Genomic DNA, 70,637 nt, shown 5'->3' with positions numbered 1-70,637 from the left:
AATAAAAATAAATCGAAATAGTCTTTTAATCAAGATGCAACACTTTTAAAATTGTAAAGATTGAAATTATAATAATTCTGATTGATTGTTATTCATCTTTTTTAAAACAATAAAAAAAAACAAAGTATTTTACCATAATAGCCTTATTTGTTGTACTTAGTAAATAGTTTAAGTTTTTTTAAGTTAAAGGACTTTCTGAGATATGGCAAAAATAAGTTTTTAAACTCGCTAAAATATACTTATTTTTATCTTTAAAATATACTTATTTTTATCTTTTTTAAACATTTTTACCTTTAAGTTGTCATGTAACCGTTAAGTAAGGCTTTTTGAAAAATAGTTTGACAATTAATTAATAAAGTAAAGTTTTTAAAATAGAACATGCTTAATTTGATTTTATGTAAGAGTTGAAAAAAAAAAGTTTTTAGAATCTAAATGAATCAAAAGTGGTATAACCCTAAAGAATTATACGTGGTCGAAGCAAAATTATAATTTAGCTTATATAATAAGTACATAAAAATTATCTAAAAAATGTATTACACATGAAAGGTACTTTTTAGTACTTAATGTTAACGTAGATTTTAAAGGTTTACACCAATTTCAAATAAAATGTTTTAATTAATTATATTGAAAACAAACTGTTTAAGAAGTAGGTAATGTTTAACGTATATGAATTTATAAACCGTGAATATAACATCTACTTGATGCAATTTTGTTCACTAGAAAATCAGAGCACAAATATCTTAATCATTTAGAATTACACTATTACATATGTTTTATGTATTAGTTTTATTGTAATTAAAAAAATTCAATTTCATAAAGTTTTTCAAGCACTCAAAAAGTCTTTTAAAAGCTTCTATTTATTTAAAGTTCAGTTTTAACCTTTTTGTAGTACACTTTAGTAAAATAAATTAAAACTTAAAGAAAAATATATTGTGGTTATTTCTACAACTAGCTAGACTTTAAAAATCTTACATTATCTGTAACTTCTCAATTCTTAAAATACAGTATGTTAAAACATGGTAATAAAAAACAGCTCACTATAGTTAAAGCTATTTGATATAAGTTTAATTAAAATGTTTATAAGTTAATCAATTTTCAACTCCATTAGGCTATTTTTCGAGACCTACCATCAACTTTTGTTTTTATATAAATGAATGCTAATAATATAAATATTAGGAGCTAAAAAATTATTTGTCTTGGACATGATTTTAACAGGTATCCAAGTGGTGTACGACTCGATAACCAAAAGGTTTTTTCGTGCACCAGGTCCTAGGACCAAATATCTTGAGCGCAATTTTTTTTTGTTCAATAACAATATAGTATATTAAAACATTATTGGTAAAACAACTATTTAAAGGTTGTTTAGTAATATCACACTAAACGTTAAAATAAAATAATTTATTTTTTGTTATAGTATTAAAAGCTTCAATCTAAAACATGTTAGAACTTTTTAAATTTGATAAAGTAATAACAAATATCATGATAATATTTTTTAACTACCCATGACTTATAGTTTTTAAAGTGTTTTTAAGTAAGTTAGGTATTTTCTGGTATTTACTTAGTCAAACAAAGATAATGAACTAAACTTTAGTTAAATTTGAATGTTAATATTGTTTTTTTAATTTTGTTTTACTTCGTAAAGAGCTTTCAAAGACGTGTTCCTTTTAAACAAAAGTTTTAGATAAAAGAAGCTTTATATTACTGATAAAAAAATCATAAAAGTACCTAACTGTAAAAACTAATTCTCTAATACATAGAACGTATCTAAAAATAAAGTAATCAAACGATAAGAGCTATAACTTGTATTATACCATTTTTACTTTGTAGATCTTCAATGTACTTTTAAATCTCCTGATATGCTACTAGTATTATTTATTTTACATAATGGTAAAACTTTTAAATCAATAAACATAAAATGTAAAACTTAACTTTTTTTAGTATACTAGCTACTAATATGTATTGAAAAGTATTATTGATTGTAGTTAAATTTTCATACTTGTTTAATACAAAGTTGAAATTAAAATGAAATTAGCAATATAAGTATCATAACATTGATATTTAAAACTTAAAAAAAAATATATGTATCAGCATGCCCGAGAAAAAATATTACATTTATTTACAATTTATACCAACTCATCTTATTTCTTAAGTAAAAAAATAGTTTTAAACCACACCTATGACTGCTTTATCAGCTAAATTTAGAACTTAGAACTCAAAACTTATTTCGCCTTAGGACAATTTATACACTTAATCGCCTTAAAGTCATGGTTCAACTAGCGGATAATTTTTGACTTTAGTTCATTACTGCTAAGTTTCTAATTTTTTTTATAAGATTGCGAATTTTGGTTTACACCATGAATTTTTTTTCAAACTAAACTGTTTTTATTAAAATTTTAATGTTTTGTAATCAACAATACTTTGAAAAACTTTCAAACTTTTTCAAAAACATCGTTAAAAGTTAATTCTATGCAAACAAAAAACTATTAATTTAAAACTTAAAAAAATATGAATAACGTTGATTTTAAAAGTTTTATAATATATAGTTTATTACAAATAACAAACAAAATAATTTACAATGTTTGTTAATCAATATAGCAGGTTAATACAATTACTATCAAATGCATATAGATCAAAAATTATTAAGGACACTGTTAATACTTTTGTTTTAGAACAGGGTTCGGCAGCCTATGATGATGAACGAGCCAGAAGTTTTTGTGGGCCACATTACAATAGTTGTCAAAGAATTTTTGAAACGAATCATTTTGAGATAAAAGCAAAAGAGCAGATATGTAATAAAATAAACATAAAAGAGACAAAACAACTTGTTCAAAAGCAAAATAAAAGTAGGTTTGTTAATTTTTATTATGATTGAGTTTCAAATTACTATTTATTTTCAAATTGTTTTCGCGGGGTATAAATGTTTGCAGAGTGGGCCTGCAGGTCGGAGTTTACCGATCCCTGCCTTAAAACGGTAAATTAATATTTGTTTGTAAGTTTGAAATTTTTTATTATCCTCAAGTTTAAAAAATCTTGCTTAAGTATCCAAAGAATAAGCCAATAAATATTTTGTAATGTTTTAAACAAAACCAGTTTACAAAAAACTTAATCGCACTAAAACATTATGTTAATACACGTATCATTTTAAAAAGGTAGGTTGTATTTCAAATCAAAAAATTTGTAAACTCAAGACTCTTAAAAAACTAAATCATACATTGCTAAATTTCAAATAAGTCGGTCAATTATGTTAACACTGTTGTTTATTTCTAAAATATCAATATTTCAAATAACTTTATTTAAGCTACGTTAAGGAAAAAGTTTTAATATTATAGATCTACCAGGTTCACAAACTGGGATTTAGAGTGAGTTAATTAAAAATATTAAAAATACTTAGAACAAAAAACATAAATTAGAATTCGAAATTACTTATTATATTCGTTCGTTACATTTATAAGAAGCGAAAACTTATCTAATCCTTAAGCTAGAGTTCTTATAAAAGACTTTTTCGGATCGAACTTAACAGAAAATAAATTTCAGCGGACCGCGAGTTATTAAAAATATGCAACAACAGCTACTTTGGTCAAAGGTTTCTGTTTTGTGGGTCAGGTTCAGTCAGTAGTTTGTACGTTGCCCATCCTTGATCTATGTATATTTTATAGCTAATATTTATATTATATTTACTATACAATTTGTAGTTGATTAATTTTCGGTTTAATTAACTTTGCAAATAAAATTGAAAAGTACAATGAACGGTTTGTAGGTAGAATTTAGCCTGAGACTAAACAATCAAAGATCAAATTGATACTAAAAATAAAAAGAAAAAATTAAAGAAAATTGTGATATAAACTAAATAAGGAGTAAACTATGATGCTTTTAACAATAAAATTTTGTGCATAAAAAAAACTTGTATATTACTCTGACCTCTCACGAATCTACGCAATCGTTTGGTTACGCATTTTAGAATTCTCAAAAAAAAAATTCTATTTTACTCAAAGTAATAAATACCTAATGAATTCTCTTTGTATTTAGGTGTCTTAGCCCTCTTTTACACATTAAAATAAAAAAAGGTATAAAGTTAAATTCCTTACAATATTTAAGACATAAAGTTTCTTTTCAATTTAATAAGTCTCTTATTTTAGCTAACTTGTTCTTTGCTCACCTAAGATTAAACTTGTCTTGCATGGTATAAGGTGAACATTTTTCTCTAATATCATGTAAGATAAGTTTAATCTAAGTTTGGCATGAAACAAAAAGAAAAAAAAAACTTTGTATACACATAAACAATTTTTATGAAAAAACTCTTCACATATATGTACAACTTGAATAAAAACTAGTTTTGTAAAAAAACAGTAGGATAGTCCCTAACTTGTGTTTAATCAAATGCATTGTTAGAAAACAGCCTATATAGTAAGTATGTTTTCTACTTCTCGTTTAGTTACATTCTCTCGTTTAATTGCGCAGTTTTGGTGAGGACACAATGTGCGTAGATTCGCGAAAGGTGTCTGTATAGTATTTTAGTATAGTTTTACAAAATATAACAGTTACAATCAATAAAAGGTTTTTTAAATGCATAGTTTTTCATGCCCTAGACAATGTTTTAAAGAATTACTATAAAAATGAAATGGACTATACTATTTATACTAAACTTCTTTTAATTAGCATACCAACATTACTCTCCAACTAAAAATTTACTTTCTTTTTCTATCAATTTTGTTTTTTTAGTCTTTCATTGTTTAACTTGGAGGTTTCAGACTCTAACTTTGGCATACACGAGTAACCAGTTATAATATCATTTCTTTTGAGAACTTTTTAGAAACAACTTTTGGGTAAATTTTTATCCATTAGGTTTAAAGAAAATCTATCAGAAAGCTTTAATCGGTAGGACTTTTTTTGTCAGTCAAGTTAAGTATTTTTTTAAGCAACAAAAATTTTCGGCTAACACCGAGATGATGGAGTTGTAATCACTATAAAATGTCGGAGCAAAATAACTAAAAAGCTCAGAAAAAATGAACATTTCTCTGAGCAGGAACTCAAAATATAAATAGAGCTTGGCATCAATAAATTAGATTATCATGACTAATCATTTTATATTTTAGAACAATCTTTAATACTCTTGTATAAAACCAAGAGTAAAAAATATGAACAAACAAGCATTTATGTAGCTCGATGACCCAAAAGTTTTTTTTTATAATAATTTATTTATATTTTTAAGTGTAGACTTCTTTGTCGTCTTCAACAAACTAAACTTTTATAAAGGTACTACATCGTATAGTTAAGTATAAGCCCTCATCTTTATCTATTATACCTTTTTTAAATTAGTGTTTATAGTAGGTCTAAATGGTTTTACACTTAATGTTTTGAAAAGTTTCCTTTTTTCAAAATGTTAGTTTTAATAAATTATGTGTGTAAAATTGTTCTTAGTTATCATTTGGTTCTAATAAGTGTAACTTTCTCTGTAGATAAATATTTTTAGCCTTAGAAAAGTAGAGCGTCATTTAAAGTCAATGTCAAAAAAATCCGTCATTTATGTAGAAAATGTAGTCACGTCTAGCCAACGGACTAAAGAAGTAACCCAATAATGTTCAAGAACATAGATATTATATAATATTCTAGTTTATTTAAGAAAACCTCAGAAAAAATACGTTGCTACAGATTTGCAGAAACGTACTACGTTCCTGGTTAACAGTAAACAATAAAGCTTTAAAATACTATATATAATGTATTAACTATTTAATAGTACTTTTCAAATAAGTTACATAATTACAATAATATTAAGAAATTTTTTTTAATTAAATTTTTGTTTAGTACCTTACTTAAATAGATTTTAGTAGATTTTTTAAGTATTTTGAATGAAATTGTATCTATATTATCTGATTTTGTAGTGTTTTCTTTAGGCCATAGGGAGATCTACCTTGTTTCTTGCAAGTTACTTTTATTAAGTCTTTAAGAAATTTATCTCAGCTAACAAACATTTTCAATAAATTAACAAAATTCAAAGTAACTTATAGACTCCTAATGGAAGGCGAAAACTAAAAACGCAAAAACAAACTACTTCAATAAACATATATTTTCTGATAACTTTTTAACCAATCTTATTCAAATTTTAACAGTTAGTATGATATTAATAATTACATGTTTATATAACAGTAACTTTTGTTATTTCTAAAGATAATTAGTAAAAAAGTAACTTTTTTTTGTTCTATTTTTTGAATGCTTTTAAAGTTCTAACACTCAAAGTCTTTTAAACTATAAAAAATAAATCCATAAAATTTGGTGTCTCTAGCTTAGAAAATAAAGAAAAAATAGATTTTTAGTGATTTTTATACTTCTGAGAAAATTTACATCAAAAGTTCCACATAAGAATTATGTTGTTACACACTTTTACTTTTCTAATTACAAATTTTATAAAATGGTAAAAAAAGGAAAACCACAGTGTTCCTTCATTTTATAAAACAAACTGTGAATTTAAAACAAGTACCTTGGTAAAACTTCCATGAAAATTTATAGTAAAGCATACTGATTTGAATACTCAAAACACTTACAACAATACCCTAATTATTAGTTTTTTTTTAGCGCCTAATACGACGGCTAAGTAGTTTTAGCAACTGTTCCTGTCAGTTTAAAGTACCAACCTTTTGTAATTTTAAGGTATTTAGTAACATTTTTGGGTAATTATATATTTGATATAATTTTTAGTTTTACTGATATAATGGTTTTATGCAATTGAGTTTTTTTTTGATAATATAATTTTAGAGACTGTATATTTTTTTATATAGTTTTTATAAGTACGTAAGAATTTTAATTAATTAGTTAAACGTAAAGAAACACAAGCATTAAACAGCACTTATTATAGAGGTGATGGACGTACGACCTGTGGACCGGATCCACCCCACAAACAGAAGTTTTTGGTCGGCCAAATACTATTAAGCAGTTAAACATGTTGAGCATATAAAAGTGATTCATTTTTTTTGCAAAAAAATATTTAGAAATAAAAGATTAGTATTTTTTTCTTACATAGTGTGTTTACAATTACATATTCTGTTGTAATTTGGCTATTTAAGACATTTTAGAAATTCTATCGTTGAATTTTTTGAAAATTGAGCAAACAGCTATAAACTGTTTTTGATGTTTCTAATTAGTGAAATTTCGTTTTCTAGTAAATAAGACATGCTTGTTAGAAAAGATAACTACCCCCTAATTCAATATTATATTATAAATACGGAAACTAATTTTCAACCACTATAGATATGAATTTTTATTTTTATTTTTAGTTTTCAGCTATTAATACAGCAACGTTTTTTGAAAAAGAGTGACGTAAACCGTCATAAAACGACTCTACATGAAATAAAAAATGTCTTCAACTTATTAATAATTCACGTAATCTTCAAATTTATAGACAAATGTGAAGTTTGAAAATAATAAATTTTTTTATTTAAGATGTCCAAGGTAAGAGTAAAAGTTTAAGTTAATATCAAAACATGTGTTAAGTTTAAAAAGAAAAAAGAAAAAAAAGTCTAAAAAAAAGGATGATTTCATAAAATTTTCTTAAAAATACAAAATTTTGATTTAAAAAAAAGATTGTAATCAACATGAGTTTTTTAAAATATGACAATAAAAATGCATTTTCAACTTTAAGGTTTTTTGTTATAAAAAATGTGGGCATTAGTAGTCAAACAGTAAAGTTGATAATTTTACTTTTTTTCAAGGTTTGAATTGCTTTTTAAAACTTTTCATAATTAAAACTTACTATGCAAAATTTCCAAGATGAAAAGTTAGCATTGTAAGTTTAATTAAACCATTAAAGGTTTACGACATTCGATTACTTTTACAAACTGTTTACGATTACAAATAACTTATGTATACTTTGTTTTCTAAAAGAAATCTGTTAAAGTAATAGTAGTAAGCTTTTACTTTCGGAAGATCGTTAGTAATTTTTTTCGGTTTACTAAATTTGTAAATTTAAGCGTCAGAAAGATTTGCTAAAGTGTTCTGAAGCACTAGTGTGTAGTATTTTATTAGAAAAAATAAAAAAAGATTTGACAAAAGCGCACAAATTTAAAATTTCTTACTCTTTTGCCCATATACTAGCTATTGTAAATCGACATGTTAAAATCATCAAAATACGAGCGATATCGCCTCCCTTGACAAATCCTGATATAAAATTTATTTGCTACTTAACATTATTTCATAGACAAATAAAAACATATTTGTGCTTATAGAACCAAAACTTAACTTGAAAACACGTTTCTAGCTACAAAGTAATTGTAACTAAAAAAAATTATAAAAAAATTGAAACAACTATCAAGTAATTAAAAAACAAAACGACTTTGTTTAAATACGCAATTATAAGTCAAGCCAAATAAAAGAGAGAGACTTATAACAAAAATGGTTTACAAGCTGCCGAAATTCGTTATTTGTCCACAAGAGTTTGCGGTATATACATAACAACAATACAAAGACAACACACACAGTAACTACAAAAAAATTTAAAAAAGAGTTATATAAAAAAAAGAAGAAAATATAAATTAAATGAATGATTATAAAAAATAATTTGATTCCTTCGTCTTCTAACTTTTGCTTAATTTATAAAGTATTCTATATTAAATTATTTAAAATTTGGTTTTAAAGGAATTTTAAATTCGAAGATTATTATCAATATTCCTGCTTATTATTAATAAGAAAAAATTAAAAAAAAACCTACTCAGAAAATAATACTTTAAATTAAAAAAAAAAAATTTATATTTTCAAATAGTTCAATAACTTTGAAAAAGTGAGTTTTTTTAAATATGACATACTACATACTTTAGTTAAAATAAGACTTTGTAAAAGTTTAAAATAAACTTTACTTGCTATTTGTTAAAAAATCTTAAAAGGAAAAATATTATCAAACATTTTTTTTTGCTGTTTTAAATAACTGTTCTAGATTTAAACTCAAGTTTAGTAAGAAAATAAACTTTAGATAAAGTACTCATTAGTTTGTACACTCTAACTCGGAATCAATTCAGTACTAACATCAGTCAAGTTTAAAATAATTTTTTTTGAAAAATTATAGTAAATATTAAAGTTAGATTGATTAAAAGCGATATAAGTTTTTGGTACAGTTTTATACATTTAGTCTAAAAATATTTGAAAAATTAAACGTTGAAGATAAAAAAGACTAAAAGGTTTACATTGTACTTTTAAATATAATCTTTTTAAAGTTACTTTTCAACTGTTTATAATTTCAAACACCTTGTTTTTAGTAGCTTAACAGTATAAAAGTAAGACATCAAAATTAAAATTTCTTTAAGAATAACAAGCACTACTGTGTTTTTCTATTGTTAGTAACAACTGTTTTTTTATATCTCAGTTAGTTTTATATACAATTTAGTAAATAGTGTTAATAAAACCAAAAAGTTCTTCGAGCACCATGTCCTACGAATAAATAGTTAAGCTTTTTTTTGTCGTTCAATAAACTATGTTAATCTTTTTATAATTATATTTTTAGTTGATCTTTTTCTAAAGCTGAAACAAACCGAGCAATAAAAAAAAACAGTAACTATTGACTTCCGTTCTGACATAATCAAAGTAGTATGTTCAAATATTTGTATTAAGTTGAGGCTGTCCTACAGAATACGAAAGTACAGGCTTAAGGCTCTATTAGACTTTCGCTGATGTTTTCTTTGGTTCTAATATGATCAATAAACACATTTTGTGGTAGAATATCTATTTTTATATAAAAACTTAGTTATACTCATTAACTGTTTTAAGAAACAAAGCTTTTTTACGAGGTTAAACTCTTAAAACAACTTAACATAGCAAGGCTTTTCAAAAAAAAAGACTTGTTATTTTGTTGAAGTTCAAAAAAGAACTAACTCACGCCAAGAAATACACGCTAACAGAAAAAATAATTTTAGTATTATTAAGCCAATAAAGCACTGTTATTTTTATGGCTTGTGACACAATAATAGAACAAGGAAATATAAAAGCAGAATTGTATCACAAAAGTTCTTCATGTGCAAACACTACTGAAAATGTATACCATCATAATAAGGAACGTTTAATTTTCTAATTCTTTATGATACCTTTGCAGTTTAAAATTTTTTTCTTTCGTTTTATTTCAGCTAATAACAGAAACTGTAGTTTTTTTTAAAACTAATAGATAGTACTTAACATTAAAAAAAGAAGAAAAGCTGTATATTTCATTTTTTTTCTAAAGTCAAATCTCGTGTTGTTTAAAATAGTGTAGGTGTATTAATTTTTAATCAATTTTTGTGCGCTAGAACTTTTTTTATTGACAACCATTTGTTCAAAGTTTAAAAATTTTGTATTTGTTTTTACATTTAAAAAACATATAAAATCATAAAAGAAACTTAACTTAATATAATACCTGTATAGCCTAAAAAAAATATGTATTTGATGCAATTGCTTTCTTAAAAAACTACGTGACTCATATCATTTCCTTATTTATGTCATCAAAACTATTACTACATTTTAATTATACATTTTCGGTTTAAAAAATAAATACTTTTTTTAGCGCAACAGTAAGCTCTTATACTAGCATAAATATATAAAAGATTTTTTTTTGTAATTTTGTTAAAGTTTATAAGTTTAGTTATAAGTTTTTTCTATCTTTAATAGATTATTAAAGTCGATGAACAATTTTTACCTTACTTAATCAAGTATAGAGTTTGAAATTAAAATGAATTGCTGTTTGTGCTTTTTTATTATTTTAGTATTAAAATCTATCAACAGTAGTTCTGAGAACGAAATATGTATGAAAGGTTGGTAAAATGTTTAGTAGTTTTTCATTTTATCACATTAAAAAAGTTTGTATAAAGAAACTATATTGTAATAACTTTAAGGTTCTTAAAAATAACAGAATAACGCATAAAATTTAAAGCATAAACAAGTATTTTAAAGTTTGTATAAAAAGTAAAATGTATTTATTTTAAATTCTAATATTTTAATTTTTTATAGTTTTACTACTTTGAACATATTTCCTTATCTATATTTTGAAACTTAAGAAAAACCTAAATGTTTAAACATTTTGATTGTACAGATTGACACTTTTTCATAAACTAATATATTTACCAGAGCGGCTTTAGATACTACAGATTAAACTAGTGATAGACTAAACTAATAATTATAAAATAATAATTTAAGCACTATGTAGTATTAAAATGTAACTTTAAATTGACTTTATTTAAATATCTAGAAACTTTAAAAAGTGAAATACTTTGACTTTTTAGTATTTTGAAGTATAGATATACTAAAGGAACTTAAAAGTATACTTTAAAATAGAGAATTTGTATAAAAAAAAGCAAATTTTAATCAAAGTTTTAAAATGCATTAACATATAATCTGTGGATTGAACTTAACCATTTTAAGGCTAAAGCTTAGGATCCTTGATTTGATTGTAGTTGAGATGTCATTTGGTCAATTTCGTAGTCAAATATAATATTATTTTCATATTAAATTCATGATAAATGAAGCTTCTTTAAAAATAGCGATTCTAAAAATCTAATTTTCGTAATAGTTTGTCAATGTTAGACGCATGTCGATTAAAGTTAATAAACTATAGGATGTACAAACACTAGATTTCTAAGATTATGGCTTCTTTACCTAACACCATAGACGCAACCCTAATGGCCTGTATTAAGTGATTACTTTTATATAAAGAGCTAAATTACTTTTTATAGAATTAAATATAAGAGCTAAAGAGTTACAAATAGTTTAATCCTTTATATTTAAATTAATAACAGCGATGAGAAACAACCATTTATAAACAGTAAGTACAAAATTATTGCAAAAACAACTTACAATAATAAAAATTTATGAACAGTATGTACAAAATTAGTGCATACACAGCTTACATAAACAACTCAATAAAAATAACCACCAACAAACAAAAAATGGCCGAAACTAAAATTTTTTAACAAAGGGCTAGTTTTTTACATAGATGTACCAACATAATGTTTCACTAAAAATAATTAAGATTAGTTATAAAACGTTATTAAGGTCTTTTGCACATAATTTTCAATGCTTTGTCCTGGACAAGACATTAAAAGGTATCTGTGGTGTACGACTCGATAACCGAAAGGTTCTTCGTGCATCAGGTCCAAGGACCAAATATTTTGAGTGTATTTTATCTTTCAAAAAATTATACAGTTTTGAAATAAAATTTAGTTTAATTTTTTTATTAACTTTGCGTAGAACTATAACATCATAAGATAAAATCGAAAAAGCTTAACTTCGAACTAAAAACAACTAAAAATGCAGAATATGTTAAACTAAAAGTATTTCTCAAGTTTTATACTAGTTGTTTAGAAATTTTAAAAAATTAAAAAATAAAATTTCAAGTAATCTAAATTTAAGTTTTTTTTTAAAGTAATGTTGCTTAACTTTCACTTTTTCCCCTATAACTTAAGCTACCACAGCAATGTAGTAATATAATATTGCTTTAAAAACAAACTAATCAACTTTTTTCATATATTTTGAGCAAAGGTACAAAACTTTAAACCGAAGTTATCAATATTTTCACTTTTGTGGAGTTTGGTTACGAATATATCCATTTATTTGAATTAGGTTTTATTTGACTTAAGTAAGATATATTAGCAAAAACATTTAAAACAATATGCTCTAATTTTTTGAGAACTAACATAATATAAGGAATATAAATATAAGAAATGAGACGAGCTTCTTTAATAAGATGAATTTATAGATATAGGAACAGTTGGAAAAATTTAAATTTCTAGAAAATTAAAAATGTTAAGTTGAGTAAGATTTATAAAGTGTATTTTTTTAACATAAAACATAAGTTTAAAGCCATATATTTTATTTAGAATTACTGCTACGTTTAAAAAAGAACAAAACAAAAGTTTTTTTTGTATTTCTATATCAGTATCACAAAAATATAATTTTCTTTTCAAATATGATGCTAAACAAATTTTAAATTTAGAATTAAAAATAATTTACTCCAATTAAAAATTCCATCTTAATTTGGTCGTTTTATTTAGAGTTAAAAATATTTAATTAATGAAACTCTTTCTTTGATTTTTACAAAAAAAGTGTTAAATCAGTATTATTAAACTTGTAAAATAAGTAGAGCTAAAAGAATAAAATAACAACTACAAATTCTAACTTAACCAATTTTAGAAAACTGTACTAAACTTCCGGGAAGGCTTGAAAATGGGGATTTTGTACCAAAAGATGGAAATACAGTTCAATCATATCAACATGGTAGTGTGGTAAAAGCTAACTGTGATAAAGGTTATACTGCACTAGGAAAATTCTACAGTAATAACGATACACTTGATGAAAAGGGTAATCGAAAATTTATTTGTCTTAACGGTACTTACAATCTTAAATTTGACACTAAAGTGGACAGCTGTTATGCAAGTTTGTGTTTTTTTTTAACCTATAAATAATTTAAAAAATATTAGTTAGGGTTAAAAGTAAAAAAATGTTACTTATAAATATCTTATTACAGTAAATTTATGATAATACTTTACTTTTGGTTTAGCTAACCAACCAAAGTAATTTCAGCTTTTATAAAAAGGACAAAAATGTTTGGTAAACACCAGTGTCGTAGCGTGGTATTTTTGTCAAAAAATGCGCAGTTTTTATTCATTTAAAATACCCTAACTTAAGAATTTTGAGATTAGCTATATAAAGATATTTTTACTTATGTAAAGATCTTTATACAGCTAATTAATATAATTGAATTAGTTTTATTATATAAAATTAATTAGAAGTTACTGTTCTAAAAAACACCTTATATATTTTAAAATTTAACCACTTAAAAATAATAAAAACTTCATTAGAATCACTTATACTTGCGCAAATATAAACTTACTAAATAAAAGTAATTTTTTAAAATTTTTAGTAAACTTAATATCTATAAAAACATATTAATTCAATTAAACGAAAATATATGTTTTATTAAGGAAAAAAAAAATCAATCTCTTTAACATACAATACAACATTGATAAAATCACCTCATTGCACATAATATATATTATACAGAACTATTTTTGAGTTAAAGAAAATAAAATGTTATAAATATAATATATTTTTTGCAACAAAAACAAATGCTTATTTAATGTAGGTTAGGTATTATTGTAAGAAAATTAAATTGAATTGTAACAAAGTTATAGCAAGATAAACTTAGATTATTGCATATTTTTAAATTTTATCTAAATACAAATCAAAAGTTGTCAAAAAAGAAACATAACAAATGACAAATGCAAAACACAAGAAATAAAGGAAAGCTGTCGACTGGCAAGTTTGAAACGCAAGACTTAATGACAGTAAAACTTAATATATAAAGAGCAAATAAAAAAAACATAAAAAAACCTATATTTAAGGAATTAATTTATTAACTTCTAGATAATGTTCAATGTCTATTTTATATCAATGAAATATAATTGTATTGAATTCAAAACAACTTATACTTTTATTATATCGTAGCTATAAGTATACTATATTTATCTTTATTGATAAACTTTTTAACTAATATGTAAAATCTTCAATATGGAATGCAATGCAAATACATTATGTATTAAAGTTGAAAGTTTTAAATTGTTTTTAGAAGAATTATCAAAAGCCAGTTAAATTTTTTGTTTTAATTTATACTTTTTTAGCTATTTACAATACAAAACTGTAAAAATAAATTTAACAAATGAAGAAAATTTGAAATATAAACAATACTGAAAATAAAATTTCATACCACTTGAACTGCAGTCCTGAGTATTAGAAACACCTGGTGTTGGTCTGCTATTTTTCAGTTTGAGCTTTTCAATTTCAGAAAATTCTAAATTTGACGTTTCTTTAGATTTGCAACGTTCCATACAGTATTACTGTTGTTACTTTGCATATTTGCTTTAGTAACAATCTAGAAATTAATTAAATAAATTTTTACTTATTTTTAAGTATTATAATATACTTTTTATAAAACAACAAACAATCAATTATCTTTGAAGATATCAGAGTTGCCTTGCCAAGCTTTGAATCAAAAACTGACCTTAGTTAATTAGAAACTGTGCTGAGTCATCATGAGCATTTTAAATTCCTTTACAGAAGTTTTTTTTTCAAAACTAATAAAAATTGAGCTCTTTAAAAAAAATTGGTTATAAAACAACCAAAAATGCAAGTAAATTAGTTACATCTCATTCATCTATTAAAAAAAACTTTCCTGAAAACTTTCAAAATTTTTAAAACTATCCTGAGTTAAAGAAAAACAAAGCTATTGTTAATCAGCCTGAGTTAAAAAAAAAACTTAAAACAGTCTGAGTCAAAATAAAGTTTTCAACAATTTCATGATTACAAGAGTTATACTGAGTGTTTCGAGTTGTAACCAGTTTACTAAAAGTTTCTGATACAAAACAAAATGTTAAACGATAATTTTTTAAAGGTAAATTTTCCTGAGTTTTTAAAATTGTACAAAAACTATTACTTTTCTTTTACCTTAAAATATATTTATTTAAGATCTTTAAGAGGAATAGTACTTTTTAAATGTAACAAATAGTTTGTAGAAAGCATATTTAAAAAATACCATTTTTAATTGTATTTAAAATCAAATTAATTTTACTTTAAAATTAATCAGTTTTGTGTTTTAGGCTAAGATTAATTTTGAAAAAAATCTGTTTTTTCAAGTTGCTTAAAATTTATTTATGATTTGACTGAATAAATTTTAAAATAGTTTGCTAGAAAAATTGATGAAGTTTCTAACTCAATTGGTTCATAGAACTGCAATCTTTGATTTGTTTATTATATAAATAAATAAGAAACTACTTTTACAAGATATTTCAAGTTTACTGAAATTTAAATGAAACTTTTTGTATAGTAAGGTTAATACTGTAATCACAGTATGAACTGTTTATCTATTACTTGTTGTTATTTTATTTCTTATAACTTTTATTTATATATCTATATATATTTTTTTATATATATACTTTTGCTTTTTGGTATTTGTTTTATTAAATTTTATTATTAATATTGCTTATTTATATTTTTAGTTCGTTTTTACTTTATTAGTAGTTATTTATTACTATTTTATCAAAATTTGTTTGTTCTTGAATCATTAACATTATAGGATATTGTTGTTTACAAAACGTTAGCATTTTTCCTTGTAAAATAATCATTCATAACGTTTATACTACTTCAATGCACTACAGAGGCTGTGCGATTTTTTAAAATAAACTTTTATGAAATTTGTCTGTATATTTGGTGTTGAAAAGTTCGTTTAAAATTTCGAATACTAAACAAACATAGTTGAAAAAAAGCATGTTACGCAGGGAAATTAATTGATTAAAGGATAAAGATAATACATTTTTTTTTCTTTTCATTTTTTAGGAGGCACACATGCGCAAGTGTCCCTCCCTACGCTACGCCTCTGGTAAACACTATTTTTGTATTACTACTAATTTGTCTTTACAATAATACTAGAAAAAAAAAACTAAAAACAAAGTTATATCAATAAGTATTTATATTGATACTTTTTGTAACTTATTAAAAGCTAGCCTTTATGAAAACTTTTTTAAAGTTTTTTTTACAATCAATTAACTTATAAAGAAATCTATTATTTCCAATACAAAGCAGTTTAATTATTTTAATAGTTTTGATATAGAATTTTTTAAGAAATGTTTGACAAGTTTTATATCTAAAACAGAATAAAATTCCCTGAACTATTTTGAAGTTTGTTTTAAAATAAGAGAAAATTAAAAAAGTTGTTATACTTACTTAATAAAGTGCTTTTAAATATTATTTCATTAGTATTACTATTGTGTATATATTCAGCTTGCACAGCCGATTTTCCATTGGAAACAATAAAATCAAAATCTTCAAATAGTACTTGGTATAATACTTCAAAAACAAATGAGTTTTTAGAAAGCTCAAAAATAGAATTAGTCTGCCCAATAAGCTACTATACGAAGAAGATGAACAAATTATCAAACATATCAAGTAATATAGTAGAAGCTAATTTAACTTGTAAAAATGGTAATTTTTCTCCAAGTTATAACAAAACATGTGCAAAAAGTTAGTTATCTTTTATTATATAGAATAAATACGTAGTGTCTCATTTTTTTGTAGTATGTATGTATATTTATTATTTTAAGTATTTTATTACAAAAATACTTATGACTTCGATTAGAAAACTAAAAAAGATAAATTTCAGTTTTTATCTTTATATTATTTACTGTTTTAATTTATAATGCTAATAAATAAACATGTATATCCCGAACTTTATTTACATAAATTTATTCGTATACGTAAACAATATAGACAAAAAAGGCTTTAAAATAACTACATGTTATATATGATAGCAAATGCTACTTAAATAAGGTTTTAAAATAAACAAATTAAAAAACTTATTTTGTTTAAAATTTTAAGTTATTTAAACTATTCATTGCTTCATACTTTTTAATAAATACAGTAAAAAAGTAAACTTCAAATTTCTAGGTTGTGATGGTTTGTTTTTCAAAAAAGATTTAGAAAAACTTGGTTGGACATTAATTAACCAAAAGGCAAATTATGGTCATAAAGAGTTGATAAATTTGAATTGTCGTGACACACCTTTTGTGTATGATGTAAACCTTGCAAATGTTACAGTTATTGAAAAAGGTCCTGTAAACATTCAATTCGAATGTTTTAATAGTATTATAGTTCTATCAGAGAAGTTTATTTTGTCTACAAAAAATGCACTAAACAGTTCATTTGTTTGCGGTTGGTTTTTTTTATCTGATGCAAGTCATTGAATTAGTTAAACTATTAAAAATACAATTTAAATAATAAGATTAAGTATAATGAAGTAGAGCTAATTATCAAAGTAGGACATTAAAACTACTTTATTTTTCCAACAATTTAATTATATTTTTAAATTACTAGACAAAAGTTCCTAAAATATATTAATAATAAAAGTATAAGCTAGATGAATAATCAAGGATCTAAAAAAGGAGATATAAAACTAACATCTAAAACTAAATTTAAATAGAAGTTAAATTTAGCAAAATCTTTTAAAATTATTAGAGAATGTTTTATAATAAAACACACTAGTTAGAATTTATGTAAAAAGTAAAGAAAATTTAAAAATTTTAAGGTGTAATAATTTTAAAATATTTTACATACTTTGATTTTCGAATTTCACTATATTATAACGCTAGAGTTTTACTTTTTTTAGTTAACACAATCTAACTAAAACGCTAGCAAAAGTAAATAAATAGAAACCATTTACTGCACTGCAGATTAAGGTATGATTTACAACTAGTTTTAAAGTTATACAATGCTGAAATACCGTTCATATTAGTTTTAATTACAACTTTTATCACTATTAGCTTACATTTACAAATTTTAAAATCTAATCATTTAAGATAATTAGTTTAAAATACTTTTCGTAAAACTTTTTTCGGTTACGTCCACAGTCTTTAAAAGTGTTAAAAATCCTAAAATGTTACGATTTTGTAAATAAAAAAGTCTAAGAAGATAAAAAGGCTAAAAAATATTGCTAATATTATTACGACCAGTGGCGACGCGTGGGGAAGAAAACCGGAACACTTACTTTTTCTAGACAAAAATGAATAAAACTAAAAAAATAATTTTTAAAGGATCAGTTCTAACATTCATCTGTTTAATTTCCGGCTAAACTTGGTTTTTAAGTGTGTATATTTGGTATTCGTAATATTTGCGATAAGGGACATGTGTTGTTTTGTAGTCGTTCTAAAATAAAAATCATAGAGAATTCCCATAGCAACTCATTAAGAAAGTTGAGGGAAATTAAAGCTCCTTGTTACAAAGACATTGACCATTATACAAGAAAAATGTATCAAGTTTATGTAAAAATAACATAAAATTAAGCTAAGATTATCTGCTGAACATGTCCTAAGAAAAAAACAGTTTCAAAAATAAAAATAAATCAAAACGACACAAACAAATACTATTAATATGAAGTAGTTCACAATATACTTAGGCTTAGACTAATTTAAACCTTGCAAAGCTAAAAAAATTTATTATATGGAATATTAAATTTACTTACATTGTTTATAAGTCAAGCACTAGTTTTTACAAATATATTTAGTCACTGTAGCTCTTAAATTAGCTTAAATTTAAATTTTAGATTTTTTATTTGCAAAACTTTGGGTATCAAAAAATTTCTGAATTAGGACCTTTCTTTAATTGCTACACTAAATTATATCGTTTGTAGTTTATTGTACGACAAAAAAACGCTCAAAATATTTGGTCTTAGGACCTGGTGCACAAAGAACCTTTCGGTTATCGAGTCGCACACCACGGATACCTTTTAACGTCTTGTCCAGGACTTGTTTAAATGTTTAACAAAAACAAAACTACTTTATAAAAAATGTTATTAATTTTAAAGCAATACCCTTTTTGAACAACCACAAAAACTTAAAAAAAAATCTACGTTTGAAGAACACCATGACAAGTTTTGTAAAGTAATTGTTGAAACCCTCTATGTCAGATTCGGCAAACTGCGACTCGCGAGCATGTTTTTATTTTAAATGGGATGCGGCCCATGAAAGGTAAACTTGCGGCACGGGAACGAAAGTTTTAAAATTTACATTAGATATTCATAGGCTTAACATGAAGAAAGAAATGAAAAAGGTCGTCTTAGAGACAATTTACAAGAAATTAAAAACTTTCATTTTTACTAGTTTATGAATAGTAAAAACTGCAACTAACAACAGCGGTTATTTTTTAAGTTTTACCCACGATCACCAAATACCTGCAGACACCTGCTTTATGCCCATATTAGCTAATGATTTGTTCAGTTGAAATCTTTTAAATTGAAATACTTACTAAAGTGTAAAGCAGAAATTTTTTTTTACAATAAAAAACTGAATTGAAAAAAAAGTAACTAAAATGTATGTACTATAGCAGCTGCTTTGGTACAATTTAATCAAACAAAAAAATGTAAATTCAATAAAACTTAGGTTAATCAAATCAAACTATAAACTCATGTACAAAAAAGTTTGTGTTAGAAGATAAACAAAAGCATAGTTGTAAAAAAAAACAGGTTTAATACAAAATACTTTATTTTGAGTATATCACTAATCATCTACAATTAAACTGGTTTTCAATTAGTTTCTAAACAAAACTTAAAGAAGCGGTTGAACAGTTCAGTCCAAATAACTAATCCTAAAATAGATAGTTTCAAATAATACTATTGAAAATGTTAATTCCAAGTAAATAATCTAAGAAAAATCAGTTTCAGATAATGCTAACAGCTAGAAGTCACTGAAAATAGCTTTTTTTAAATTCTAGTCTTGGAAAACACTATTTAAAAACAACTCACTTTTCTGATGTGGTCTGCGCAGAAACTTTTATTTTTAAACTGAAAGACTCTTCAACTTATTGCAGAAATTTTACCTTTTTATATTATTTTTATTTTAGATTGCATTAAGTACTTTAAAGTTCTTAAATTTTACCTTTTTTCATGTTAGATATAGAGCAGAGACATAGTTAAATTTTCACTAAAACAGTCGTAATTTTTACAATAAAACTTGGTGTTTTAGATATCTTAGCAAATGAGAAAGTTTACCTTTTTTCATTACTAGTTTTAAATTATTTTAAGCATATTGATATATTTAGATTAATAACTTATCAGTTTAAACTTTTAGTTGTGGTTCTTATACGTTTTAAGAACACTATGACAAGACTTCGTAAGTTGTTGTCACTAAATCGGCTGTTGTATTTGTAAGCAAAATTAATATTTCCGAAATTTAAAAACAATATCAAGAATATTGATCTTTATCAAATTCAAGCACTTATATCAAGTAATTCAAAAAAAAAAAAAATACTTATAGTTTGTTTTAATTATGAAACTCTTACAAGCTAATGAATATTTTTGTATATTAAATAAAAATATTCTTTACAGTAAAACTTTCAAGTCAACTTAGATTTAATTTTGTATAAGTTTGCTATAGTGGTCCTCGCTAAGTATCCACTGTTATTTTTTATATTCAAACTAGTGTATTCTCTATGGACATTAACAAAAAATAAGCTTAGCTTAGTGGTTGGTTAATATAAAGCTAAATTTTTTTAACTCTTAAATGAACAAAATTATATATTTTTTTTAATTTCTGAAATAAGTTTCTTTATTAAACAACAAAGATTAGAAACGTTTGAAAAGATTTGATCATTTTATTATGTTGATCTATTTTTTTTGCGTACACAGTTAGTCACAACGAAAATTTTATTAATTAAGTAGTAACTAAAGTTGTAAGTATAAAGTAGGACTAAAGTGTTAAAATAAATTTTGTATAGACTATAGTAGTTTATAAAAACTCTTTTAGTCAAAATTAACCTTTTAGCACACATGTTTGAAATATCACTTTTTTGACCTAATGTATTTAACTTACAATAGGAATACGTTGAAAAGTATTTTTAAAAAGATGAAAAGAAATCAAGAAAATCTGGAAAATAATTGCTTATAATATAGAATAGACAATGTTGTTTAAACTAAAGACATAAACTTATTAAAATCTAAGTAAAAATTAAGATTTAATATTATAACAAATTTCTTGAATTAGCTTTTAAAGGTTTAAAACCTTATAAACATACAAATTTTAGTTTAATAGAAAGGTTGTATGGTTTATGCGTATAATTACTTTAAAGCTAAAGTTGAAACTACCTACATTTTCGAACAAAAAAGTAAACCAGAAGCAAACATCACGTATTTAGAGTTTGAGTTGTTGAAGGCTTTCAAATACGGTGTAAGTCAAACTGAATCAGTAACAATTACAAACAAAACTTACTCTTCTCTTCTCTTCCAACGTAAAAAAAGAGATGCAACTTCACATAATAAAATAATAAGGTTGAGGTTTAATAACTATTTTAGAACAACATAAAACTAAAAATTACTTTAAATTTTTGTTTTAAGTGACTGTTTATAAATTGTTTTCCATAGCTGTTAAAACTATAGTTTTAAAATAGAAAACTAAGAACAATTAAAAAGTAAAACTTACAAAACTTTATACGTACATAGATTACTATTAAAATATAAAACAATGAATACTAAAACATTAAAACAGTAATAATAGTTTTGAGTTTTAAATAGTTGATGAAAGTTATACTTTCTTTGTCTTAAAGATCTTGATTTTCATAAACTAAGTTACTATAACTCAATCTTAAGCTGTAGAATAAAACGAAACAAAACACATTTTAAACCACAAAAAACTATATCTATCATTTTTAAGCTATTTATTGTTGCATGCATACAAAAACTAAAAGGTAATGTAACTTCAATTAAAAGTAATATAAATTTACTACTGTTCATAAATTTTAAGATATGTAAACGAAAACATACTGTGTGCTTATGTGCGTTGATAAGATTTTTTAGATGAAAAAAAAATCAACAGATATGTCGTTACTCTCAGTGATTATGCAGATGTTAAAGAACTTTTTGAAAGTTTTTCTTCATATATAAAAAACAATAAAATAACAGGCCTTGTTGGATTTCCTAGTAAAGGTTATATTTTTATGATTTTTTTTTGTTTTCTTGCCTATAATTAGTGATCTACTGGATCCACTAATCAAGATCCAGCCGGATCCGGATCTTTTTTTGATTTAAGAATCGGCCGGATCCGGATCCAATCTATGTTTTAATTAAAGATCTAGCCGGATCTGGATCCGGATCCTAAATGTTTTAAATTTATGTTGATTCAATAAAAAACAAACTTATAAATTTTATTTATTACAATACCATAATTAGTAAAAATGATTTAATACAAATAAGATGTAACGTTAAAAGGCGTTAAATTCTGGAAATCCTGATAAGCTAAGCTTATCGGAATATATACCACAGATGTTCTTGTGTTAAAACTTTATTTCAACTAACGGTGTTTCACTGCTCTCGAATAAATTTAAGAACAGATCTACGGAGTCTATAAAATATTAACACACATTAGAAAAAAAAGCAGAAAAAGCATGTATAATTATGTATAGTGTTTATGTAGGTAGTAACTATAAATGAACTTTATGGTTTAAAAACAAAGTTTGGGATAAAAACATCAAATTATAAAATTGTCTACAAAAAATACAAATTTAATAAAAGTAGGCACTAACCTCAAAAAGCTCTAAGAATAGGCAAGTTTTAAAAAATGAAAACTAAATTGAGTTGTGCATAAATGTTACGTCATAATAAATTTAACAAATTGGTCAATAATATTTATAGAGTGGAGTATTGTTTCAAAGATCAAACATGCATCCAACGGAGTAAGTAGAATTTGCCCAGCTTGCAATACAGAAAGAGCAGTAATTGCAGCAGAAGATAAAGATCTACTTCTGAATAAGCGGCAAGATTTGTCGAATATTTGTCCCCACAACCGACGATTCTACTTTAAATAACTCTGTCTACTTATGTACTAATTTATTTCACAACACTCGCATTACAATCACAAACACTTGCAAGTTTAATACTTCATGTTTTTAAGCTGTATAAATTATTGACCAGTTTGTTAAATTTATTATGACGTAACATTTATGCACAACTCAATTTAATTTTCATTTTTAAAAACTTGCCTATTCTCAGAGCTTTTTGAGATTAGTGCCTACTTTTATTAAATTTGTATTTTTTGTAGACAATTTTATAATTTTATCTTTTTATCCCATACTTTGTTTTTAAACCATAAAGTTTATTCATAGTTACTACCTTTGCAGATGACACAATGTTATACAAAACATATACAAAAGACACATATCTAAATGAGAGTAAAAATTTTAACATAGAACTTAAATAGGTATCAGATTGGCTTATGGAAAACAAACTTAAATTAAATTTTAATAAAATTAGAAGCATGATTTTATATCAATCAAAAAATATTTTTTGGAAAAACAAAGATCCTAATGTAAAACTAGGTAAAACAGTTATATCAAACACAAATAGCTATAAATATTTGGAAATAATTATAGACATAAATTTAAAATGGTCAGAACACGTAGAAACTATAAAAACAAAATTACAAAAAACATTGGGTATATTATATAAAACCAGACACTTCTTAAATGAAAAAGCATTATATTTGATCTTTAATTCTTTGCTTATGAGCAATGTTAGATATGGCTTGCTGTGCTGGGGAAGAGCAAATAAAAAATGTATAAAAGATATTAATGTTCTCATAAACAGAGCACTTAGATGCATACATTATAAAAAATATGATGACAGTGTAAGAGAATTAAAAACTCAGAAGAAAAGATTAGATGTTGAGAGTCTGTATCTATATGAATTAGGTCTGTTTATGTTTAAGTTTAACAAATATTTGTTACCAGATAACTTTAAAAATTACTATAAAAATGTAAAAAATGTACATAATTGTCATACCAGGTCTTCAGAAACAAATTTTTTCCTACCTAGATTCAACAGCAAAATAGGTCATAAATCACTATCCTTCCAAGGTGGTAAATTATGGACTAAATTACCATTAAGTTTAAAAAGTATAAGTCATTTTGGAAAGTTCCAGCATGAACTTAAAAGTTATTTTTTAAGTAGTAATTCTCAAGGTCATTAGTGATCATTCCTACTCCCTATTTACTTTGTTTAAGGAGTTAATAGTACTTGTAATTTAATATGCAAATTTTTATTCATTTTTTTATATTTTTTTTTTTTTGTCCGAAAGTTGATTTGTTTGGTCACAGTAACATTGATTTAGTCTGGATTTTAGCATTTTCTATGTAATTATTTCTAAGATTGTAGTTAAAGATTACTATTTAATAATTCACTTTATATCCAATTTTTTGTTAATTTTTTAAATTTTTTTGTTGGAAAGTAGATTTTTTTGGTTACATTAACATTGGTTTAGTCGAGGTTTTAGCATTTTCTGTCCAGTTATTTTTAAGATTATTCTTTAAGATTACTTTTTAGAATTAAGTTCAGAACACTTACAAACTTTTTTTTTAAATCTTTTTTTCTGCTTACAAACTTTTTTTTAATACATACTTTATTATTACAATTTTTTTTTAATGCATGAAAATGTAAAAAGAATAGTTATAGATGTTTATATTTTAGCAGAAAATAAAGTATTTAAAAAGCAAGCTGAGATAACTGTTTCAAGCAAATTTATGTTAAACAAATCTCTTTTTGAGCAAAGCAAAATTATTCTTTTTTATGTTTACAAATGTTGTTTTCTTTCTATTGTTTCAGTTAAGACTTAGAAAAGTTTTTCAAAGAGAAAAGAGTTTTTTTTTTGATTGATTTAATGGAACAAAATTTGTTGTTGTTAATATCATTGTTGTTAAAATTATTATTGTTTTTTTTTACGTAATACGTATCTTCATATCGATATTTATAAAAGCTAAGTTCAGTTATTGTAAAAATCACTTCTTTAAAATTCTTAAAAAAAATTTTACAATAGTTTATGTAGCTATTCATATGTGAAATATTTTTATTTTTCAACTTAAATTATCAAAAAAAAAAAAAAAAACCTTTTTAGCACAAAATACTTAATTAAAATGATATATTTATTCTATACTTTTTATCTAGTTTAAGCAAAAATTTTTTTTTATGGATACAGATTTATTTTACTTTGTTTGAATATTGCAGCTGTACTTTATTTTTATTTTTTTCAATGTTATAGCTTTATTTTACTGTTACTTATTTTTTGATAAGTATAAATAAGTTGGTAGTAGAGTCGTAATTCTTAAACACACATAAAAAAAAAGGAAAATACTTAATATATATATTTTTCTCTTTTTTAAATCATATAAAAGAGTAATTTATTTGCAAAGTTCTAGATGAATTTTAAAATTAAAACTTCAGATAAAAGCTTACCTTTTAACGTAAAGTTAGATATATATTTATGTGTATATAGTGTTAGATATATGTGTGTGTAAAAATTCTTTAATTTTTTTGGAAAGTTCTTTTTTTTTTCTATTTATTTTTTAAGAAAAATATTTAATGTTGTAAAATTTAATAGTGTCTCTTTTTATAGAGCTTTTCGTTTTAGAGTTTAAATTTTTTATTTTTTTCATTTTTAGCTCATTATAATATTGATTAAGTTTGGGTATGCAACTCGATGACCGAGAGGTCTTTTTGCTATCCAGGTCATTGAACCAAAACATTTTTGAGCAAATTTTTTTTTTTTTCTCTTTTTGTTCAATAAACTATACTATACTATACTATACCTACATAAACATTATACATAATTATACATGCTTTTTCTGCTTTTATTCTAATGTGTGTTAATATTTTATAGACTCCGTAGATCTGTTCTTAAATTTATTTGAGAGCAGTGAAACGCCGTTAGTCGAAATAAAGTTTTAACACAAGAACATCTGTGGTTTAATACAAATATTATGTTAAAAAAAGTCAATATATACGAAATCTCAGTTTAAATTTTAAATTTCAAGCTACTTACACGACTAAACTTGACATTTGTACCTTGTATGACATAAAGGGAAAATAAATGAAATATTTCATAGCTTTAAAAATAACGAACTATGTTCATTTTTTTATGATAAGCTTTACATTATACTTTTATTTACAAAAGTTCAAACTATAACAACAAAAATAACTTCTTTAGCAACTATTTACATACATAAAAGTAAGTAATTTAGTAAATAACATTTACTCATATCAATGCAATTAAGGTACAAATAAACCTAATCTTGTTTTTACAAGTTGTGGTGAAGAAATAAAAGTTATACGCCGGTTTTCGGAATCAGTTGATTTCGCTTTTGTTCGTACAAGTTACCAGCTTTTGAAAATAACCTTTCAGAATAAACAGAAGATGGTGGTGCCGAAAAATACCTTCTTGCAAACCTGGCAATATGTGTGTATTTTTTTCTTTTTTGAGTCCCACCAAGACAAGACTTCAGCTTCGTTAACTTCTTCAGCAGATAAATTTTCTTCAGCCAAAAATAAAAACTTAATTTCTGTCTCAATCTCTTGATAAACTGAATCTTGTTGTTCACTTTTGTGAGTGTTTGCCTTTGTTTCCGATTTAAATGTAGAATAGAACGACAATTTTTTTTTAAGAATATTATTCTTAGGTAGTTGAGCTTTAGGTTTATTAGGCGGTACTAGAGGAACTTGACCACTTTGACCAGTTTCACGACAACTATGATTTTTTTATTCTGATTTCATTAACCTTACAATATTCTGTTTGAGATTAGCAGGGAGAAATAGAAGTCGATACTGTGGATCAACAGCTGTTGTGAGTAAAAACAAGTCGTTATCACGAAGGTTTATTCGTGTGCTGTTACTAATTATATAAAACCTTCTTTCGAAAGCCTCTTCTATATTTTCTGCCAAAGTTGCCAAGGTTGTAGAACTACTTTGATCTAGACCTGGTGAACTATTAGCTTTACTATTAATTTTTTTTTAGTACTGCTGCATGCGGGATTAAACTTGACAGCAATGCGCTGTTTTTACTACACTGCTGCGTTACTATATAAAAAGGTTCGAGCAGTTTATTAAGGAGGCTAACAAGTTTCCAATCATCAGCTGTAAGAATATTTTTAGGTTTAAATTTATTATTAGCCAAGAAGTTCTGGACGTTTAGTTGTTAGTTTTTCTAGTCTTTTCAGCATAAGGTAGGTTGAGTTCCACCTTTTTTTAAACATCTTGCACAAGTAGCAAGGCTTTTTGCATTGACACTGATGAACCTAAAGAAACCTGGATTTTTTTAGTTTCTCGCAAGCTGAGAATAATGATTAAAGTGGTCAACAGTTTGGCGGGCCTTGGCTATTAACACACTTATGTTACATTTTGAAAACAGTGAATCAAGACACAATAATCTAAGTATATAAAACTGTAAAGGCTGATCGCGGAAAACAAAGTTTGTCTAGACTAACTGGACCCGGATCCGGATTTTTTAAACTTATGATTCGGCCAGATCCAATTCTTTTTCAAAAACTAGAACCCTGCCGGATCCAAGCAAAAAATGGCTAGATCCGGCCGGATCCGGTAGATCACTACCTAAAATATAGAAACTAATTTTTCCTTAAACCATCTTTACTTTTCAAACAATAAATAAAATTAAGCTCATAGTATCTTATAATTTATTTATTAATACAACTTAATAAAAATGTTTAGATAGCTAATTGTTTCCAATAATATTAAATAAATATAAAACTATTTAAAAATAAGTTTCAATAGAAGAGCTCAAAATAAACAAATTAGTTTATTTCAGTTTCTCTAAGTTATTTACTGTTCTAACTTAATTAGTTTTGTTAATTAACTAATATCGTTTATAAACTTTTATCTTTACAACTAAGCTATACAGTAAAGAAAAAAACAAATGTTTTAATTAAATTTTATATAAGTTTAGTTATTAACTTATATATCAATAAACAGAAAGTTGCAGTGAGATCACATTACAAAACTTCAATTTCAAACCATCTCAACCTTATGCAGTATCAAAGTCAGTTGCTGAGTGCCCAAATGGTTAATGGTTATTGATCATTTATTTAGTTTTAGTCCCTAAAATGTTTTTATTAAGTAAAGGTAAATCTAAATTGAACTAAGAATAGTATAGTTTATTAAACGACAAAAAAGCGCTCAAAATATTATGTCCTAGGACATGGTGCACGAAAAACCTTTCGGTTATCGAGTCGCACATAACGGATACCTTTTAACGTCTTGTCTAGTACACAAGATACAAAAATATCCAACAGCCTATTTAACATTTTAGGTACACCAAGTGCTACTATTATGTGTAAAACAAGATTTGAATTAGAAAAAGATTCCTCAAAAAATCCTACAGAAGGAATAAAAAGACGAGAAATTACTTATTTTGATAAAAGCAGTTTAATTCTTAATGATTGTGATTTAACATTTAAGAACGTAACTGAATTGGTTAGTAAGTAAATAAATGTTTATTAATTACTAATTTTATTGGTACTATAACTATTATGTAAATAGTAATTTTAGTCTTTAGAAAAGGAAACATTCTCTTTTATATGAAAGCCTCGAAAGTTAATGTATGCAATAGTCATAGTAGAACTATGGTTTTATCTGTTAAAATAAAAAGTTTAATTTTAATTTTACTTCGTAGTAAGTAATATAATAAAAGATTTTTTCATAGCTATAATTCATAAAGAAAGTTAAAGGTTAGCTTCAATACTAAATAGTAGTAGATCATGTATTTTAGTCTAAAACAATAAAAAAAGCCTAGTGTTGTTGTTTAAGATATCAATTATAAATTTTAAACTTTATTAACAATACAATGTTTCACTCGTTTGAAAACGAGATCTTCAGTTGTTTAAAATATTTTTAAATAGAAATTTTCGTTTAAGATATAATGAAAACAAACTTATACTTAACCAACAAACTATTTGTGCAAGCCGTATAAGATATTTTAGATATATAACATCTCTTGTAAATTTGCTATTTATAATAGTTAATACTTAAAAAAAAAAATTATGTAAAAAAAAAAGTATATTTATTAATTTTTACTAAGCATTATTAATTTTTATAAATTTTTTCTATCATTAGTTTATTTGTCTCAAGGAATTAACAGTGTTGCTTGAATTTTTAGAAACGAGATGTCAATTCTAAAGTTGTATAGGTAATGAAAAAAAAATTCAAGTCCCAATAACGATTCTTTACATAATTTATTTTAATAATTTGATATAAAATACAGTAATCTGCCATCTAGGTACGCTCTTCTTAGGTACAAACTGCAGGTATAGTACACTCTTGTTAGCCGAAAAAATCTGTGTTAATATTGTAATATTTTTTTTTACTTTCAAATCAAAAAATCAAACTTTAAAGTAATAATTCATAAGTACTTTGTTTTAAATAAAATAAGCTGTATTAAATTTAAACCAAAAGAACCAGAAAATCAGTTATAAATTTACAAGTTTTAATACTTAAAAAAATACTACAGTTTATTTAACTAACGAAAATAACGAATAGTGCAATTTAAACTTGCATACTCCACAGCTGGCTGGCAAGTGGCCATTGACTATTTTCGCGACTAAACAGTTAAAGCAAGATTTTTATTTTATTGTTTAGAGCGGGGTTTCGTCTTTTAAAAACTGGGTTTATTTCTGTTCTGCTTAAAGTATACTAAAAGTTATGTAAGCTTAAATGTAGCCAAAGTTTGCTTTTTTTAAGTTTAAAAAAGCCTCGAAAAATGCTTAAATTTTTGTCAAAATTAAGATCTACATCTACTGTTAAAAAACACCTTAAAAGCTTGTATACAAATACTTTTTTTAAGTTTTTTCATTTCTTTAGTTTAGTGTTAATTGAAAAAAGTCAAAATTCTTTGAATATTTAAATGTAAAAGTATGTTATTTCTCATTTAAAAAATCTTCTATACTCGTCGAAAATTCATTGATGATTTCTGGCAATTTAGGGTGTTCTTTAGGGTTAATTTTCTCAATTCGCCACCGTACAACCAACATAATTTTTTTTTTTATAATTTCTAAAAATGACAAGAATTCTATATACAAATTTACAGACAAATCTATCATGTGGAATATAACTATTTTTTTAGGTTTTTACAAGCGATATTTTTGTTAAAAAAATTGATATAATATCCTATCCCTGGTTTTTCACTATGACAAAAAAGACCATTTTGTATGTTCTAGAAGGTTCTTAATGTGTATAGTTTCACCTACTTTTGTTTACAGATCATTTAAGCTCCAAGAATGATGAGAACAGTTAGTATTGGTCAAAACATGGTAGCTTAGCATATGTTTTAGTTATTGAAATAGTTTTTTTTTACTATTTTAGCAAATTTAAGGTATTGTAGTACTGAAGTTATTATAGTAGTTTTGTAGTTATAGCAAGGAACAATTTAATACTTTAGATTATGTTAAAGCCGGACTTTCTGTTGATCGTTCTCTTGAACAAACAAAACAAATATGTGAAGAGAAATGGCACTTGCTTGAAAATCGAAAACCAAATGACTATAAGGTTAGACAGGGAGTAACTAAGGAACCAATTACAAATTAAAAGCACTTGACTTTACATCCACTTCACAGTTACCTCAGAGTTTCGGATGGATCTATAAAATATGTTATCATGCTGTGGCTGGACATTTTAATTGGTCAGAATTGAAGTTTGAAGGAATATCTAAAAGCCAAGGTGTAAATAATTTAATTGAGTCAAAAAGAAAAAATTCAGAAATGTGTAGAAGAAGAAATTAATGTTGCTCTTGAAAAACTGGATCCCACAGGCCATGGTGGAACATCTACAACAGGTAACGTAGTCAAAACTTTGCTAAACACCAATAATAGGACTTTGCTGACGAAGCATATTTCTGATGTTAGTTTGAAAGAAAACATTGACAAAATTATTTTGTATGTTTCCATTATTTTATGCCTCATAAATTCTAACAGAAAGATTAATGTAGAGAAATACTCAGTTTTATGTCAAAAAACAATGATGCTGGTCATGTCAATTAAATTGATTCGCTTTACACCAACTGCGCATACTGTTTTTAAACATAGTGCTGAACTAATTGACCAAAACAACGGTAGAGGTTTGCTAAATTACACCGAAAGTGGATTGGAAGCTAACAACAAGTTTCTAAGACAGTACAGAATGAACTTTTCGAGAAAAACTTCTCAGTATGAAAATTTAACAGATTGTTTAAATCGATTATGGGACAAGAGTGACTACGATGTTAACAACACTTTAGACAGACTGAATTGCACTTATTGTAAAGAAGTTGGACAAACTGCGCGAAGTTGTTTGCAGCTAGATGAAAAAATTTCATCATGTAGTTCAGAATGGGAAACGTTGTTACATATGCTTCGTGCTACTGAATATAGTGTTTTATTTATTTTAGAAACTTAATTTCAAAGAAGTTTTAAGAACTTACTATTTGACTTATATTTTCTAGTAAATTTAAAGTACTTTTTTTAATCACAGGCTAAATTGTTTTGTTTTTTGCACTATTTTGCAACGAATAAAAGTTTTTATTGTTCAAAATGTTTACGGTTTTTTTTTTCTTTTGATAAACTAGTACAAATGTAACGTTATTAATAATACAAACTTTGATATACACAGATCAGCCTTAAATTAAAAATAAACTGTATTTAGAGTATAGTTTCACCCGGCTTGATATTGAAAATTCATTCATATTTAAACTAAATTGGGAGTAAATGTGACTCTCTTGAGTAGCCAACTATTATTTTCTTTTTTTTAAGTTTCTTTCTTTAAAGTTTAATTAGAAATTAAAATTTTAAGTATTTTTTAAATGAAAACAAACATTACTCATATTGTAACACTAAGTGTAACTTTAATTCGTATTATGCTGCTTTTTATGACAGTTTTATGTCAATGGCAGCTTGATCTCCGTTTTCAGCCCACTGTGTACTCCATGATTAAAACAAAGGAATAAAATATACTTTAATTTAATATAAAAATTAGACAAACGAAAAAAAAGAACTGTAAAATTATCTAAAACATCCCAAATGATTGATACATAAAAGTAAAAATTTTATAAAAATAAAAATTCTAAGGAGTTAAATTTTATAAGCATAAACTAGCTTTTTTAAATAAACATGATCAATGTTTTTATAAATTTTTATTTATTACAAAGTAGTAAATGTTATATATACTATGAAATTTTAAACGTATAAGAAAATACAAGATGGATTCAAAAAATCTGTGTGTTGTATATAAATATACATAAACAAATACTTTAAAAATAATATGATTATATAAATTAAACCACCTTCCATAGGGAAACGGGTCAAAATTGCACGAAGACAAAATTTTACGAGGTTACTAAACTGCACGAGGGGACTAAGTTGCACGAAGAAAAAATTGCAACAAGACACTCTTACACGAATACAAATTTGCACGAAGAAACAAAATTGCACGAAGGGAAAAAATTGCAAAAAGACAATTTTGCACCAAGGGTCAATTTTGCACGAGAGTAAAAAAAACACAGAAAAAAAAATATATAAAAAAATACAGAAAAAAAACTTAAAGATAAATTAAGAAAAAAAAAAGAAAAATAAGTTAATGACCGAGGGTATGGGTTAGGGATAACAGTAATAGTAAAAAAAATAAAACAAATTATAGTAAAAAAGAAAAAAAACATGAATAAATAAAAATAAATTAATTCAAAAAAAAAAAAGCTTCCGACCGAGGGTAAGGGTTAGGGGTAACAGCGATAGTAATAAACATAAAAAAAAACTAAAAACAAAATAAAGTTAAAATTAATAAAAAAAAAATTATGCCCGTGCAAAAATGTCTCCGTGCAAAATTGTCTTCTCGTGCAAAAATGTCTTCGTGCAATAGTGACTTTTCGTGCAAAATGTCTTCGTGCAATTTAGTCCCCTCGTGCAAAAGTGTCTTCGTGCAATTTTGTGCCCTTGTGCAATTTAGTACGCTCGTGCAAATTTGACAGCTACCCTTTCCATAGAGCCTACTTGAAGGGCTTTTAAGTAGTTTATTACGAATTTGAATTTAAAAAGAACAGAACAAATGTTTTATAAAAACTATAAAGTTGTTTTTAAACCTCAGCTGTAGTTCGAATCAAATTGCACTTTTTCAAAAGTTTTTTGTTCAGTATGATTTTGCTACATCTTTTAAAACCATTTATTTTCTATTAATTATATAAATACGCCAATTATCATTGTTGTAATTCATAAAACGAAAGTCTTTTGGTTTTAAAATTAGAGAAAATAGCTTGCTTTAAAGACTTAAAAATAAATTAAATTAATGTCTTTTTTGATTGTAAATATATCAAGTTTTCAAACAATGCAAAACATAATAATGTTAAAGACATCGAGTATTATGAGTAATAAGAATTTTTAAAGGCTAAAGAGCTGACGGAAAACAACTTGGAAGAAGTTACAAAAAAACTTAATGTGGTTGTTTTACAAGATTCACTTGTTACAGAAAGACAAGAATTTGTTGATGTTCTAGAAAAAATTTCTAATGTGACACTAAGTCTAAACTCAACTGTAAGATACATTTTTATTTTTTAGTCTTTGTAAGTTTAAAGTCAAATAATGTAATTGGTATGAATAAAACTCTAGTCAATTATTTATGTTTTTATAAACTCTAAACTTATTCCAATTATAAATATTGTTTTATTGAAACTTTGATTTAAATTTATTTGTTATTACTTTGTAACATCTTAACTTGTAAAAGTTAATTTTTTTATAATTTTGTTTCTGAATTTTTTTTGTATAAAAAAAGTTTAAGACTCAAAACACTTCACATCAAAAAGTAGTAAATGAGTTTAATGAGTAAAGTAAAAACTTATATTTTTAGAAGTTATACCTTAGCAGAGCTAAACTTAGTATAAATAGTTACTGAAACTAGAAAGCAGAGTCTTTATAATCTTAAGAATTAAAAAAAAATCGCAGAATATGTCCAAGCTAAGTACTTGGTAATACCAATTTTATAACTCTTCGCCATAGTTTAAAACAGAAGTTAAAATTGTAAGTTTCTAAGAGTTATAAAATTGGTATTTATATAGCTACAAATTTTAAGAAACTAAATTTATTTAATTTACATTTTTACATATATATATCACTAAAAATAAAATTGATAATTCAACTTATAGTTAGAACAAAATTAAAGCTGTTTGTTTAGAGTAAATCTGTAATTTTTTTGGTAATAAAACATTAACTTAAAAATTATTCATATTAAATTAAAAGTAGTACTGTTTTCAATTAAAATATAAAAAAAGTAGTTTAAAAAATTGTTAAAAAACGGTAAACTTATATACCTTTTAAGTTTTTTAAGAACAATTATTAAAACAAACAGGACTTTTTTTTCTAACAGCGTTGTATTTAAGTCTCTTAGAAATAATAAAAACTTCTATAAGGAAATAATAAAAAGATATATACTTTATAATTGTGCCTAAAAAAAATTTTTAAATACCTGAGAACTATATTTGTAAAAAACCATTTTTAAAACTATAAATAAGTTATAAAATTGAAGTCTTAGTTCTAGTTAGTTACTTTTACTACCAAAAATTCAGGTTACAGAACAAACTCTAACCTCAATAACATCAGTGGTATCAATGTTTTCAGAAATTATTTCTAAACAAAATGAGTACGATAAAAAAGATCCAAAAACTGTAGATAGTAAAAAATATGCGTTAAAATCACTTTTAAACATAGCTTCTAATGTTGAACTTTCAAAAAAATCTGTTCAGGTGGTTACAGATGAGATCATTGTAAAGGTTTTGTTTTAATTCATATTAATTAAAACATTTTAGAATTTAAGTTGCTGAAAAAAAAAAAAAATATATAAATTTCTTTTTCAAATTAACAAAACAATTTTTTTAAACTAAAATTTTAAATGTGTTAATGTAAAGAAGTTGTTTAATAACTTATTGATACAAGTTTTAATTTAAAAATTGAAATCGTTTAGAAATGCTTTTAACATATTAAAGTAATTAAAATGGCTTTTATCTAACTTTTGACACAACAGAGCCGTATGTATAACATATTGAACCATATTTTTTTAACTATACAAATTTGGCTAGTAAATACGTCTTATTAACTTTTTCTCTTTAAAAAAAGAACAAAAAACTTGATTTAAAAATAAATTTTAATACTTAAAATTCTTTAAATTTTAAACGTATGTACTTATACAGTATATGTACTTTACAGTAAAAAGTGTAATTACATAGTTTATAAAACTATTTTGATGTTCGTTAGTTTTTAAATGCTTTTTTAGGTAAGTAAAAATTTAATTTTGACTATTATTTTAAAACTTTAAATCAAAACTTACTACTGTGTTGAAACAATATATATAATAATCAATAAAAAACTCTTTTTGTTTAAAGTCATAGGTGTTTTCGTGACATGTTTAGTTTACATAAATTACATAAATTTCTTGGTAAAAAATGATCCGTAGACGATTAGATACGATCAAATGTTAAACTCTGCTATAATTCATAAATTATTTAATTCAATTTTAATTTTTTGCTAAAAATTTTTTCGTTTAACATAAAAGGACGTAAAAATAAATAAAACAGTTTAAGTTTAAGAGTAAAAAAGAAAACTCTATCGCCAGGAGTGTAATCGTTTTATAGTGCAAAGTAGAGCTGAGCTAAAGCTAAACTCGGAAAATCTTATTAAATAGCAAGTTATGCCAAAAAAATATTTTGAATAATAAATTAAAGGTATATTAACTGTATGAAAAAAAATGAGGTATTGATTCTAGGGGCGTCGCGTGGGGTGGAGCATTGGAGCAGATACTCCACCTAAAAATAAAAAACTTAATTTAGTACTATAAAACTGTTAAAGTTTTTATTTCTAAATAACTTTTATTATTTTTTCAAAAGAATTGTCATAATTGTATTTTTTTCATCTTACTAAACTAGTTTAAAAACATACAACATTAAGGGGTTTTATAAATAAATATAAGTTTTCGCAACCCAAATAAAAATACAACACGTCGCCTCTAAATGATGCCGTATAATTAACTAACAGACTTACAACAATATTTTGTCAGACTGAAAAAGTAGAAGTTGATGAAAAAAGAAAATCTTTTTTTGTAGAAAACAAAAATTTAGATAACAACGTTTCGGCATTAGATTTAATTTTGGATATCGAGATACCAGAGAAGAGAAACAGTAATGATGACAGAAGAGTCGTGTTTATTTACCATGAAGAAGACATTCTGTTTAGTGATACTAAAAATGTTAAAGATGTTAGTATACTTTTACCTAATACTTGAGAAAAATAGAGTATTTCATGATATATAAAACCTTTTGCTTACTTAAGGCTGTACGTTTTGTTTAGTTTAGTTAATTGTTACACATAAAATCGCTCGAAGTTTTAGCTGTTTTTCTCTAAAATAATTTAATAACTTAAAAAATGGACAAAAGTCTATACAGCATAGTTGAAGTGTTGGCTAAGAGCGTATTGCAATACAATAAATCGAGAATTACATTAAACTTAAAACAAACGTTTATGATTTGTTATAACTCCTACATAATGAGCACACTTTAAAATACGGTAGCCGTGCTATACAGTGAGATCTTTTGCTTGCGTGGTTATAAATTCTTTTAAGAACATGTTAAGGTTTAATGTCAATCTAAAAAAATAACTAAGGGCTTTTAAGATTTTCTAATTAAAAGTTATATCAAGCATAATGTTATTTTTTGATCGTGTAACACTCTGCTTTGATATGTTTATAAGTTTAACAAGCTTAACATTTAGAACATTTCGCTATAATATACAGTAATATAAATCAAATAAAATATTTTGAAAATTATATTTGATTCCTTCAAATACAAAGTATGTATAAATTATTTAAAAAGTCCTAAAGTCAATTTTTTCTTTTAGAAGTTGTTTGGCAGGCCACAATGTTGTTTTTGTAAAATATACAAACTGAAGCCGTATATAAAAAAATTATTTGCTACTTCTAAATTGTTATATAGTTTTATATAAAATTGCTGACATTTCAAATGAACATTGCATTATTAAATTTTGTTACCAAATTGATTATCAAATAAATTTTTAATCACATGCTAAAAAAAGTATACTTATTATATAACTCGTTGAAATAAATTTAAACTAAATATGTATTCCATTCTTTGTTTTAAGATGATAATAAAAAAAGTAATTTTTGAAAATTACTTAGGTTGTTACTGCTCGACTTGTAGGTGCAAACATTAAAGGAAGAAATCTCATTGGTAATAAACTAGAAGAAATTCAAACAAATGTCACGATTACTTGGTCAAATCGTGATCTAGTTTACGGTAAAAATGTAGGTGACGATGAAAAGGTAACTTTAAGATTGCATTATTTCTAAAGTAATGATTAATTAAATTTACTTTCAATTGACTTTTAAATTCTTACAAACTAACTTATTTTCTATACATAAGTTTAAAGGGTTGAAACGTTTTTTATTTTCAAAGTTTGAATGTATCAAATTAAAAAAGCAAAAAAAAATCAACAAGTTATATTAAAAAAAAAAAAAATACATAGTCTGTGTTTAATCGTGAGACGTGCTCTTTTTGGGAGGAAAAATCATTAGAATGGTCTAACAAAGGATGCGGTTTAAAAGGAAAAGCTAGCCCTCCCGTATGCACTTGTGAACACACTACTAGTTTTGCAATCGTTGTTGTTAGTTATGTGTTTAAAATAATCCAAAGAGAAATAGTTCTAATTACAACTTTTTTTTTTAGTTGAAAGAGCAAAAATTATTTAAACATTTGAAATTGTAAAAATTTAACGTGACTTTATTGTACAACTCAACTAATTTTAATAGTCGATTAAGAGTAATTAAAAATAAAAGTGTTGTTTAATATTGACTATTTTTAGGCAGTTCATGAAATACCTGAAGACATAGTTTTATCAGTTTTCACAAAAGTAGGTCTTATACTCTCTGTTGTAGGTATAACTCTGACAATCATTATTCATCTTTTTGACAAGTTAGTTTGTTTTTTCTTTAAAAAATTTAAGAACTTTTTTTGTATATTGACTTTTCGTTACATATTACAAATTTCATTTTTTACAACAAGAAAAAAGACAGTTTAAAGCTTACACAACATTTATTGTACTAAACTTCAAAAAAAGCTTTAACAGTTAAATATTAGAGCTATTGTATAAGATCATTAACTGTAAGACTTTACACAAAAAAATTCTTTAGAAAATCAAAACAACTAATTTGTACACAAATACTTTATTTAACTCCGTAGAGGTTTTTATTTTGACATTTATATGCGAAAAGGTACTTGCGTTTTAGAAATAGTGCGCTTAATAGATACTTAACGTTGAACTTTACTCGCATTTTACGCTTTTCAGATAATTTGACTACTTGTTTTACAATATAAATAAAAGATGACATTTAAGTACGTCTAACCAAAGGAAATGTATTAAACAAAATTTAAACGCAACTGCAAAGCAAATACTTAATTAAAATTTGATTCTTATTCATAGTTTTTGTTTAAATGAATGATGCTATAAATGTTAAAGTTTTTTATAGAACATTTTTATAGAAATTTGATAGAATTTATCATTGCAGATTGGTTAAAGCTACGTTCCTGTAACTAACTATTGAAACTCTTTAGTAAATCTTTTACTTTTGTAAATAAATTCAAATTAACTTTTAGTTACAAACTACAATACGTTTCATGATTTTTAGACACTATAATTATGGAGAACGGGTCACTTTTGCACGAGCATCACTTTTGCACGAGGGGAAACTTTTAAACGGAGACACTTTAGCACGAAGGGTCATTTTTGCACGAGGGGACACTTTTGCACGGCAGGGTTACTTTTGCACAAGTGGACAATTTTGCACGGCGACTCTTTTGAACGAGCGTCACTTTAGCACACGGTGACACTTTTGCACGACGTCACTTTTGAACGCAGGGTCAATTTTACACGAAGGGTAATTTTTGAACGAAAGGTCATTTTTCACGATAGTAAAATAGATATATTAAAAAAAGGAAAAAAAAAAGAAAGATTAATTAAAAAAAAAAATCAAATAAAAGTTACCGACCGAGGGTAAGGGCTAGTTGTAACAGTGATAGTAAAAATAAAGAAGAAAAAAGAAAAAACTGCAAAAATAAAATAAAAGTAAAAAACTAGAAAAAATAAAATACTTTAAACAAATAATCACAAAAAATAAAATAAAAAGTTACTGACCGAGGGTAAGGGTTAGGATTAACAGTGATAGAAAAAAGTATTATATACCTAATAAAAATTGTTAATCAAATAAAAAAAAAGAAATATAGTAAATAAATTAAAAAAAATAAAATAAAATAAAAAAATTACCGCCCGAGGGTAAGGGATAATAGTGAGAGCAAAAAAAAGTTAAAGTTAATAAAAAGAAATATATATAAATTTTTCAATCTGTGCAAAAGTGTCTTCGTGCATAAGTGACCTTCCATACATAGTTGACGCCGTGCAAAAATGTCCCCTCGTGCTAAAGTGACGCTCGTGCAAAAAAATCGCCAAAAAAAAGTGTCCACTTGTGCAAAAGTGACCCTGTGTGCAAAAGTGTCCCCTCGTGCAAAAGAGACACCCACCCATAATTATGATATAAAAATACATTTACTATTTTTTATTTAATTTCTTAATTTTTAGAGGACTTCGCAAGAAAGAATGGACTCGTATTCAGTTAAATATATACTTTAATCTCTTGGTTGCTTACTTGTTTTTTATGGGGGGTATTTCATCTATTGGTAGCATTAATACTTGTAATTTCGTTGCTTTTGCTATTCATTTTAGCCTTTTGAACGCGTGGTGTTGGATTGCTGTGTATGGAAGGAAATTGTACACCACTTTAGTGACTGTAAGTTTGTTTACTTTAAACTACAAAAATTTTTCTTGATTTAAATACTGAAGTGGCTTAGTTTAAAACAAATTACTTTTGCTTTAAAACTTAGATTTATCTTTTAAATTCAAATGAAGGTGTATTCTATGACTTTGATAGTTTTAAGTTCAGGTTTTTAGAGTTTATTTTTAATTTTGTTTTCAAATAGAATAACATTAAATCAGAAATATATAGGAAACTTATTAAAGAAATAGCTACTAAAAAAAATTAAAAAAGCTACTATCTTTAATTTTAGCTTTTCAGTAGTTTTATAACCTTTTAGATTCCAAATAGCTATTTTTTCTTACTAATTAGTTATATTTATTGTACAACAAACCGTTGTGGAAAAATGTTTATATTTAATATCGGTGTGTTTAAAAAACAATTTGATACAATAAAATAAAGCGAGAAAATAATTCTGATTATTTTACATTAAAGATCTACCGGATCCACTATTTAAGATCCGGCCGGTACCGAATCTGGATCCTAAATGATTTGAGTTTTATGCAGGTTCAATAAAAACAAATTATAAAATACAATCATTATAATACCATTAATTTGTTAAAAACAACACAATATTATTGTTTAAATGATTATTTTGAACACTAGGAAAAAGAACGTTGTAAAAAAACAAAAATTCTACCCATACGAAATCTCAGTTTAAATGTTATATTTCAAACTACCTATACGACTAATTTTGAATATTGTACTTGTATGACGGTTGTATGTAAAAGAAAATTAAATTTAATATTGCAATGCTTTAAAATAATAAAGATTTTTTTTAATAATAGACTTTACAACAGACTTTCACTTACAATAACTTCTTTAGCAACTGTTTACATATACAAAAGTAAGTAATTTTGTAACTAAAATTTACTCATATAAACGCAATTAAGCTACAAATAAACGTATTCTTGTTTTTTCAAGTTGTGATAAAGAAATAAAAGTTTTTCGCCGGTTTTTTGAAGCCATCAATTTCGCTTTTTTTCGTAAAAGTTATCAGCTTCTGAAAATAATCTTTCTGAATAAACAGAAGATGGCGGTGCCGAAAGATACCTTCTTGCTTACTTGGCAATATGTGTGTATTTTTTCTTTATTGAGTTTCACCAAGACAAGACTTCAGCTTTTTTAACTTCTTCAGCAATAAAAAAAATTTCTGTCTCAAACTCTTGATAAACTGAATCTTTGTGCTCACTTTTGTGATTGGTTGAACTTCTTTCCGATTTAAATGTAGAATAGAACGACAAAAAAGTTTAAGATCATCATTTTTAGGTAGTTAAGCTTTAGGTTTATTAGGCGGTACTATAGGAACTTGACCACTTTGACCAGACTCACGACAACTATGATTTTTTAATTCTGATTTCATTAACCTTACAATATTCTGTTTGAGATTAGCAGGGAGAAATAGAAGTCGATACTGTGGATCAACAGCTGTTGTGAGTAAAAACAAGTCGTTATCACGAAGGTTTATTCGTGTGCTGTTACTAATTATATAAAACCTTCTTTCGAAAGCCTCTTCTATATTTTCTGTCAAGGTTGCCAAGATTGTAGAACTACTTTGATCAAGACCTGGTGAACTATTAGCTTTACTATTAATTTATTTTTAGTACTGCTGCATGCGGGATTATACTTGACAGCATTGCGTTGTTTTTACTACACTGCTGCGTTACTATATAAAAAGGTTCGAGCAGTTTATTAAGGAGGCTAAAAAGTTTCCAATCATCAGCTGTAAGAACGTTTTCGGTTTGAATTTGTTGTTAACCACGTAGTTCTGGACTCTTGTATTAGTTTTTCTAGTCTTTTCAGCAGTAGGTAGGTTGAGTTCAACCTATTTTAAACATCTTGCACAAGTAACAAAGTTTTTTGCATTGACACTGATGACCCTAAATAGACCTGAATTTTTTTTAGTTTCTCACACGCTAAAATTTCTTTTAGAATAATGATTAAAGTGGCCAACAGTTTGACGGACCTTGGCTTTTAACACACTTATGTTACTTTTCTAAAAACAATGAGTTTTTAATTATCAGCTGAATCGTGTGAATGAAACAGGGTGCTGAAGAGCATTCTAACATAAACATACCAGCTTTCATGTTAAATGCATTGTCGTGAAAAGCGTGAATTTGATTCATATTAATATCCCAATCTTCAAGCATCTCCATTATGTTTTCACAAATATTAAAACCTGTATGAAAACTTTCTATTTCCTTACATTGCGAAGCTCGGTGTTTGTACTCAGAGCTTCGCAATGTAAGGAAATAGAAGGTTTTCAATGCGCTGTTACAGAAAGATAATATGTCTTTATCCTTGAATTTGCCGATTGTCACTTGTAAATGACAAAAACGAAGCTTGTGATAACTCAATTTGTACTTTTATCTTCAAACTTTCATAAGTCTGAGGAAGCATTGTATCAGTGAAATATTTAGTGCTCGGAATCAAGTAACTTGCCTCTAAAGCAGCCAACAGGTCCATAGAACCTTGATCGCTAGTAATTGAAAATGGTTAGTTTTCCATAGCAATCATGTTCATAATTTTTTAATGAAATTTGATTGATTTTTTATCGTTTGTTTTCCATTGTTTAATAGGGCGATAACACTCAATACTAGCTTGGTTAATTGCTGCTAGCTTCTTTTGTTTTTGAGTTGGGGACGAACTATCGCTGACTGCTTTATTGGATGATAATGATGATTTTTTAGCCTCTGAAACTTCTCTTTGATGTTTTAAATTTAAATGCTTTAGTAAAGAAGAAGTGATATTAGCATTACCTCTTTTAAAGAGTTTATTGCAAAGACTGCAAATTGCATAACAAGGGTCTTCCTCACTTACGTTAAAAAAAATTCCATGCAACTGACATTTTTCATAAAGGAGAAACAAACTATGTAACTGTTATAAATTAATCAAATTAAAAACAATACGACTAGTCTTATATTTCTACAAAGTTGCCACTTTTTTTGCCAATGAAACGGTACTGAGTCATCTGGAGTTTTATCAAATGCTTTAAAATGTTTTTCTAACTTTTTAAAATTATTAAAATTCAAGTTAAAAAAATGGTTATAGAAAATAGAATTACAAGAAACTGATTTCAACTAAATACTACTGAAACTAATATCTAGAACATATAATTACTGAATTTTTAAAAGTTCTTAAATTTACAAAACAATCCTAAACTATCCTGAGTACCCTTACCGTGTGTAAACCCTGTTTCTAATTACTTATTTAAAAGAAGAACCATATCATATCTCCCTAAATTTATTATAATGGAACTAAAAAAATATTTTCTTTTCAAAACTTTTTCAAATTTTCATCAAATGTAGATTAAATAATGGTCATAATTAAGATGAGAACTTAATAACTTTTTGATAAACTACCCGCATTTTTACAACAAATGATTTATAAACTAAAGTTTAATTAGTCTGGTTTCGCTTAAGTAATTTTATATATATTAAAATATTTAAACCACAATAATCTAACTATATAAAACTGAAAGAAGCTAATCGCGGAAAACAAAGTCTTTTAAGACTAATTGGATCCGGACCCGGCCAAATTTTAACTAGGATCCGGCCGTTCCAGGTACGGATCTTTTAATAAATTTAGGCCTTGGCCGGATCCGGTTCCAAGCAAAAGATGGTCGGTTCCGGATCTTGGATCCGATAGATCACTATTTTTCAACTACAATATTTTATAACTATCCTCATCATACAAATAAAAGTAGTTCTACTAGTGAAATTAAACACAACCTAGCTGATTCCAAGGGGATATTTTTTTGGTTTTCTTTTTTTTTAATTAACATATAATTTTATAGATTTATTTTTATAAAGGTAGCTCAGAACTAAAATTAAGGCTAATCTTTTACATATTTTGTGACAATCAACGTTATTGGCAAAAGTATTAAAAAATTATAAGTTGTTTGTTTTTTCAACCTAAAAGGAAGAAGTTAAGGTTTTCATGTTTCAAAAAACTTAATGACCTAGCATTAGTTAAACTGTTTTAAAGAAAAAAAAGTTAGAGATTTTTTTTAGACAAAGTTTTAAGTAGTACTAGTAAAAACTTAGTCTTAAAAGATATATACTAAGGTCAGTAGCGCTTAAACGTTTACTAGACTTAAGAGTTCTATAGTTATTTGCCTTAACTAAAAAAGAATGCTCAATTTACTGGGATTTAAAGAGCTTATTTAAATAGATTTATGCAATTTATATATTTTATTCGCGACCGGTTTCGGTGGCAAGAGATTGCGACCTTTTCAAGCTAATTGGGCTACATTTTGCAGGGATTAAAAAATATCTTACTAAACTTAATAATTGGATTATATAAAGATGATGGACTTATAGCTGTAGAAAAAAAATTAAGCAATGTAGAAATAGAAAAAATTAAGAAAAAATTGCACAAATTCACTAAAAGCATAGGCATAAACGTAATTATAGAAAATCACTCTTGTAAGATTGATTACTTAGATCTAAATTTCAACCAACTGAACCATACATTCTACCCATATAGAAAAGACAACAACAAAATAAGTTACATAAATTCAAAATCAAACCACCCACCAACCATACTCAAACAAAACCTAAAAATGGTAATATGGACTTTCTAATAATTCAAGTAACAAAAACCTATTCAACAACATAAAAAAGACTATAATGATAATTTAAAGGTAAACGGATACACTTATGAAATTCACTATACAGAAAAAATTCAAAATTTAAAAATGAAACAGAAAAATAAAAATTATATGATTCAATCCCCCATATTGCAAATCAGTAAAAACAAACATATGAAAAAAGTTTCTAAAAATAGTAAACAAGCACTTTGGAGAAAATAGTAAGTTAAAAAAATATTTAAACAAAAACAATATAAAACTAAGCTACAGCTGCATGGCAAACATTAAAACAATAATAAAAAACCACAACAAAAAAGTAATAAACAACAATAAAGTAAACAAAGATGAATCATGCAATTGCAGAAAGAAAGAAACTTGCCCTCTAGAAGGAGGAGAATGTAGGGCAGAAAATATAATTTACCAGGCAACAATAGAAACAGACAATTTTACAAAAATATATATAGGATTAAGTGCCAATCAACTAAAAAAACGTATATCTACACACAACACAACAATAAAAACCAATCCAAATGACAAAAACTACCTCCAGTATAAATAAGCAACTGAACTCTCAAAATTAACCAATAAATTAAAAAATGAAAATAAGTTGGAAAATATTAAAAAGGGGAAAAAAATATCTAAACCAGGAATTATGACATGCAGATTGTGCTTTTAAGAAGCTTTATTAATACTCGAATCTGGTACAAATTGCATCAACAAAAGAAAGGAATCAATGAACTCATGCAGACACAGAAACAAATTTTTATTTATAAACTGGAAAGCAGACAAAACTTAAACCAAATTATAATTATAGTACAAAATAGGTTATTTTTCTTGACTTTTTCATTGAGTTTTTGTTGACATTTGGCTTAAATTCAAAAAAAAAAAAATTTTTAGATAGTTCTTAATTAAACTCGGATAAATTTTTTGAATTTTTTAAGATAGTTCTAAAATCCGTTCAAGTTTTGACTGTTAATTAATTTAACACAAATTAGATTTTGAAATCTTCAGCGACTCTGAGTTTTATTAATGTTTTGTTGACTCTTGCCTTAAAATCACAATTTTAGACAATTCTTAATTTCATTTAGATAAATTTCAAGGTATGATTTTTTTTTGAAAAGCTCTGAATTCAGTTTTTTTCTTTGACTAATTGTAACAATATTAATTCAATTCGTTTTTTTATAAACTAGTAACAATTTTACTTAATTATACTCTGACATGCTTGAATTTTCGAATATGCAACATTTTAGTTTTTGTTTATATTCTTCAAACATGAATAAGTTTTTAAATAACAGTATAAATAACTAACATTGTTATATGCAATTTAATTTTTTATTTTTTGCTTGAAAAGGTCGCAATCTTTTGCCACCGAAACCGGTCGCGAATAAAATATATAATATGCATAAATCTATTTAGACTTGAGCGTTCGAAATTTAAGAAATTAAGTTTATACTAGAGCAATTACCACATGATTGCAAGTATCCGTTTGCTATTTAATAATTTTTTTAAATTTAAGTTTTTAATACATTTAAATTCTTTTAGAAACAGTAAACTAAAAGTATTTAATTCTATATACAAAAGAGTATACAGTTAGTTTAAAATATCTCATTTTTGTTTGTCATTTAGTACTCAGAAAAATAAACTTTCACAACACTAAAGTTTTATTCAAAATTCAATCTGAAAAAAAAATCTACTTAAATTTTTACATAGCTTACTCAATTAACATTTTTTCTAACTTATGATTTATAAGTTAGGAACTAGTTTATAATAAAAATCTTAAAAAAAAAAAAACATATTAACGTCTCTCATTTTATTTCTTTGGTAGTGTAAATTTAAACTAACCAGCTTTTTACTTTTTTAGATAAGATTGTTAACTAACAGTCAATAATCACTTACATAACTTTACTTTGATGTAATTATTAATCGATTTTACTGATAAAATATTGCTGCTTGACTGTGTAGATGCAAAAAAAAAAAAAAAAAATTAGTAAAAGTTCAGCTAAAAAATTGAAAAAAAAGTATCATTTAAAAAAGGTTTGATTAGTTTAAAGACTAATTTATGTTTTTTCAATAAGAGCTACCGTAATATTTAAAATATTTGTATACAAAGTTTAATTTTTTAAACAGTATTAGATTTGAAAAGCTTATTGAAAAAGCTACGGATATTTCAAATTCAACAATTAAAAAACTACCGTACTAGGTAGTACTAACTGTATGTAATAGGAAAAAAGGTTGATTTCTGCCTAGAAAATTTATACTAAGGGATGATGTCAAAAGGGTGCGGAGAAGTATTAACTACCCACTATGTAGATATTTATGATACTTAATTGTTCCGTTTTAAATGTTTTTTTTTAGTTTTAATGTAAAATAGATTTTTAAACAGAAGATAAATCTCTAAATACTGTTTTTGTGTTTTTTCAAAGTACTACAGGGTCAAGAACCCTACCTATAGCTTACCTTACGGTGCACTTGAACATCCTTTGAAAAAATAATCTAGATACGACTCTATACTTATTTAGTTTTTATTTTGAAAACTAGATTAAAAAATTTGAAAAGCTATATGTTTAATTTGAATTTATCAAAAATTTAGTTTAATTTTGTTGACAGGTATTTGCAGAACATACATCTAACTTTATCCTGAAAGCTTCTATTTTTGCATACGGAATTCCTACATTCACTACACTTTTTGCATCGCTGCTTAGTTGGCTTAATTTAGATCAAAAGTATGTAGACGACTTCAAAAAGGAATGTAAGTTTTTTAAAGTAACGAAAAATATAAAGTTTGATTTTATCAACAAAACTTACTAGAAATAAGAATTCTACGTAAAATTTTTTTTATGTTTTTTATATATAGGTTTCATTAGTTTAGCAGTGATTTTTAGAGTTAGCATCTAAAAACAGAAATTTTTAGCCTTAGTAGAAAAAAATATTTAAAACTAGATCTGTATTTTTTTCTTTACTTATTAAAACCTTATATATTGAATAGTTCTATTAATCTTATTATGACTTTTTATGAACTATTTATAAAAACTACTATTACATATTTATTTATAAATTATTAACTGTAAAGTTTTTATTAATATTTAAGTTTATTCGATTTTATGTAAACCAAGATTCTACGACCCGCGGTCCAGTGCAGCTCGCTATGTATTTTCTAACTAAAAATATACTTATATAAAAAGTATTACAATTAAGCTTTAAATCTTATGACTAGCGTAATCATTAGTTTTTTAATTTTGCATGTTTTATGAAACTTTTAATTTAAAATAGTTTTTTTCTTTATCGATCACAGCAATTATTTCTAATAATGCCGACCGCGGAAGACCGTTTTCTATACAATACAGTCTGCGAGAAATTTTCTTAGAAAATTTGACTCGTCACTTATAAAGGACTACCAAACCCTGAAATAAACTATGTTGAAATTAACCTTAGTATCGCATCGTAATAAAGTTTAAAAACTTTTAAAAAATATTTACTTCATTAAAAGACAAATTTAAACAATTCAGTGTTAGGATTATTAACTACAAATTGTATAAAAACTTAGGTTAATTGAACGTTAAGTTTAGTACAGAAAGACAATTTAAATAAAAGATTATAGAAAATTCGTTTAAATCTGAATTAAAAAATATCAACTTTACAAAAAGAAAGATTTAAAATTACAACCTTCTTATTTTTAAGTTATACACATCTCGTTGTTTGCATATATTTGGCTCGTGAGTCTTAATGAAATAAAACTCTAGAAATGGGTTACATGACAATTAAAATTTGGACAACTCAAATTCCGACAATTCAAATTCATAAAACAACAGTTAAAATACTATATCCCAAAAAGTAATATAGGTTTGAAAAACATAAAAAGTACATATGTAGATCTTTTTAATATCTACAAGGCACTTTTTATTTTTCGAAAAATATTAAACACTTTTAAAGATATTTTAAAACTACTAAAAATAACTACGTTTTTAATTTATTTGACCTATATTTTAAAAAATATTTAATGTTTTACAAAAAGAATAAAAAGGTCTTGTAGATATTATTAGGACCAACATATAGACTTTTTATATTTGACAAATATACATTACTTTTATAGTTGTGGCCCTTTAATTTTTAATAATAATTTGAATTGTCGGAATTTGAATTGTCCGAATTTGAGTAGTCGTGCACCCCTAGAAATGAGAGGTGGTATGTATTTTTTAATCTAGATAAAATTTCTAACCTGTTATCTATTAATTCTTTATACAACTAGAAGTATTTAGGTGTTGTTCGTTAATGGATGAACGTTCTCCTTTATGCTTTTTCTTGTTTAAATTTTCTATTACATTTTGTTCTCGTCTGACATGAAAGGGTTAGGTGTACGGCCTACGTAGTTATATCTTCCATGACAAGTAAAAACCCATATGACCTTACTTAATTCATGGGGAGGTGTAGCCTCGTTATCTGTTCCATTAGCAGGACGGTTGAGGTTGTACAAAACAAATCACGAATTGCTACTTTTTCTCGACCTAATAGCTTGTTAAACTTGCATGGCTAACCTTATAGATATTTTACTCAAGACGAAAGTGAACTGGGAAATGACGAATACTAGTAACCTTAGTTGTACATATAATCAGAAAGATAGCACATTAAAAAAATTGTATAGAGCGAGAATTACTTCTAAAATGGTATATAGTAAATCTTAGTTTAACTTTAATTTCAAGTAACATTAATAACACATCTGACTCTTTATACTGTGATTATCTTCAAAAACTTTAGAAACTTATTGTTACTAACATACTGTATACACAGTTTAGTTATGAGAAAACTTTAAGTGACGAATAGCTAAGCATAATTATATTAATAACTTTTCAAACTTTTTATAATGACTGATATGTCTACTAATTTTTTTATTAAATTTATTGCTAGTTTAAATTAGTCCTAGCAATTCAAATACAAAAAAAATAGTAAAAGCAAAAAAATTAGAAAAAAAAACGATTTTAAATAATGCTTTGAGTAAAGTTAAGTTACAAACATTTCAAAGCTTCATTGTTTTCAAGAATGTTAAGAATTGTTCTTTTTTGCAAACTTAGTATCATACTAAAAGTTATTTTTTTCAATTAAAGCATTAGAAACGTCATATCTAATAAATACAAAATGTTTAATATTCTTGAAAACAATTTGTGTTCGAATTCATTTTTAAATTCCTAGCATTAATTTATTAATATTAGAAATAATATCTACGTATATCATTAGATATATTACTTATATTAGTTGAGAAATATTTACAGCTTACGATGAAAACGACCCATTTATATACATTTCGGAATATAGAGCATCTTCAGCATGTTGGATTCATCAAGACTCCCTTTACTTTGGATTTATTATGATTATGGCTTTCGTGATCGTCCACAACGTTTTCGTTGTTATCATGGTGATGCGCGAGACAACGATCAAACGGAAGAATGTTTGTTAAAAAAATATGTATTTTTATATAGTCTAAAACCATAGGCATATTTTTTATTGACTATATAAAGGAAATATTATATGATTTGATTCTAAGAAAACAAATAAAGAGAGCTCAACTACTAGAGGGGAAATAATAAATTTATCCATTCAAGAATTTATTTTTCAAACTAAGTTTCGGTCAAAGACCTCGTCAGTGCTTAAATAAAAATCTTATTCAATAAGAATTCTATTTGAATAAAATTTGACAAGGTCGGTGACCGAAACTTAGTTAATTTACAAAATAAAGTCTTAAAGGAATAAATTTATATAAAAGAAATGATAACAATCACTTAATGAAAAGTTTTCAATAATAAATTTTAAAGTTCAAAGGTATATACCAATAAACAGATTCAAGCATCGAAAGCAAAGAAAAACCAAGGTATTGCAGTGCGGGTGATATCCTTGACAACTACTCTGGGACTTGGATGGTCGGTCGGTTTCCTGATGATGCTGAGTCATGATCCTCAGTTTGTTCATGTTTTTGCTTGGATTTTTACTATTGTCAACAGTTTTCAGGTTTTTACAGTTTTACTTCGACTTTTGAATTTTCATTTTTACTTTTTTTCTAAACATATATTATATAAACTAGAACTGTTGAATAACAGACCTCGCTAAGATGTATTAAGTCTAACCATTGGTTTAGATTTAATTGAGTAAAAAAATATAAAGTTTAAATTAAAAACTAAATTAAATTGCGTTTTCTTTGACTAAGTTGCAGAGGCTGGTTTAACGGAGCATATGCTACCCCTAAAAACAAGGAAAAAAGATGATTATTTATTGAAATACTGTTCTACTAGAAACTTTACTTAAGTTAACTGATGTTCTAGTTCCTTTTTACTAGTTTTTAAATTGTTGGGTTTGCAAACTGATTTCTAAATTTTAAATTTTTTACAAGGAGTAGTCTTAACAAAAATTAAACTCCTCAAAAATATCTGTAACTAGTTTTAAATCATAAATTTGTAATGATGCCATAAAAAATTTCAATTAATTAGAACTTACTTAAAAAATGAAACTTTACACTATTTTCATTAGTTTTCAAACTGATAATACTTGTTAGTAAAAAAATAACTTGATTAATCACTTTGAACTAAAAATTGAATAATTAGTTTCAATGGATTCTTACTTTGTTAATACTATTAGTTTACAATTATTTATTGGAGAAAATAAGCAAACTTGTTTGATTTTTTAAAGATAATGACACTGTTAAGGGCACCTGTGCTCTTTTATAAAAAATAAAAGGTATGTGCCACACCACAAAAAATGTCTAGAGCCGCCACTGCTAAGTTTTGAATCAATTATCTAAAATTAAACAGTTAATAATCATAGATGAAAACTATAAAATAAAGTAAACATTAATACAAAATTTATCGTTGACTAGGTCCTAAAAGTAAACATTTTTTTACAGTTTAAAACTTAAGAATTTTTGTTAGTATGTTAACTAAAAGCTTAGTAAGCTTTTAATTTAAGATATGTCTTTAAAAGCGATTGATATAGGAGGTGGATACAGTAATCATACACATATTGATACAAAAGTTTATAATATTGTCTAAAAGGTAAACATTTTTAGAAAAACAATTAAATTATTTGTTGAACTTAAAGTACTTTAGAATTTTTCAAAAAATAGTAACTAAAAAAAAACAAATACTTTACAGGGCGTTTTTATATTTTACTTATTTTGTGTGAGACCGGAAAGTGTATTAAAGGTGTGGTGGTATCCTATATATGCTAAAGTTCGCAGAGTTAGCGTATTTTCAGAGCTACCCACGTCTAAATCATTTAGCAGTCAAACTTCTACTTACAAAGTTTCAAAAAGCGATAAATACAACACAGTTGAAAGCACAGCAACTGTTAGTTATAATTGTTTTATTAGTTTTTCTTTATAGAAAACTTATGTTTGTATTTCTATTGAACACTATCATTATTTAGGTGCTAATTTAACTTAATTTTTTTTTAATTAACTTAACTTTATAAAAATAGGATTTTTTTTATTCAACAAATTAAAAAAAAGTAAACATAAATTAATTTCTTAGCTTTCTATGTAAACTTTATTAATAAAGTTAAAAATATTTAACAGTATAAGTCTACGAGTGTTGATAATAATTGAAGATACAAATTAAAAGATGTTGTCATTCTAAAATGCTTCAGAACACTCCTTTTTTATATAATTTAATGCCTTTTATAACTTTGATAATGTTTTATTTGTAGTATTCTTAACTATAATAATGTTTTCCAAATTTATTACAAAACTTATAAAATTTTAAATCACTTTTTGTGAGTCTAATATATGTTTATCGAAATAGTATGCTGAAAAATTGTTCAATAGATTTTTGTAGATACACTACTTCGTAAAAATTTTTAACAGTCAATGTTCTTAACTTTTTTTTTTGTATGAAATATTGTGATACTTTGGTTAAGTCGATATTTAAGCCACAACTATAGAGATATTTTTGTTAATGTTTTTAAAAATTAATCAAAATAACAAAGTAAAACAAATTTAATAATACTTTTTAAACTTAGTTATTTTTTAGCAGCTAAACATACTTTGTTCTTTTCAGACTTTGAAATAAATTTTACTTATAATGTGTTGAAACACATTTGAAAGAGTATTGTATAATTTAATATTTTATAAACATTCACAGTAAATTTGTAAAGAAGTAAAGATACTATACAATGTCTTTAAAAAAAATTTAACTTAAAAGTATTTCTTCATAACCTTTTAAGGTTTTAATAAGTTTTTATAATTTGATGTCTACAAGTATTTAGTTTTAAGAAACGTTCTCAGTGAATAACATAAAATAGTTTCATGTAATCTAAAAAATATTTCGAGTTTTTTAAACAAGCTTTTGTACAGCATAAAAAAAAGTTTTAAAGTATTAAAGATAAGTGCACCTCTCTAATAATAGCTTACACACATTTTTTACACTGTTAAAATTAGTTGTTCTCTATACTACTAGTTATTCTTAATATCAGTGGTCCTAACGGTGAGAACATGTGCACACTAAAGTGCATAGAACTTATTTTACTTTGTACAGAAAGTATGATACAATGAAGGTATTTTTAAGGCATTTTTTAGACTTTTCTCTTAAAGAAAACCAGTTATTGAATAATAACTCCTTGTTGAATTAATAAAAATTTAATAATAATGTAAAATATCTGAAACAAGTATAAACATATAAACTAAAATGAGCTAAAGCTTAATAATTCTACATCCCCTCAGCTCATCTTTGGAAAAATAAACTTAAGATAAAACAAAGCTCAAATGAGGGAATCTTGATAAGTAACAACAAGTATTGAAAATTTAAATAGATTGGATATACTAATAAAATTCAGTTAGCTTTAGCTGAAGAAAACGCTTTAACAAATTAACGATTAAAAAATAAATAGTATAACTGTAATACAACAAAATGAAAACATTATAATTAAATTCTACACAACTAAAGATATCAAATTTAACGTGAATCCATTCTGTCTTTGTTAACTTCACCAATTTGGACCTGGGGTATTATAGTCTTTAAACCTTCGCAGAGTAAGTGGTACTTTCTTTTTTTATGGGAACCATAGAAGCAGTAGTTTGCTCTTCCCCAACATTCTTATGATCCCCATCAGCTTCATTTGTCTCATTAGTTCTTGCATCATTCGAATAATCTGAAAACATTGAAGGCGAATCAGGAGATTGATGACTTACATTGTCCTCTTGTGAGCTAGGTTGATCTCGACATCAACCATAGAATGCCTATGCATCAATACTCGTTGAGATTAGGTTGAACAACCTTCTATTCCTTCGCGTCAATCTCCGTGAGCCATCAATTCTCACCACAAATTGATCATGCGTAAGAACCTCCATTACAACTCCACTACTGTCAAATTTACGTGGATGGTTGCCGCTCTGGTTCTGAAGTAGACATCTACTGCCAACGTACAAAGGTCGTAACTTCCTAGCTTTGTGGTTGATAGCTTCTTCCTTTTTGGACCAACTTTGTACACAGTGCTTTTCTTTTAATCTCCATACAGGTCGCACCGCAGGATTATAAAACTTGTCCAGCTTGTTTAAAAAAGCAAAACCATTTCGCAGCTGTCGTCCATATATTATTTTAGATGGGGATACTTTACAGTCGCTGTCAGGGGTGTTTCTCAACTGAAATATCACACTTAAAAATCTATTGCTATCTAGGCTACCTGAAGTAACATTGGACCTTAGGAGTCTTTTTGCTTGCTTTACAGCGACTTCTGCTCTTCCATTTAAGCTTAGATAGTTTGCTGAAGCTACTCGGTGATTAACATCTCAGGTTTTAAGAAATTCCTTTGTTGAACTAGACAAAAATTCTAGTCCACCATCACTTGATATCTCCTCACGTACTCCAAATCTAGAAAATAAGTCTCGTGTGCACTTAATCAAACAACGCGTACCTACTTTAGATGTTCCGCTGGGTGGTGAAAATATTTCTGTCCAACCTGACAGTCTTTCACCTAAAACTAGAAAGTTGTTTCCAGCAAACTGAAAAAAATCTGCAAATATCTTCTCGAAAGGACTTGTAGGAGGATCAGATAACTCTTGTGGGAGCGATGGTTGAGAAAGAAAGTTTTGGTTGCAGCTTTAACACTTTTCTCGAATTGATCCAATGTCCTGTGTAATCCCAGGCTAGAAGACAATCTGTTGGGCACGAGCATGCATTGATGTTACACCTTGGTGCGCTGAATGTGACTTGTTGAGAACACGAGGTGGTAAACTTAAAGACACAACTACTCTGTTCTTGTAAAGTATAACTTTATCACTCACGTACAAAGCACCATCGACAAAAATTCATCATGTTTTAAACTTCGACCTTCTTCAATACACCTAAAAATTCTTGAAAGTAGTTTTTCATTTAACGTCTCTTATACAATTTCTTAGCAAGTGATTGCTATTAAACGGCGTACTTTATTACTTAATGAAGCAATAAGAAATGATTCATTAGTCAAGTCACCATCATGCGAATTCATTTCATTTGACAGGGTAGAATGACGTGATGCAGCGTCTGCAGCTTAATTGGTTTTACCAGGGATGTACTGTACTTCAAGAAGCTTTGTAGTGTGCATTGTTTCAGTCTAAATATTCGTGTGTTCTTAATTTCGTTTAAAGCACGATCGCCAAAAAACTTTATTAGTGGCTTATGATCCGTAACAACCACAAGATCTTTGCAGCCCTTAGTAAAATACTTTGTCTGCTCTAACGACCAAGCAATGGCAAGCGACTCTCCTTCAATGGCAGCATAACTCTTTTCTGCTCCATTTAAAAACATTGAACCTGCAAGTTTCACCTTCCAACCAGTGGTGCAGCAGTCTTGTAATCGGCTATTGCAATTGCAGTAATTCTGTATTTGAAAGTAGTCTAAGCCTTGCTTCGACCAGTCAGGTCTTAGACATTTCAACTTTCCAAGATAAAAAATTGTACACCGCTTCTTACTGCATCAACAATCATTTATTTTAACTCATTAAATGCTAAGTTTAAATTTTCTGTCAAAATGAATTTGTGTTTTGGCTAAGAAATTCTCTAAAAGGTGCCATAACTTTACGAAGTTTGGCATAGTTGGATACTTGATTTATTAGGCCAAACCAGCTCCACATAACTGTGGCAGACTTTGGTGTTGGGAATTTCCGAATTGAGTCCAAGTATTTTGGTAAAGGTTCTATGCGTTCATTTGAAATTCTGAAACCTGCGAAATCAACTGACTTCTGACAGAACTGGAACTTCTTTGGATTAAGGAATATGCCAACTTTTCTAACTTTTGACAAAAAATCTATTGTTCCCACCAGTGACACTCTAATTCAGAATCATAAAACACAGTATCATCTACACACCTTTCCTTTCTATCAAAATCAGATAAGATAGCTGAAAAACGACGATTGTAACCATCACCAGACGAAACAAAGCCTTGAGGTGCTCTAGTATAACGAAACCTACCAAACGGAGTTATAAATGTTGTAAGATGCCTATCACTTTCTCTCAAAGGAACTCCATGATACCCGTTCCAAGCATCTGTTACAGTCTTGAATATTCATTTTGAAATTCTGCGTGCCAACTTAAACGGAGTTTATGAAGCTCGTTTCTATCTCTTGCAGTACTTGTTAAGAGGTGAGAGATCTACAGTACTTTCTAGGTGGCCCATTTTGTTTCCTTGTGATAAGCATACGATGACACAAGATTACAGGTTCACCAAATGGGACACGTTCCAAAAAACCTATCTTCTTATCCCTTATGAGATCCGCTTCAACCTGCTTTTGCCAATGAATTTGTACGTTTGCCGGAGTATGTAAGTTACGAGGTTTAGCAGCATTCTCTAAATGAATTTTGAGTGGGCGCCCACTCATTTGCTTAAGTGGTTTATGTGGACATAAATTAAACTTAGAAGCTGCATATCTTTGCAGAAGCCCTTCACTCATCTTACTAACTTTTTTACTTGTAGTCTTGAATGGAAGCTTGCATGGTTTATCTGGAACTTTGCTTCTGGTTGGGCAACTGCAGGTTACCTCGTGTGACTTGAGTTTTCTTTGATCTTTTTCATTCACATTTGCAACAACTTAAGAATACTGATGAGGCAGCTGAGAACCAATAATGGGAAAATTTCTGTATATAAATAGAAGTTCAACCATTGTTTTATACGAGAGAAAAAACCCAGTCATTGAGTCACTGACATAAATAGTACTATTGCAGCTGACTACCTCATTTTTTAGAGACATTTCACTAACAGTAGCTCTGAAAGCGCCTAAAATACTTATTAGAATTTTGTTAACAGCCCGATGTTATTGATACAGGAAGTAGGTCATTCTTACCAAAACCAGCATCTTGAAAGTTTTTCCATCTCCAAAGATTTGACTGTGCACCAGTATCAGCTTACGCACTAACCATAACAGACTTATTTGTGCCGTACTTGGTGATTTTAATTGATGCACGTGACGGTCGAATTTCTGTGTACAAAGATAATGTTTTGCTACATAATTCTTTTATTAGCGTGTAATGACATTACTTGTGTATTCTGTTGCATAAAACAGGAGTTATCATCATAGGTTTGAACAGCAGTAATCTTCTTTGACTGAATGCGCCAACAAGAAAAACAATATCTGAAAGGTTTTACATTCTGAGTTCGTTTCCCTTTGAATGGATAAAATAACTTTTTGCAGCGCTGGCAAGGTACATATTGGGACTTATCCCCTACATTTAAAGATTGTTTTCTTGTCGTTGTAACGAAGATACGGCTGATACATTTCGAGAGTTCTCTGTTGCATGTCTGCCCATTTCCTTACCTTTCAATAAAGGAAATTATCTCAAACGATGACCTGGACAAGATATCTTCAGTGCTTAAAACTTCTCTTCTAATATCTTCGTCACCTACACCTGCAAGCATCGTGTCTTTAATTGCTTGTTCTGTATAACTTGTAACATTTTGTTTCCCCATGCACATTTACTAACTGTAGTGAAATTACAAGTTTCTACCTTACTTCGAACACGGGTTGCAAATGTTCAAAAGGTTCATCGTGTTCTTGATGTAATCTCACTAGTTCTGCTCTTTTTACACTAAGTGCAATTTTTATGACTGCTACTGACTCCATCAACTTAGCTAAATAGTATTCTGATTTAGACATCAATCTAGGATCATTTGCCAACATGAGATCACCAAGTTTCTCATTCGCACATTGAAACAGTTGTATGCTTGCATTATAGTTGCTTATGTTTGAATCAATTTTGAATGCCTCCCACCTACGAATGAACGCAAGCCATGTTTCTTGGCTGATCCCGAAGTCCACTCTTTGCCAAATCAGTTGAAGTTTATTTGGCATTGATACACTTTTTGATGAACTAGAATTCTTTTCATGGTCAACTTTATGTAGGTCCAGAAGCCTGCAAACTAACTCACATGATTCATCTGACGTTTGGTAGCTGCATTTTTGAATTGGGCACTTTATCACAGCCATAATAAGATGATTTACATGAAGATAAATTATGTGCACACTGGACTATAAAAGTTTTAGCTACTATTAAAAAACACTGTTTTTATGTCTTTTTTGTAGTAATATATAAATAATGTGTTAAGGAATGTTAATATATGTTATAACTGTAGATTTATTAAGCTTTTGCTCATTTTAGTTTATACGCAATTATATTGTATAAATATTTTTCATGAAGAATAACTCCTTGTTGAATTAAGTGAACTTATTAATAATGTGAATATCTGAAACAAGTATAAACATATAAACTAAAATGAGCTAAAGCTTAATAATTCTACAGATACAACATATATTAACATTCCTTAGCACTTTTTTATATATTACGACAAAAAAGACATAAAAACAGTGTTTTTAATAGTAGCTAAAACTTTTATAGTCTAGTGTACACATAATTTATCATCACGTAATAAATGGTGCAAATCTTATGATAAGGTACATACCCGCTGCTCAAGATATTTCAGTTAAGGTTTCTACTTGATTTTTATATATACCTAGCGTTAATAAAGCTTATATATAACATTTCAAAAATAAAGAATTACAATTATGTAAATAAATATCTTATTCCAATAACTTTTATGATACTTTTAAAGTTAAATTCTAACAATTATTCACTGATGGTGACTGCTTCACTACACTTTTAAGGTTTGCAATATAAATGAAGAATTTTTTTTTCTAAATAAATACACATTAGTGTAATTAAGTTACAAAAGTTTTAGATCAGTTAACAGCTAAGATATAGAGGTAAATTTTTAATATAATAAAGTTAAAAAAGTCTTTATGAAAAGTTTAATTTTAATTAAAACAAATTCTTCTTATGTTACTTTTTATACTTGTAATATATAGCTTTTGTTAAATAAGCTATTTGTAAGTTCTCAAAGAATGATATTTGTGTATTACGCACCCGATCTCAACCGCACGTTCAAATGCTTATAGAAAAAGCATTTCTGAAGCCCCGGCTGCAACAGCTCTATGGTTGCGACCAATTTCGAATTGGGCTTGCCTTTCGGCTCCCTGGCACCATCGTCGTGCAAACAGATCGCATCCTCTGACCGGGTACGGACACCGGACTTGGTCTGTTTTAGCGAGTCACACGGGGTTTAGTCCTCACCGTTTCTGCCTGCTCAGAGTGGCTTACTCTCTTGCCTTTACGGCTCACAGTGTGACTTACTCTTAACCTCTAATTGAGATTTAATTTGTTTTAGCCTCTTAAAAACAGTCGCTCTTGCCGACTTTCGTATCTTGTTACATCTAATTATATCGACGATGTCCGCTAAACTCGGACTCGTTGCTCGCTGCTCGAACAATGATTAAAGTCACCTGCCCCTCGCCTTAACGGCGGAAGGAGCCGCTTACCTTCCAGGAGTAATGATTAGGGCAGGGGTCGGCAAACTGCGGCCCGCTGGTTACATGCAGCCCATGAAAAGTAAAAGTGCAGCATGCAAGCATATTTTAATTTAAATGAGATGCATCCCATGAAAGGTAAAACCTGTGATTCTCGAGTTTGCAAAGTTGGCCGAAAAAGAAAACTTTTGAAACGTACACTACATATTATCAGGTTTGAAGTGAACAGCAAAAATAAGGTCTTAAGTAATATCTACGAGGAATTTAAAATTTATATGTACTAGATTTTTTGGAAGAGTAAAAAGTAAAACTACAACTGCGGCCTACAAAAATATTTTTTTTAATTTGGCCTGAGACCACCAATTGCCTGTCGACCCCTGTTATAAAGTGTAAGATGAATGTTTAAAAATAAATACTTTTTAGAAAAAAATTCCCTATTATAATTAGCAATAGGGTTTGAGATTACAATTTTAACCGTTGTTATTTGATTTATTGTTGTTATTTGATGTTATTTGATTTTTACCGTTGTTTTTGAATAAAGTTTTAACTTAACTTGTTTATTTTTAAGTTTTTCTTAAATTAGTTTATAAAATATAAATAATCAAAAAACTATGGTACTAATTGTAACTAATAATGTAACTAATAAACTGTAGAGCTCCTATTTTGCTAAAAAAACAAAAAGTAGTTGATACATTTTATAGTTTAATTTAAGTGAGTTTATATTAAATTTAATATAATTAACTTAACACTCATTAAAATTTGTAGCCCATGCTTAAAAATTATAAGGAACTCATTTTATTAAAGTTATATGTGTTTTTTTTATGAATGTTTTTACCGCAGTTATTCAATAGTTTTTTAGTTTTTGTTGTTAAAAGAATCTAGCAGTTAAAAATTAGTAAACACATGTTTTTAAGCAAATGCTTTATTATCATTCTTTTAAGCTAGTACATAAATTTGTAAACAAAACACCTGAGTATGTTGTATATGTTAAATTTTGAAAATATAACATTCGGTTCATAAAAAAAAGTTTCAAGAAGTACCATTCAAATAAACCTTCAATATCAAAAGTTTTTTTATGTTTTAATAATATTGTATATAAAAAAATTTCCGAGGAAAAGAGCCAATAACTATTAAAAGTTGTAAAAATTAAAAGTTGACTGTCTTTGCAAACTTTTTTCAACTGATTTTTGGTGAAACTACTTAATTTGTTGTAAAAGTAGTTGGTAGCTTTAATTCATAATGTATTTTTTTTATTGAATATTTAACACCAAGCACTGTAAAACTAATAAATTATGTTATAAACAGCTTTTAACAAGCATCGCCGATAAAAACATCAGGAAACTAAAGTATTTTTTAAACCAAGGTCGACAAACTACGGTCAGCGAATGGTAAGTATGCGGACCGCGAAAAAAATGTTGGTACCTACACTAGACGTATTGGGGTTCGTTATATATAGTAAAAACAAAAAACTACAACTGCGGCCCACGAATATTTTTTATTTCGAAATTAGGCCTGAGACCGCAAAATACCACTCGCCGCTCGTTTTGCTGATCGAGGCCGTCGCAAAACTAATAGAAAGGATCAGGCTTGCAAAACTTCTAGTGGTTGAAATTTGTCGACGTCTCTGCCTGCATGTCAATTCTGACCAATTTTGCCAACCTTGTCCTGAACAAAGTCGTGCCTGGCATGCATCACGGTAGCTACTTTGCAGCAAAAGCAAACATTATTTTGATCTCCACTAATTAAAAATGTGCAAATCTATTTCAGATATCTCTGACTTGTGCCATAGTGAAGGTCCCGCATTTGGAGCCAACGATCCAAACAAAACTATCTGTAGTGGTCGCTTCCGTCTGTCGCCCCTGGTAACATTTAAAGTATGCGACTAATGTCAATTAAAAATCATGTTTATCGAATTTCTGGGTAAAATTATGAGATGAAAACAGGTTAGGTGGTAGAAAAAAATCCTCAACTTTGAGTATATGCTTAAGGGAGCCGTCCCGCCCGATCTCGATGTCTACTAAGACTCATTCGCTTTTTACGCCGGCCTGTTGAAAAATAAGGACGAACGTGTATTGCATCCACCGTCCGAGATCGGCGGGGTGCTTATGTTATCGGCTATGAGTTTTGCCAAACTAGCTATTTTTGACGACATGCCTGTTCAAACTACGACATTTCAAACTCCGACAACTGAAATTCTGACATTTTTAACTCCAAAATATTTATATTTTATTTTGAAAATAAAACTATAGCATTTTAAATTAGAAGAAAAAATAACACAACTTTTCTAATTATGACTATTCAAACTATGTCGATTTCTATTCAATATAGTACAGTTCAACTTACGAAAATATAAAGTTCTATATGGTTTTTGACAATTTATTACTAATTCACATGATTTAAATAATATTATTTTTGTTCATTTTATTAACATTCTACAAACAAACTCGGTTTTGTTGCTGAAATTTAAACTTTAATAAAGCTGTGAGTTTTAAAAAGCATTTAAGTTTTCTTGTTTAAAAATACTAAGTTAGTTTTTAACAATTTTGTTACGACAAAATTTTGTTTTTCTAGAAATTTAATGTTTGAAAAATCATAGTTTTATTTTAAGTTTTAGTACGTCTATAAAGCACTTTTTCCTATGTTTTTTTTTTATGAAAGTTTAGTTGTTTATATTTATATGCTTTTAGGCTTGTCTAATAAAGTTACTGTGGAGATCAAACTTTAATTAATGCATCAAAATAACTTCATTACGTTTTACAATCATTTTAAACTTGAACAGCGAACATAAGTAACTGGACATAGGTGATCTACCGGCTCTTGATTTTGAAAACAAACCTGTACAGAAACTATCACGATTTTGCCCATTTCGGATTTTTATTCAAATGGGTAAATTTTTATTTTCATTGCACTTAGTATTTCGATGTCTATAAAACTAATAAGCAAGGCCTAAAACAAACAACACTAAAACTTTAAGAAATATTTTTTCTTTGAACAACGAAAAAAAGCGCTCAGAAAAGTTTGGTCTAAGGACTTGGTGTACAAAAAACTCTTTCGGTTATCGAGTCGTACACTACTAGGATATATTTTAAAGTATTGTCCTGGACGTATAGACTAGATACAGTTAAAAAACAATGCTGTAGGTTAGATTTAAAAAAAAAACAATAAAAAATCTCTACAACTTAAAAGTAGAAAAACTATTCTTTATAGATTTAAAAACTTTTTCTTAACTTTTAAGAAATAAAAAAAGATTTTATAAAAATGCTTTATTTTAAGATTTTATAACTATTTTTTTTCAAACAGCTCAATTCAGTGAAATTACCCATTTATTAATTTAAATGCCTTAGTCATTAAATTTAACTTATGCTATAATATAGCTGTATGTAACATCATTGATTACTTAGATAGAAAAATTAGTGCTATCTTTGTATAAAAAATATACTAAGTGTTTTTGTTGTAGTGTAGTCAACTAATAACGAAAACAACGTATTAAAAAAATCATATAAACAATCAATGGTATAATTTTTACACCTCTAGACAAGATCTTGAGAAACATTAATCTTGAGAGATTTATATGTAACATTTAAGTTTTTATATAGTATAATATTTTTGTGAAGCATAACAAACTTGAAAACTATAAATTAAGTATTAAGAGTTTTTATAAGTAGTTTAAGTATTTATGTAAGCCTAAAAATGGATACAATAAGCTAGCTTTTTTTTTTGTTTAATAAAAAATACTACTTTTGATTTAAGAAAACATCGATAAAAGTCTAACCAAGCCTAAATCTGGACTTGAATTTGCCATGAGACAAGCCTAGGTCATAAACGAAACCCAGGTCACAGTCTACCAAAGGATTGTGGTCTAATGATCTCAAACACTCATCTTTACTTTTGATTTCATTTAAGACATTTGAAAACAAAATCCTGTTTTTAAGAACACGAAAATACTTATCAATTGCTTTGTTTAGTCTTACAAAAAAGTACAGCAGTTTTAGAACTACATATTGTTTTATAATATAATATTATGTATGTTAAGTGATTAACATTTAATTTTTTTTTTAAAGACAGAAAAGAAATCTTATTCTTCATAATTTACAAACTTACTTAAAGTATTTAATCTAAACTAAATAAAGTTTTTCGAAACCCGTTAAATAGGCGCATAGTTTTAATTACTCAAATATTTTTTTTGAATTTATTAAATTTATTCTAAAACTATTCGCTTGAAAATTATAGTTTGGAAGGTTAACTTTTGTTTTTATCTACAAAAGTAATATACAGTTTTAAAATTGTAAAGGCACTTTGATAAATGTTTGTCCATTGTAAATCCATGCAGGAATTTTGATAGGCCTGGCACTTGAGTTACGTCACAATGTACGACTACGTAATAATCTGCGGCTTGTGTCGCCTCAAGGAAAAACATGTTTTGGTTTAAAACTATTAATTTTCGTCTCCCATACTCAGGCTAAATTAGCTTGCTATGTTAAAAGTATTTTTTTCTAATTAACAAGTTACGACATAAACAATTGTTAATTCATACCTAAATTTTCTGAAGTTTATTGTTAGAATTTTGCACCTTACTTGTATCTTACATAATTTACTACTTTGTTAAATAGCTCAAAGTATTGTTTCTACATAAACTATTACTTTTCTATATAAAGAGACTTATTGTTGCAGAAAACAGGGTATTGTAAAAATGGTTGACTGATTGTAGTATAGATTAAAATCTAAACAGAAAAAATAATTTTATTTGAGTTCAATAAAGCAGTACAGTAAAATTTAAAAAAAAAAAGATTTTATATTAGTTACAGAGTAAGATTTGTAGCTATTTGTGGTTAAAAAAATTATAGTATAATGATTAGTATTTTAAATCTAATTAGCATGGACAACTCTTTGTTTGAACTGACCTATGTTATTTGTGTTATTATATATTTTAATGTTTATCTAGGTTCTAGTTTAGCTGCTAATAAGGTGTAATAAATATTTATTCACCGCTAAAATTAAATCTGTAGACGTTTTTGCTAAGAACTTAGATTTATTTTCATGAATACTTAGAATTAAAAACTATATAATTATTTGTCAAAAAAACTTATTTATATCTACTTATCTGACCAAACAAATACTAAAACAAAAAAGCGATCACAAAATTTTAATTATATAAAGTTCCAATAAAAATATAAATATAAAAAATATCGCAAGAAATATTGTGCTGTTTACCAATTGTTAAATTATTTTGTATTACCTACAAAAAAACTTTATTTTTTATTTTTGAATTTGAGTTCAAGTTTTTCTGTTATTATATTTTAAATATAAACCTTAGTGTATAAAAGGTAACAAAAAGTTCTTCAAAGTCATGTAATTTACAACTTTATATTTTTTCAATACATGATAATGAGATTTAATATATTTTACTTATTCTAATATCTTGTAATAAATAGAATATATATAAGTTAATCTTGTAATCAAAAAAGTATTTTAGTTGTGTAAAAGAAAACCTTCAATTTGTATCAAAAATTGTTGTGAACGATTTTAGTATAACTGCTTAAAGGAATAAAAATTTAAAAATATAAGTTTAACTTTCAACATTAATTTACATTTAATGGCTTAAAACAGTATAAACAGTTTTGTTAATGAAGGTCTAAGTGTAAAGGAGCTAATGGATATCGAAACTTGTGGATGGATAGACAGCTTAAATTTTATACAATTTTGTATTTATACTATTTTGTTAAAGCAATTTTTTTTTGAGTTTTGCTATAAAAACTAAGCAGTAAAAAAGCTACTTATAATTAAGCCTGTATCAAACATTATAAAATAGCTTTTTATGCCTCATATGATTTCTTTAAAATTTATCACCTAACTTAGAATTACAACAGTATAATAATTTATAGTCAAAAAAAGCTTTTACTGGTTTTTGATTGATCGAAAAAGTTTAATTTAAAAGCATCATTGTTCTCAGTATTTCTAAATTCCAAAGTTTTTTACTTAAACAGTTAACACAAAACAAAAGTTTAAAAGGAAAAACATCTAACTACAAAAGTAAATCTTATAAGTAAATCCTTATTTTTTTATATTACTTTTGATTTTTATAATCTAAGTATTTAGTTTTAGCTTTGAAAAAACAATAAAATTAAATGGTTTAAAGGTTTTATGTAAACCACCGACGAAGACAGCTTGTTAAAACTACAAGACAATCTTTTGTGTAAATATTTACTTAACTGCGTGCCTCCTACATAAACTTATGTACCTTTATAAACTAAACGATGAGAAATTAGAAAAAAATTGTTTTGTAGGCTTTTAAAAACTAATAACTTATTAATTTTAAAAATATAAAGGTTTTATAAACAGGTTTTCTATTTCAAAATGATTTTTTAATATAGTTAATAAATAATATAAAACTAACTTCTATGTATTATTTTTTTTTATAAAAAACTATTTGATAGCAGTTTTATGTATTTTTATTTAACTTACTTTTTTTATTATTGGTACAACTATTTCATAATTCAAAAACGAACATAATTAATACTGTTTTGCTACGAAAAAAACATAAAAATTTGTTCAAGCTATTAAATTGAATTTTTAAACGTTGAAAAGTTTATTTTGAAACGTTCAATAATAAGCATTAGAAATTTTAAAGTTGTAGTATGATTAGTTTTAAACTAAGAAAGTTGAAAAAAATAAAGCACTTTTTTTTGTTTAGTACAATAGCTATATTAATTGATAAGCATTTTACTAGAAAACAAATTATGTTTTTATCAAAACGCTTGGTTTAAAATTGTTCTGTCGACGGTTTTTTAAACTAAGTCGATATATTTGTTAATAACAAAATGTAGACTTTGCATTTTGAAATGGTGTGTCGTCACAGACGACTTACTTCAGTTGACTTGACTTTCAGCGCTGTTTTGATTAACAACACTCTTCTCGGCTAGAATTACTTTTTATTGTCATATTTTAAATGTCTGCCTGTTGTGAGTTCTGTAAATTACTTTATTGAGAATTATTACAATCTAGACAACCTAAACCATAACATAGATTACGACTTAAAGACTTTAATATTTAAGTATACTGTAACTGAAATTATTAACGTTTAATACTTCATCTTTTCAGTTTTAATTAAATGTTATTTAGAAACTAAATTATGAATTTAAAAACCGTTAATACCTTGATTGTGTATTTTGAATAAAATTGTTTTTTAAAATGTTTTAGAGCTTATTAATATTAAATTTTTAATTTTTAATTTAGCCCAAAACTAACCTTTCTATTAATGCAGCATCAAAGAAGCTCGATGCAGATCATTGAGTAAAAAAGATACAAAAATAATTTACTAACATTAGTAACTTATTGGCTACCTTTTGCAGATATAATTTAATTAACCTTTTTAGTTTTTTACGATACTTTATAATTTTACTTTTATTATGGAAAATAGTCTAAAACAAACAAATATAACCATTTAGTTTTATTGGTTGTTGTAGTTTGAAGAGCACAATTTACAACTTTTATTTTATTTACAGCCTTATAAAATAAATATTTACTATTTTATCAATATTGAATTGTTTTTTTATTTCTTAACATATTATACTTTGTAATAGTTTCACATTCTGAATTAAACCGATATATATTAAACTTTTTGGGTGCACAAAACTTTAAGTTTTGATAAACTAAATTTAAAAGTGTTAAGTTTAAATACTTTTAAGTATTGTTAATTATCTCTTACAGATAATATATACTTTTAATTTTTAAACCATCATTATATTTTATAAGTTTATTCCTCGGGTATATTTGAATTCAGGTAATTAATGACTATTAATAAAATAAAGTGATTAGACTGACATTAGTTTGACTTGTTTGCCTAAATAAAGTTTAAGATTTTAGTTTATTTTTAGATTCTTTTTTATTAAGTTTTTTGAAAGTTAGTTCAACTTTTCTCTGATTGTTTGTTGTAATGATATATGCTAAACATATATTGTAAAAACAAGAAAGATTTAATCTAAACCTTAAAAAAAAATTAAGAAAATATTAGATATTTTTAGTATGTAACACGATACCTTTAAAACTAAAGATAGTATGCTACACAACCAATCTGTTTGTGTAATGAACAATAGTAAAACTATTTTAAATCATATATATAATTGCTTTTGAAAGATCCAGAATTATAAAAGTATTTTACGCCACTTAAAGTATCAACCACTTATTCCACAAAAAGTTCTTAAATTTAAGTACTTAGTGTTTAAATTTTAAAAATTATATGTAGATAAACGAAAATATAAACCTTGTAAAACACGGCTAATAAACTTTATTGATAGTTTAGTTTATCAACAGTATAAAAATTTAAATAGAGTCTACATACTTGTTGTGTATAGCAATTATATTTTATTTAAAACAGGCAATAAATATTTAGAGCTTTATTTAATTCGTTAGCTTTTAAAATTTTATCAAATGTTTTTGGCTCTGTATACTTTATTTATTAAAAGTTTGTAAAATTGCCTTTAACTAGAAAGCTTTACATCAAAAAGGCTTAAACTTTCATAGCTTGACTTTGTTGTTTTAAACTAAAAATTTTGTTTATATTCTTGTTGTTATTAAGTATATTTTAAATTTAAAGTTTTTTATGTTTTACAACGTAAACTGAAAAATGAAATCTTAATAATATACTTTAAATTTTTAATAAAAGACTATAATAGTTTTTATTTTAAGAGAAACTTTTATCTAAACCCGCTATAAAATATTTACTACTTTTTTCATATTTGATGAAAAATTTTAAGATTTTGTTTTAATTTAATTGATTTGAAGTAGTTTGTCTTATCCATTGAATTTTTTTATCTTAAAACATTAAGAATTCTAAATTTTGATTCCAATAAATTACAATTTTTTAGTTTAAAAAACTAAAGTTAGTGAAAACCCAGTTTAAAAATTATAATTTAACTAAATTACTTTTTACGAAGTTTAAAGTATAAATACAATTTTGTTTTAAAGTATTAAAACAAATAGCAAACTCTTCTAGCTTTGTTTTCAAATGAAAACCTAAAGTTTAAAATACTATTCCAAATTAATACTGTACTTTTTAAAATGTAAATTTAAAAATAACAAAAACTTTTTTAGAAAAAGCTTTATTTGTACATAAAAAAATTAAAACTGCTACAAACCGAAAATAGAAAATTAACTATGTGTATATACGAGTGATAATTGATAAACCATTAGTACTCTTCTAGGAATAAGGAAATATAACTTAACATTTGTAGTATTTGTTGAAACTGTTTTTAAAGCCATTGGGAAATAAACTTATTTTTAAAGTTTATTTTGTTTTTAACATTTAAATATACACTACCAAGTTTTACTTATATTAAATGTTGAAAGTAACTATTGTGATATAAGCGATCAAAAGTAGAGAGTTTAATAGGTTTATGATGGAAGGCGAAGATTTTTAACAGTTCATTTGAATCAAAAAAAACAAAATGTATTTTGGTCATAAAATTTTTTTTTTAACTACCTGCTTACTACAAGCTGTTTGTAGTATAAGAAAAAATTCTAAAAATTTTAAGTAAATTGTTTTAAAAATTAAAGAGAAAATTTTTCTTTAGCTAATATTTTGAAAATCCGAGAAAAGCCCAAGTAAAAAATTCACATTCTATTTGTTTGTATCAAAAACTTTTTCTAAAACCGATTTTATCTCTAGATATAGCTAAACTTCATTTTTTTATATAAAGTATTTTTAGTAAAGACTTAAAGCCTTCAAATAAGAGCCAATGTTAGTTAAAAAAAATAACCTCTATATAGACATTAATTTATTTTAGATAGTTTGAATATTGAGTAAACTATAATGTATAAAAAAAATTGAATATTATTTTTGTTATTATATATTAAAACCTACTTTTGCTTGTTGTTAATGATATATTAATTTCTACGCGGTGTCAGTTGACTTATTTACTTAGCAATAGTTACGTCACGCGTTAATGAGTTTGTCTGGTTCTCAAGACATGCTCGAGTAAGCAACTGTCTTTGAAGTGAGTCTTTCTTAATTTATTTTTGATTTATTCATAGATAATTCATCGTAAGTACATAAGATACGGATATTTTAATAACAAAAAAATAGCAAGTATGGACACTTCTTTTTTCATAAAGTCTCGTAAACTTACAATTGTAAAACTTTTGAATCGTTACTTTTTTTAATATTCGTAACAATTTTTATTTTTTAAAGTTTATTAGTAATCGTGTACTCTTTTTTAAGGCTTTTAATAAGTCTTTTTTTTAATTCAAAATTGTAATCAAGCTATTATTTTTAATACCAACTGAAGTTTTTATTTTTTGTTCTTAAAATGAAGGCAACTAATATCTAATTGCTTTTTATACCCAATAAATATATTTAATTCTGGTTCGAAATGTTTGTTTTTGAAAAAGATAGTTTCAAACGATTTTAGTTTTAATATAGGTTTATTTTTTGGTTTTTTTTAATAGTAAGATTAATTTTATATTTTTTGATTAATATAAAGAATTTATTAAAGCATAATTTTATTATTCAAAAATCGTCTTCAAAACCAATTGTTATATAAAATGCTTAACTAGACAAAAATTTTACAATTGTGATTTAACTATGCTGTTATACTGCTATACTCTTATAATATCTTCGAATAATGACTCTTGTAACTATAATTCATAAACTTCAAACAGTTAATACGTTTCGAAGACTGGGCTTATTATAAAGACACGTCGTAGACTAACTTGACTTACTCATCGATTATTTTGCGTGAAAGATGTGATTAGACATATCGTTTTAAAGTTAACTTGTTTATAGTTAAGCCAATTAGTTGCTTTTATAAAACTATAAAAACCTCATTTATTAAACATAAGTAGGATCAGCAAAAAACAAATTTTTATACCGAGTGTATAAATACGTTTATAAAATGGACTATTTAAATGTTTTTGTTCAAAAAAATTTCTTTACGGTAAGTAATTAAGATTTTAAAATTTAACCTTGTAACTCTAGTATCTGTAACTAGTTTAACTATTTTGTAAGAACTAAATAACTCAACCTAATAAGTAGTTTTAAAGCTAAGTATAATG

General features: G+C 26.1%; 1 protein-coding gene across 2 annotated transcripts; it reads left to right on the top strand.

Annotated features, from left to right (window-relative positions):
• The first annotated feature begins 10,620 nt into the window (after window positions 1-10,620).
• LOC145835913 (uncharacterized) lies at window positions 10,621-52,468 on the top strand. 2 transcript variants are annotated; one of them, XM_082943670.1, is made up of 20 exons: window positions 10,621-10,760; window positions 13,135-13,377; window positions 16,777-17,016; window positions 17,440-17,703; window positions 21,610-21,808; window positions 22,353-22,462; window positions 28,286-28,375; window positions 28,623-28,786; window positions 33,715-33,861; window positions 34,890-35,066; window positions 36,374-36,571; window positions 37,508-37,651; window positions 37,855-37,992; window positions 38,191-38,300; window positions 39,961-40,168; window positions 47,391-47,532; window positions 50,048-50,223; window positions 50,613-50,780; window positions 51,917-52,111; window positions 52,339-52,468. In XM_082943670.1, the coding sequence occupies exons 1-20, from the start codon at window positions 10,679-10,681 to the stop codon at window positions 52,366-52,368; spliced, it is 3,225 nt and encodes a 1,074-aa protein (XP_082799796.1). In that variant the 5' UTR covers window positions 10,621-10,678; the 3' UTR covers window positions 52,369-52,468. The 2 variants fall into 2 exon arrangements, with proteins under 2 accessions (XP_082799796.1, XP_082799795.1); XM_082943669.1 differs by having other exon boundaries at window positions 34,890-35,093.
• Window positions 52,469-70,637: the final 18,169 nt, after the last annotated feature.

This window comes from Thalia democratica, chromosome 5 (assembly GCF_965202585.1).
Source record: "Thalia democratica chromosome 5, ktThaDemo2.hap1.1, whole genome shotgun sequence".
Classification (NCBI taxonomy): domain Eukaryota; kingdom Metazoa; phylum Chordata; class Thaliacea; order Salpida; family Salpidae; genus Thalia; species Thalia democratica.
Note: the sequence above shows the minus strand (reverse complement) of the source record. Positions and strands in the feature narration are given on the sequence as shown.

Bases quoted from the DNA above. Each gene is read 5' to 3' on its own strand.
- LOC145835913 (XM_082943669.1), top strand. From the start codon at position 10,679: ATGAATTGCTGTTTGTGCTTTTTTATTATTTTAGTATTAAAATCTATC. The intron at 17,017-17,439 runs GTTAGTTATCTT...TCAAATTTCTAG, and splicing joins TAACAAAACATGTGCAAAAA to GTTGTGATGGTTTGTTTTTC. The intron at 40,169-47,390 runs GTAAGTTTGTTT...TTTTGTTGACAG, and splicing joins TGTACACCACTTTAGTGACT to GTATTTGCAGAACATACATC.